At 44.1% G+C, this 67,336-nt stretch overlaps 1 protein-coding gene across 1 annotated transcript; it reads left to right on the top strand.

Moving 5' to 3' along the window:
* Positions 1–7,915: 7,915 nt before the first annotated feature.
* Positions 7,916–55,540, top strand: LOC139409348 (PR domain zinc finger protein 5-like). The gene is made up of 16 exons (XM_071154364.1): positions 7,916–8,014; positions 8,842–8,925; positions 11,551–11,673; positions 12,872–13,040; positions 13,406–13,583; positions 13,835–13,933; positions 14,050–14,171; positions 16,835–16,914; positions 18,740–18,824; positions 18,913–19,070; positions 21,230–21,323; positions 26,236–26,396; positions 34,200–34,293; positions 48,961–49,046; positions 54,395–54,499; positions 55,376–55,540. The coding sequence occupies exons 1-16, from the start codon at positions 7,916–7,918 to the stop codon at positions 55,538–55,540; spliced, it is 1,902 nt and encodes a 633-aa protein (XP_071010465.1).
* Positions 55,541–67,336: the final 11,796 nt, after the last annotated feature.

The raw sequence follows: 67,336 nt of genomic DNA, 5'->3' as shown, positions 1-67,336 counted from the left end.
TGCACGCACAAACCACAAAGACACACAGACAGATGCACGCACAAACCACAAAGACACACAGACACATGCACGCACAAACCACAAAGACACACAGACACATGCACGCACAAACCACAAAGACACACAGACACATGCACGCACAAACCACAAAGACACACAGACACATGCACGCACAAACCACAAAGACACACAGACACATGCACGCACAAACCACAAAGACACACAGACACATGCACGCACAAACCACAAAGACACACAGACACATGCACGCACAAACCACAAAGTAAGACACACAGAAAAGCCTCTGTTCTGGAGCTCACCCTCTGGTGGGCTGTGTGTGTTTGTTTTCTAACACGGTAATGATCGAGGAGCTTTGATCTGTGCTTTACGTATATACACAGCTGAATGAAGAGTGGAGACAGACATCCATGACCCTGCAGGAGTGGTGGAATGGTGAGACTTGTGCGCCAGAGACCCAGCTTGGATCACTGGCCAGGGTTAGCATGACTCGCCTGCCCTTCAAATTCACTACCCTGGTGTGGGAAGTTTGCTTGTCCAGTGTGAACCATCGCAAACTGCTCTGGAGCAACAGTCTAGAGTAACGACCGATGGACTGCTAGTTAAGCACAAATGCAGCAGGGACAGACACTATATTATATCGTCAGAGACACAATTGCTATGGGATGCATTATGCTAGATGTACAGTGCATCCTGCTACTGACCTCAGAGCTCAGTGACACTTGCAAAGAGTTTGTGAAGAAGAAACGGTCGCTAGTGTGGCAGGCATGCATACAGGCATGCATACATAGACACACTAACACACAGCCTCTGTTTATGACACTCTCATGAGATTTTAAACTAAAGAAGACCACAGAGCGCTTCTCAGAGATGATAATCCCTTTGGCAGAGAAAGCAGTGAAACCGTAGACACTCTGATGACTATCATACGCTTTGTGGAGCAGAATGAGGCTAAGGCACCTTGGCTACTATGGGAAAAAAAGATGTGGACGGAGTGTGGATTTAGTCAGACATTTCAGCTCCACACAACCTCCATCTACAAACCCCAGCTGAAGGACTCAACCAACGCATGGCTGCTGTGATAATACACTAACACTGAATTCACTGTTTAACTGCCAGTCATTTACCATCTAGGAGTGTGTGTGTTTTAGTGTGTCTATGTATGTGTGCAATGTGTACTAAGTCTATGTTGGTTTTGTTTATACGTATGAATGCACATTATTTTTCCTTGTTGTGTATGATTGTGCTGCGTGTGTGTGTGTGATTTAAATACATGAACATGAAAGGCAACGTGATTGTGTACTCTTATTACAGTATGAATGCCCTGTCCCTAGTAGGAACCTCGTAGGGGTGGTCCCTCAGTTCTCTGGTGCTCATAAAATCACTCCTAAGTGCCTGTAATTTCTCAAGCTTCATCAGTACTGTAATCTCTGTAGACTCCCTCAGAAGAACATGCTATAACAGGGTACGTTGGGGACCAGGGGTTGACAAACAAAAACATCATTAATCCAGTGACCTCGGAGCTGCAGGAAATGGTTTGCTGGCTGTTTGACGACGGACTTGAAATAGGGGGTTGGGGGTGGTGGGGGGACTGGGGAGGGTTGTGAAACATGAAACAAAAGGTGGCCTGGCCCCTAAACCTACAGTATCAGGTTTGGGTTTTTCAACAAATGCACAGACATTTGGAAAATCCTGTATGGAACCATTTGTGTGTTTGCCAAACTGAGGTTTCCCTGTAGTGAAAATATTTACTTAGAAAAAAAGAAACTCTGAAAGTATTTATTTCAGTGCAATCCTCTGCCATGTCCTAAATGTGGGTTATGTGCTTTTTGGCACTCTGAGGCACCATTGGCAGCACAGTGAGCGAATGGTTGGATCCAAAGTTCCATGGCTCAATAATCTTTGGGTTCTAAGACCTGGTCCTGTTGTCGTGTTAGTGATCCTCTGTTTTTTTAATTAACCTTTATAATGGTCGGATACAGGGTCTGACACGGCCTTGTTTCTGATCTAACCTGAATATAACCTGAATCTAGCAGATAAATTAAACGTTGTTGCCACCTAGTGAATAAGGTACATCAACATTGTTTGTGTGTGTGGTCACTGGTCAACAGTAGGAGACCAGGGTTGGTCTGGATCACCTAGAGGGTAGTCAAGCTGAGTGAAAGTGAATGGGGTAGCGAGTCTATAGGGAGAAAGAGGTCATGGCCTTTAATCGTCTCGGTCCTGACTACCCAGACCATGGCGCTGACAGGGAGGTCAGGAGGGGACAGGAGGGGTAGGGGGGCTGGGCGCTCACAACGACCGTCTCAGTCCTCTTGTCCCTCCCGTCATCCAATAGGTCCACCTAGACTTCCTGCTGGCACTTCCATAGGCCTGTTCTTATATAAGGTCAATGGGTCTTAGAGCACCAACATGACACAAGGCTACTGGTTAGACAACCTCTAATACAAAGGTGAACTGAGAAACAAATACACAAACAGACATGGAGAAACAGATAAGAATTTGAAAGAATATGAAGATGAGTTACTTCAGGTCTGGTGTGATACAGAAATAAAGAACCATTTCCAGTCTATCTAGGCCTAGCCTCCTACTAGAATATACTGTGAGAAAAAAAAGTGTTATAATAAAAAATGTAAAAGGTTTGGTCTCTTTAAAAGAGAAATCTACATAAATAAGACACAGTATTAAATGGAACATGATAAGGGAAACAAACAATCAACAGCTTTACTAGGATTTGGACGATGGAGTCCAGAGTGCTGAGTCTTAAACAACTGTTCCTACCCATGGAAACTCATTCCCTTTTCAAAGAAAGAGAGCATAGATTAATGCCAGTTCATTGACTCTTCAGAAAACAAGAACATTATGACTTTAAGGCTCTGTGGTAACCAAGCCAACCCATACTGGTCATGTGAACCAGTCAGAGTGGAACGCAGAGCCATAATGCCGTAGGAAGTCATTAAGATAAGCAAGAGTTACAAACACAGTAAACAACACTATCACAATGCAGATACAATGCTGATTAGAGAAAAAGGAGATTTGTTCAAGGTCTGCATCCAACAACATACACAGTCCTTCAGACAGACAATACACACAAACAGACACAGTGTACCTGAATACTTGATAACACTAATCTCTGTTGTGCAGGGTGAGTCAACCAATCGAGGTGGGGGATGTATTTCTCCCTCATTAACGGTCAGAGATTGAGTTTGAAAAGACGCATAATGTATTTTTGTATACTCTCTCATCCAGCATTCACGTGTGAAGTTACTAAGACTGTGTGAAGTCCTCCTGCAAAGATGGTTTCTAAATACATAAAGGTATACTATTTAGTTAATTCATCATACTCTGACCTAGATAGGAAGATCGCAAGGCTGCTGGCCCACACGGCATCCCAAGCCGCGTTCTCAGAGCATGTGCAGACCAGCTGGTTGGAGTGTTTACGGACATATTCAATCTCTCCCTATCCCAGTCTGTTGTCCCCCACTTGCTTCAATATGCCCACCAGTGTTCCTGTACCCAAGAAAGCTAAATAAATGACTATCGCCCTGTAGCACTCACTTCTGTTATCATGAAGTGCTATGAGAGGCTAGTGAAGGATCATATCACCTCCACCTTACCCGACAAACTAGACCCACTACAATTTGCATACCGCCCCAACAGATAAACGGATGACACAATCACCGGTTTGTACACTGCCCTGTGCAACTGGGTTCTGGACTTCCTGACGGGCCGACCCAAGCTGGTGAAGGTAGGCAACATTACCTCCACTATTCTGATCCTCAACACGGGGGCCCCACAAGGGTGTGTGCTCAGCCCCCTCCTGTACTCCCTGTTCACCCATGACTGCGTGGCCACACACGTCTCCAATTCAATCATCAAGTTTGCAGACGACACAACAGTGGTAGGCCAGATTACCAACAATGACGAGACAGCCTACAGGGAGGAGGTGAGGGCCCTGGCAGAGAGGTGCCAGGAAAAGGACCTCTCCCTCAATGTCAACAAAACAAAGGAGCTGATCGTGGCCTTCTACAGGGCCGCAGTGGAGAGAGTGAAAAGCTTCAAGTTCCTCTGCGTGCACATCACTGACAACAGTGCCTCTTCAATCTCAGGAGGCTGAAGAAATTTGTCTTGGGCCCCCAAGGAATGGCCTGTTCCCCCTGCTACCATCTAGTAGCCAGAGACAGTACAGGTGAATCAAAGCTAGGACTGAGAGACTGGAAAACTGCTTCTATCTCCTGGCCATCAGATTGTAAAATATTCACCACTAGCCAGCCTCCGCCTAGCACCCTGCCCTGAACTTTAAACAATCACTGTTACTAGCTGGCTACCACCTAGTACTAAACCCTACACCTTAGAGATTGCTGCCCTATGTACATAGTCATTAAATACTGTCACTTTAATAATGTTTACATCATGTTTTACCCAGTTCATATGCACATAATGTATCCTAGTCAAGGCTCATCCTATTTAACTAATGCTGTACTCACCTTTACTAGTCATATACTGTCCATCATGTCTATACACACCATCACATACCTATATATATTTTTACATTCCGGACCCGACATTGCTCATCCTGATGTTTCTAAATTCTGAATTATTTTCTTTAAATGTTGTGTATATGTGTGTATTGTTTTGTATTGTTAGGTATAACTGCAATGTTGGAGCTAGAAACACAAGCATTTCGCTGCACCTGTGATAACATCTGCAAAATACGTGTACACGACCAATACAATTTGATTTGATTTGAGGTTAGGAGGTACATGAGATCTTCAACCAAAAAAGTGCAATCCCACTGGGTAAAAACTGGTTTAATCAACATTGTTTCTACATAGTTTCAACAACAAAAAATGTAATGTGATGATGTTGAATCAATGTTGAAAACTGAATTTTGTATTTTTTTCACCCAACTTTTAACCTAAATCCAATGATATGGTGAATGTTGGGGGGGATTTCACATTGAATTCACATTATTTGACAACTCAACCAAATGTAAATCAAAACCAAATGTTGAACTGTTCCCAGTGGGATATGTTTATCTAAGGATAGCAAAGTCATCATATTATTGTGCACACACACTTGCACATACAGAAGCAATATAGGGAATATGGGGACAGCAATTGGATCAGAATACCATAGTTCCTTGAGAGGGTATTTTAAAGCAGTGGAAACACAATTGCTGATTTTGCTCAGTGTTGGCCCTTCAGCAGTAACTGATATTACTTTTAGCTTGTATCATAAGGGGTTCATAAAACTGTCATTATAACTGTCACAGAGGCATGACCCAAACCATACCCAGGTAAGCTAGTTTGGTACAGTAGGTCAAGCCAATTAGCCTAGCAGAAGTGTATGTGATGCGTCAAAGGAGGGAACAAGGGTGTCAATGCAGGTAGTCCAGGTAGCTATTTGGTTAACTATTTAGCAGTCTTATGATTTGAGGGTGGAAGCTGTTCAGGGTCCTGTTGGTTCCAGACTTAGTGCATTGGTACCGCTTGCAGTGGCAGATAGAGCAGTCTATGACATGGGTGACTGGAGTCTTTGACAATTGTTACGGCCTTCCTCTGACACAGCCTGGTATAGAGATCCTGGATGGCAGGGAGCTCGGCCCCAGTGAAGTACTGTGTCGTACACACTAACCTCTGTAGTGCCTTACGGTTGGATGCCAAGCAGTTGCCATAGCAAGCGGTGATGTAGCCAGTCAAGGTGCTCTCAATGGTGCAGCTGTAGAACGTTTTGAGGATCTGCTTCTTGAGGGGGAAGTGCCATTGTCATGCCTTCTTCACGACTGTGTTGATGTGTGTGGACCATGTTCATTCCTTAGTGATGTTGACATCTAGGAACTTGAAGCTTTCAACCCGCTCCACTATAGCCCTGTCAATGTGGATGGGGGCGGGATTGGCCCTCTGTTTCCTGTAGTCCATGATCAGCCCCTTTGTCTTGCTGATGCTAAGGGAGAGGTTGTTGTCCTGGCACCACACTGCCAGGTCACTGACATCCTTCCTAAAGGTTGTCTCATCTGCATCTGTGATCAGGCTTACCACCGACATGTCGTCAGCAAACGTAATGATGGTGTTGGCGTTGTGTGTGGACACGCAGTCATTCCTTTTGTCCAGGTGGAAGAAAGCAGTGTGGAGTGCAATAGAGATTGCGTCATCTGTGGATCTGTTGAGGCAGTATATGAATTGAAGAGGGTCCAGGGTGTCTGGGATGATGGTGTTAATGTGAGCCATGACCAGCTTTTCAAAGCATTTCATGGCTACATATGTGAGTGCTACGGGGCGAGTCTTTTAGACAGGTTACCTTGGCGTTCTTGGGCACAGGAATTATGGTGGTCTGCTTGAAACATGTAGGTATTACAGACTGGGTCAGGAAGAAGTTGAAAATGTCAGTGAAGACACTTGCCAACTGGTCAGCACATGCTCTGAATACACGTCCTGGTAATCCGTGAATCTTAACCTGTTTAAAGGTTTTACTCACATTGGCTATAGAGAGCGAGATCACTCAGTTGTCCGGAACAGCTGGTGCTCTAATGCATGGTTCAGTGTCGCTGCCATCGGCTGCAGTGACTGTTTATGACAGTATGTTATTTAATTATCTGAATTAATCATAGATAAAAGCAATGTCATGGTGGAAATGTAGTAAAGCTTTCAACTAGTCCTGTCAAATAGGCATACAGTACACTGTACATATATATATATATATTTGACAGGACTAGTATATATCAATACACTATATCAATACACTACCTTTCAAAAGTTTGGGGTCACTTAGAAATGTTCTTGTTTTTGAAAGAAAAGCACATTTGTTGTCCATTAAAATAACATCAAATTGATCAGAAATACAGTGTAGACATTGTTAAATGTTGTAAATTACTATTGTAGCTGGAAAGGGCAGATTTTTTAAGTGGAATATCTACATAGGCATATAGAGGCCCATTATCAGCAACCATCACTCCTGTGTTCCAATGGCACGTTGTGTTAGCTAATCCAAGTTTATAATTTTAAAAGGCTAATTGATCATTAGAAAACCCTTTCGCAATTATGTTAGCACAGCTGAAAACTGTTGTCCTGATTAAAGAAGCAATAAAACTGGCCTTCTTTAGACTAGTTGAGTATCTGGAGCATCAGCATTTGTGGGTTTGATTACGGACTCAAAATGGCCAGAAACAAAGAACTTTCTTCTGAAACTCGTCAGTCTATTCTTGTTCTGAGAAATGAAGGCTATTTCATGTGAGAAATTGCCAAGACACTGAAGATCTCATACCACGCTGTGTACTACCCTGTGCACAACTGAGCAATAGGACAAGTACATTAGAGAGTCTAGCTTGAGAAACCTCATAAGTCCTCAACTGGCAGCTTCATTAAATAGTACCCGCAAAACACCAGTCTCAACGTCAACAGTGAAGAGACCACTACGGGATGCTGGCCTTCTAGGCAGAGTAGAAGGCTCTGCCTAGAAGGCCAGTATCCTGCAGTCGCATCTTCACTGTTGACCTTGACACTGGTGCTTTTATTTAAAAAACAAGGACATTTCTAAGTGACCCCAAACTTTTTAATGGTAGTGTATATATACATAATAATAATAAGAAGAACCAATGTAAAGACCTGATCAACTTTAGATTTGCATATGTTTGTGGTTACTGTTCGTCATCCAAAGTTAGACGACAGAGGGACTTCAAAGTGCGTGAGCATCCTTAACAAAATATGTAGCTTCTGGTAACAAACTTTGAACCAATCAGGACGCCTGCTAGTCATGCAGCAAGAGAGGAAATTTAACCTGGACCGAATTACAGAGAACACCCCGCTGCAAACTCTCGTGTTTGCGAAAACAGACAATAGTCATTACTTTCCCCGATGGCATAGTTTCTAATGATCACATTAGGGATTCGCTCAGAGCAATGACAATGTTGGGAATGTATGTGCCAGATAGATTTTCTTTGAAATCATCTAATGTCCAGGATGGAATCGGGCTTTACACGGCGAGACAAGTGAAAAAGGTTTGTTTTTTTTGGACAGCACAATTTTGTATGTTTTGGGCATGAAGAAACGTACCAACGTGCAAAACTCATTCGGTGAATGGGAGAAAGGCAGTTTTCTGTTCGTATTTTGGGTTCTTTTTGCGAGTCGCTCCCAAAATCTCAAGCCATAGCCTACTTTAATGCTGCTCTGAGGTGCAGTGCCACGTAGATACTGTAACTAGCTCACTCCATAACAATGTTCACTTAGAACTCAACTCTCGTGTGTTACACAGTAACACGTGTTGATACATATTGAACACTTTCTAATGTACGTTTCCTATGCTGTCATTTAACTTGCATACTCAAAATATGTCTAGTATTATAGGCTATTACACAATATTGTAACCAAGTTGACAATGTTACAAACAATGGTGGTTGAAAATGGTGCAAACAATGCTTTTTACTGAAAGTTATTAAACACTGCACATGGCCAGGCTACCAAACGTTATTCATTACAATCTCACATTGGCCAAAACTTTGAACATGAATGCTTCATTCAAGAGGAGCACATCTTGACCACACCCCCTCTTGTTGGGTGTTTGAACTGGGCTACTACAACTTGTAGGTCCAAAGTGAAACGCATAGGATGGATTCATGGACAATACTATGTATTATAATACTATAGTCCTATACTGTTTTACAATGTTTACTACTACATTATTTTGGCATCTATTCCATCGCACAATTTACATCTGATTGCCTTCACATAGTCCCTGACAAAATGGAAAATGCCTCTAGTAAAAAAGAAAGACAAGAAAATGAATATCTTGTATCCTCAAATTCTGACAACGTGTGTTTTCTACAAGGGGGAAAAGTTTGGCCCTTTTGCTGGAGAGAAGAAACTACCAAGTGAGCTGGATGAGAGCACAGACACCAGACTGATGTGGGAGGTGATACTAAAACAGACTACCTTCAGTCCTTTAACACTGCAGTCACAGCACAGACACCAGACTGATGTGGGAGGTGATACTAAAACAGACTACCTTCAGTCCTTTAACACTGCAGTCACAGCACAGACACCAGACTGATGTGGGAGGTGATACTAAAACAGACTACCTTCAGTCCTTTAACACTGCAGTCACAGCACAGACACCAGACTGATGTGGGAGGTGATACTAAAACAGACTACCTTCAGTCCTTTAACACTGCAGTCACAGCACAGACACCAGGCTGATGTGGGAGGTGATACTAAAACAGACTACCTTCAGTCCTTTAACACTGCAGTCACAGCACAGACACCAGACTGATGTGGGAGGTGATACTAAAACAGACTACCTTCAGTCCTTTAACACTGCAGTCACAGCACAGACACCAGACTGATGTGGGAGGTGATACTAAAACAGACTACCTTCAGTCCTTTAACACTGCAGTCACAGCACAGACACCAGACTGATGTGGGAGGTGATACTAAAACAGACTACCTTCAGTCCTTTAACACTGCAGTCACAGCACAGACACCAGACTGATGTTCGAGGTGATACTAAAACAGACTACCTTACTTTTACATAATACAATAAATAATATTTATGTTCATTGTAGGCCTACTATTGAAATGAAAGGGTAAATAGATGGATTCTGTGGCAGTTCAGATACAGCACAGGTGATGCTTAATTGGAGCTTCTAGTTTGATGCACATACACTTGTTGACTGTAGAGTCTGGTTTTTGTAATGAGTCTTGGTTTGGCAAACTCCACCCGCATCGTGTGCCTTTGTAATAATTATGTTTTATCCCCATTATGAGGTTTTGAATTTATCTGAGATAAGGGACAGGTTTAATTACATTTCAGATCAGTGAGATGATGTTTATTTTCTGTGTAGTTAAAAGTACAAGTAATTGATTATATGTCAGCCATAAAGAATTCAGGTGTGGTCTGAAATTATACACTGAACAAAAATATAAATACAGCATTTAAAGTGCTGGTTTCATGAGCTGAAATAAAGGATCCCATAAATGTTCCATATGCACAAAAAGCTTATTTCTCTCAAAGATTGTGCACAATTTTTTTTACATCCTTGTTAGTGAGCATTTCTCCTTTGCTAAGAGAATCCATCCACCTGACAGGTTTGGCATATCAAGAAGCTGATTAAACAGCATGCTCATTACATAGGTGCACCCTGTGCAGAGTTCAATAAAAGGCCACTCTAAAATGTGCAGTTTTGTCACACTCCACAATGCCACAGTCTCAACTTTTGAGGGAGCGTGCAATTGGCATGCTGACTGCAGGAATGTCCACCAGAGCTGTTGCCAGAGAATGTAATGTTCAATTCTCTACCATAATCTACCTCCAACGTCATTTTAGAGAATTTGGCAGTATGTCCAACCGGCCTCACAACCGCAGACCATGTGTAACTAGGCCAGCCCAGGACCTCCACATCCGGCTTTGTCACCTGCCTGATAGTCTCAGATGACAGCTGATGAAACTGTGGTTTTGCACAACCGAATCTACAAACTCAGTTGTCTTCACCAGGGTCATGACCTGACTGCAGTTCGGCATCGTAACCAACTTCAGTGGGCAAATGCTCACCTTTGATGGTCACTGGCACTCTGGAGAAGTGTGCTCTTCACGATTGAATCCCGGTTTCAACTGTACCGGGCAGATGGCGTCGTGTGGGCGAGTGTTTGCTGATGTCAATGTTGTGAACATCGTGTCCCATGGTGGTGGTGGGGTAATGGTATGGGCAGGCATAAGCTACGGAAAACAAACACAATTGCATTTTATCCATGGCAATTTGAATGTACAGAGATACCGTGATGAGATCCTGAGGCCTATTGTCGTGCCATTAATCCATCGTCATCACCTCATGTTTCAGCATGATAATGCTGGGCCCCATGTCGTAAGGATGTCGTAAGGATCTGTACACAATTCTACAATGGCCTGCATACTCACCAGACATGTCACCCACCCATTGAGGATGTGTGGGATGCTCTGGATCGAAGTCTACGACAGCGTGTTCCAGTTCCCACCAATATCCAGCAACTTCGCACAGCTACTGAAGAGGAGTGGGACAACATTCCACAGGCCACTATCAACAGCCTGATCAACTCTATGTGAAGGAGATGTGTCGCACTGCATGAGGCAAATGGTGGTCACACCAGATACTGATTGTTTTTCTGATCCACGCCCCTGCCCTTTTTTAAACAACAGATGCATATCTGTATTCCCAGTCATGTGAAATCCATAGACTAGTGCCTAATTAATTTTTTTAAATTGACTGATTTCCTTATATGAACTGTAACTCAGTAACATCTTTGAAATTGTTGTATGTTGCATTTTATATTCTTTCTCAGTGTTATATAATCATCTAGTAATCTATAACTTTCATGTTATATTGGATAGAACCACATTGTTTTATATCACAGGGTTTTTCATGGCAACTGTGATTTAGTTTGTAAAACAGCATCTCCAGATGAACACAAAGCTAGATCAAGAAGCTCGGTCTGTATGGAAGGGAGACGTTAATTCCAGCCAACAGTATTTCATGTTCTTGATAGGCATGTCTGTTTTCTGTTTCAGGTCCGAGGTAATAAAGGCGATGTGCTCTATGTTTTGGATGCCAGTAACCCTCGCCATGCCAACTGGCTGCGTTTTGTCCATCAGGCGCCATCACAAGAGGAGAAGAACCTGGCAGCAATCCAGGTACAGGCCCACGCTGAAGATAGTAACACCTTCAGACGTATCTGCAGGGAGAGACACAGATAGAGCTGGATATCAGCACATATCTCTGAGTGAGAAGGGGAGAGAGAGAGAGGGAGAAGGAGAGAGAGAAATAAAGAGAGAGATGGACAGAGAGAAAGACTAGAAGAGAAGCGAGGGAAAGTTAGTGAGAGTGAGTTGAGATGGATAGTGAGAGTGAAATGAAGGGGAATGTGGATTTTTTTGTTTTGTCTGCCTGTGCAGACAGCTTGTAAGATTGCACCATGTGTTACTGATCAAGCCTGCCATATCAAAAGAAGATGTGAGGGTGGTTCTGTCTGATGACTGTATGAGTTGAGGTGTCTTTCACAGCTGTAAGTAACTCTCTCTCAAAGTGTCTGAACTTATTATGAAAATCTTCTCTAGTGCTTTGTGCATCCCTTACATTTCAATGTAACAAAACATGTCAGTCTGTGATTAAGATCAGATTAATTATATCCATAAACCCACAAACACATACAACCCATACACAATCAGATCTATTGGCCAAAGTCGTGAACACACACACACACACACACACACACACACACACACACACACACACACACACACACACACACACACACACACACACACACACACACACACACACACACACACACACACACACACACACACACACACACACACACACATGAGTCAGGGCTTGGCCTGGGATATCTCAGCTAGAGGAAAAATAAAAAACGTGGAAGAAGAGAGAATTTAGAAGGGAAGTAGAACAGAACCTGTGATCTTCTGGCTGAGGTTCTGTCATTAATGCCACAGTGCTAAAGTGTTCACTTGTTCAACGGTCATTCATGTGTGTTAGAGATCTGTGTTACATCAAAAGTTTAATTTATTGTGTTTCTCTGTTAAATTAATATATATGTGTATTTATAAATGCCTTATCCAAAAGAAAATGACGCTTTGATTTGATTAGACCGTGACCTTTAGGATGTGGAAGTTAATGACGACATGTTTAGGAGTTGGAGTGTTTGACCTTCAACCTTAATCAAGCCTCAGCAGATGAATGTCTAGGTTTATTGAGTTCAACCTTCAGCTACCCCTTTTTTCTGTGTGTGTGTGTGTGTGTGTGTGTGTGTGTGTGTGTGTGTGTGTGGGGGGGGGGGGGGGGGGGGGGATTGTGGTTCTGATCTCTCAGGATGGAGAGAATATCTTCTACCTGGCAGTGGACGACATTGAGACAGACACAGAGCTGCTGATAGGCTACCTGGACAGTGATATGGAGGAAGAGTCAGAGGAGGAGGAAGAGGAAATCATCAAATATGAAGATGAAAACAGCAAAGATGCCAAACATCTCGTTGAAATGGGTAAATGCCTAACAAAGTTTTACCTAAACCTTCATAAACAGTGTTTTGTCAGTCCAACAGTTTATGCTTGAAGTATGTAATGCTTGCACACACAGCTGATACTCACACACAGCTGATACTCACACACAGCTGATACTCACACAAAGCTGATACTCACACAAAGTTGATACTCACACACAGCTGATACTTGATACTCACACACAGCTGATACTTGATACTCACACACAGCTGATACTCACACACAGCTAATACTCACACACAGCTGATACTCACACACAGCTGATACTCACACACAGCTGATACTCACACACAGCTGATACGGCTGCATGTGTGTGTAATTTGTAATAATGACTGTATGTGTGCAGAGCTGGTGATCAAGAAGGAGGACCACCCGTGCCTGCTGTGTGAGAGCAGCTTCCCTAGCGAGGAGATCCTAGCAGCCCACCTCCAGAGCCTGCACCAGAGACCCAGTACTGAGGAGAAGGAGTACAAGTGCAGGAACTGTGGCAAGAAGTTCCCCATCAAACAAGCCCTGCAGCGCCAGTGTGTAGCCTACATCATCTCTCTACTCTAGTTACCTGACACTCTATTGAGTTACACAGAAGTATGCTACCAAGTGGATCATATAGTGGAACTGACAGATTTGCACACACTCAGTACATTTTCATACAACTGAATCAGCCTCTTTATTAGTTTTCTGATGTAGGACACCTGGAAATGTAGTAGTATTGCTGTTCATATCTTTATAGCCTACTCCTATCTGACTCTGTATACCTCCTTCATTTTGCCCTCAGTGTTCTGCACTGTGCGGAGACCCTGGGTCCTTCAGGAGACTCTTCCAGAGCCCACCACCAGTGTTCCCTCTGCTACATCACCTTCAGCTCAGAGTCCAGGTAGGCTTACATAACTAGATACGAACATACACATTAGCATAATATGTATACAGGGGCTGCCATCTGTTCCTGTGTATTTGAGTGACTGTGTCTGTATTTTCTGTGTGTGTGTGTAGTTATGACCAGCACAAGGAGGCGTGTAGAGGAGACGCCAGGTTCATCTGTAAGGCTGAGAGTTGTGGGAAGAAGTTCAAGAGCAAAGACTCTCTGAAGAAACACAAAGGGAACATCCACACAGGTTGGTCTCCGTCTCACAGACATGTATACAGACATATAGTCCACACTGGTGATGAAGTAAACTCAGCAAAAAAATAAACGTCCCTTTTTCAGGACCCTGTCTTTCAAAGATAATTTGTAAAAATCCAAATAACTTCACAGATCTTCATTGTAAAGGGTTTAAACACATGCTTGTTCAATGAACCATAAACAATGAATGAACATGCACCTGTGGAACGGTCGTTAAGACACTAACAGCTTACAGACGGTAGGCAATTAAGGTCACAGTTATGAAAACGTAGGACACTAAAGAGGCCCTTCTACTGACTCTGAAAAACACCAAAAGAAAGATGCCCATGCTGCAGATGTGGCCAGGGCAATAAATTGCAATGTCCGTACTGTGAGACGCCTAAGACAGTGCTACAGGGAGACAGGATGGACAGCTGATCATCCTCGCAGTGGCAGACCATGTGTAACAACACTTGCACAGGATCAGTACATCCAAACATCACACCTGCGGGACAGGTACAGGATGGCAACAACAACTGCCCGAGTTACACCAGGAACGCACAATCCCTCCATCAGTGCTCAGACTGTCCGCAATAGGTTGAGAGAGGCTGGACTGAGGGCTTGTAGGCCTGTTGTAAGGCAGGTCCTCACCAGACATCACCGGCAACAACGTCGCCTATGGGCACAAATCCATCGTTGCTGGACCAGACAGGACTGGCAAAAAGGTTTGTCTCACCGGGGTGATGGTCGGATCCGTGTTTATCGTCAAAGGAATGAGCGTTACACCGAGGCCTGTACTCTGGAGTGGGATTGATTTGGAGGTGGAGGGTCCATCATGGTCTGGGGCAGTGTGTCACAGCATCATCGGACTGAGCTTGTTGTCATTGCAAGCAATCTCAACGCTGTGCGTTACAGGGAAGACATCCTCCTCCCTCATGTGGTACCCTTCCTGCAGGCTCATCCTGACATGACCCTCCAGCATGACAATGCCACCAGCCATACTGCGCGTTCGGTGTGTGATTGCCTGCAAGACAGGAATGTCAGGTTTCTGCCATGGCCAGCGAAGAGCCCGGATCTCAATCCCATTGAGCACGTCTGGGACCTGTTGGATCGGAGGGTGAGGACTAGGGCCATTCCCCCCAGAAATGTCATGGAACTTGCAGGTGCCTTGGTGGAAGAGTGGGGTAACATCTCACAGCAAGAACTGGCAAATCTGGTGCAGTCCATGAAGAGGAGATGCACTGCAGTACTTAATGCAGCTGGTGGCCACACCAGATACTGACTGTTACTTTTGTTCAGGGACACATCTTTCCATTTATGTTAGTCACATGTCTGTGGAAATAGTTCAGTTTATGTCTCCGTTGTTGAATCTTGTTATGCTCATACAAATATTTACACGTTAAGTTCTCTGAAAATAAACGCAGTTGACAGTGAGAGGACGTTTCTTTTTTGCTGAGTTTTGAAACAAGTATCTGTTTTGATCTTTTAGCAGTCTGGTCAGTATAGGAGTGTGTAGGTGAGAGGGATGTGGTGTCGGCTCTATAAATGTGGCACACATGACTCGTAAATAAATGGGCCGTTCAATCAATTCTGTGCTTTTTGAGAAGTGTAACTTGGTCTAAAGAAAAATTTGATTTCACAAAATGTTAACATTCTGTTATAAAGAGCACATGGCTTTCCTAATAAAAAATGTGTTTTCCCATTTCGAGGTTAAATTAAGTGAATTACAAAAGTAAGTGCCTATTAAATGCCAAATAAGGTAACAGGGTTGATCGTAACAGGGTGAACCTGAAATCAACCATGAGTCCCGTTGTGACTGGGGGAATGGAAGCTTGTTGTGTGCAACAGGCAGTGGCAATTGCATGCAAGCTTCACAAAATATATCTAAACTATTTATATTTAAAACAGTTCTAGTTTGTCTATCTCTGTGTAACATGGTTGACGTGCTATGCTCGACCTGCTCAGTTTTACTCCACTAAACACCAGCAAATGGCCCAACAGAGTAGAACCAGCTGACCTGCTTTTACATGATGATTTGACTTTTAGATTTTCCATGTTTCTTGCATGTTTTCTTTTTTTAAATGAAAAGTTTTATCATATTTAGAGTTCAGAGTTCAGTTCATGTAGCAGGGTTGACTTTAAAATGAGGGACAGATGTAAATGAATCACTCATCACATGAAATAAATAATCATCTTCAGAAATAAATTTGTCTAAGCAACAAAATAACTAGGGATTTACAATCAAGGTGAAAACTTGGAGAAATGTTGGGGTTAAGTGTGTTAGACTCTTCCTAGAAGTCACAGAGGGTGCATGGAGGGACATAGAAATTCAAAATGATGTGGAAACAACGTTGATCTAACCAATATGTGGGCAATAGATGCAGACAGCCTTCATTAGTGACCCTGTCATGTTTATGTTGCATATTGGTTGCCCCCGACAGTCAGAAGAGAACATACATCTGGTAATTAAACTTTGACCTCGTGATTATCTGATAGAATGTGTGTATTTGCTTCCGATGGAATTGGCGTTGCCATGAGGTGAGTGATTATGCTGTTCACTAACATGTGGAATGCCCTAACCATTGTTGCTATTGCTAGCCACGACATCATCACAATGTAGATTGAGGCATGAAGAGCAGGATTGGTAACTCTGCTTGTCCAATCATTGTGTTTCAGGAAGTTCCAGGCGGAAGCTCATGTGCACCATCTGCAACAGGAAATGTTCCTCCTTACTGAACCTCCAGGAACATCGCAAGGTCAGGCTCCTACCTACTACCTCACTGTCTCACCTTTTCACTGCCTCTGTTTTACATGTATTCCTAGATGCGTTTGGATCCTTCAGAGATCTGGAAGGACTGGATAGGTGTAAGGTGTATGCTGTAATGGCTCCCAGTCCACTTAGCCCTCTGGTGTCCTGGGTCAGGTGTGTGTGGTTGGCTTCACACTGGCCATGTCTGTTCCTTTAAGCTCTATTTCCTCCATATCCCTCCATCTCTTTTTGTTCCATTTCTTTGTTCCCGTCCCCTAATCCCACGCTCTGTCTCCTGTCTCACTCTTCTTCTCTCTCAGAAGGAGGTTGGCTTTATGTTCAAGATGTTACATTTTCAGACCGTGTGACAGTAGAGAAAGTTTGGTTTTAATTTCACAAGCTCATCCCCACAGGCTCTCATGAAACCTAAGAGGCATGGTGAGTAGACTATAAGGCTTTAACCGTGGCGGCAGGATTCTACCTCTCAGAGATGGACCTTGAAAAATGACAGAACCACAGAACCATTATGTTACATTACTTTTAGAGATTAATGGAGGTAAGGTATTTCCATCACAAACTATTTCACAGTGAAGCATCTTTATATGCTTGAAGTGAATTATCTTGGAGAGTGTATTTGCAGAGTTATTTGATTGACTTGCAATTGGTTTGGCTTCCCATCCAAATGAGGATTTTATATTTATGACCCGTGAACCCAGCTGGTGTTTGGGTGAGGTTTCATGTTCCCTGTCAACATTGATCCAATAGATTAATCAGAAGACATTAATCCACTCTAATGAACTGAACAGCATCATAAGAGATTCATAATGAACACACTTCATCAGCAAAGGTTGTGTTACTATTAATCACTTAGACATGTTTAAATGATCTGTTCCAGAACTATCAGTCAATCAATCAGGTTTTTCTTATCTCCAAACTGCCACCCAATGTATTTGAAAAGGGAGAGTACATTGCCCTATTCTGACCTTTTCATGCTGCCAGTGCCAGTCCTATCCATTCTATACGTGGCACATGTGAACTTGAGAAAGGTTTAATAAGCTTTCCTGTATTACTGATGCTCTAATCATCAGTCTTTGTCTGTGAGAGAGGCTCTTTCCTCATTGACAGTAGACACAGAACATGTGTATTGATACAGGGAGATTTGGGTCAGTTGCCACCCGAATTCAATCAATGCTTCAGTCTTCTCTTGTATGAAGTAGTTTATTTGGTCATACTTACACAGCTCATATGTTACAGACTTCATTGGAACAGTCGTGTGCGGAGGTTAAAAAGACATGAAGCAAAGAAAGAGAAACATTGTTGGGCCAAAGTTCTGTAGAACAGAACACATGTCACAGCTGAGCTAGAGACAGACACTTCAGAACCCAGGATTATGATTCGCACTAGAGCACTCCAACTTAGCATAATGATACGTTTGCACAAAAGCTACTTAAACCAGTCATTATTAGAATTATCCTGGACTGCTCAATCTTTGAAGCTCTGAGCGGAGGAGCATTTCAGTCTCAGCATATTGTAGCATTAGGCAGAACAGCTATCAAATGTGCTATTATTCAAACCATGCTGAGAGCAGGAGAAGGATTCAAACTTTTCAGCTGTTTAATTATATTTCTGTGTGCTGACGTAATTGAGCAAGGAGTGAAAGAGTGTGTGTATGTGTGTCTGTGAATACTCCTCTGCCTGCAAGTGTGGAAAAGGTTACACATCAAGGTCATACATTGTCATTTACAGAACACAGCGTGTAGTGAAATCCATTATCTCTGTCTCTTACATAACCCCCCTGTATCTGGTCTGTTGGCTAATTTATGTATCTCCAGGTACATGAGGTATTCGACTGTGCTGCCTGCGACAAGAAATTCATCTCGACCAATCAGCTTAAGCGCCACATGATCACTCACTCAGGTAAGAGAGCACGCGCACACACACACACACACACACACACAGCTACACTCAGACATCGTATACTCTCTCTCTCTCTGTCTCTGGTTAGAGAAACGTCCGTATACCTGTGAGGTCTGCAGTCGTTGGTTCAAGCGTCTGGACCAGGTGACGGCCCATAAGATCATCCACAGTGAGGAAAAGCCCTACAAGTGTAAGCTGTGTGGGAAGGAGTTTGCCCACAGGAACGTCTACAAGAACCACAAGAAGGTGAACAGGGAGGGTCAGAAAGCTGTAGTCTCTTTTCAGAATGACAGAATGCTTCAACTACATAAAAGGTGGATGTGACAGATTTAAATGGGTGGTTTTTAATATGCAAGTTTTACTGATGGAGATAATGCTGAAACTTAACAAGCACATACATACACAAACTAACATACAAGCATACTCTCCCTGCTTCAGAGCTAACATTGTTAGACGTCTCTTCAGTGTTCATTGGGTTTCTGTGGCGTCTGTGGCCTGCCTCCCCCTGAAGACTTCCATATTTATTTAAGGGAATAGGATGTCACTCAGACAGACATGTGGGGTACACATAAACAAATGTACTTTGAACCTTAGCCCCTCAAGTCAACATACCAAATCAACCATGGGGCCTAACCCTAACTCTAACCCAAACCCCGATGCTCACACATCTGATCCCACATCAACACAGAGACAGGAGACAGCGCTCAGATTGAACCAAGAGAAGAGATGGAGATTTAGAGGGAGTGAGAGAATAGATGAGATGTACAGTGCATTCGGAAAGTATTCAGAGCCCTTGACTTTTTCCCCATTTTGTTATGTTACAGATTTATTCTAAAACAGATTCAATTATTTGTCCCCCTCATCAATCTACACACAATACCCCATAATGACAAAGTGAAAACAGGTTTTTAGAAATTTGTGCAAAATTATTTACAATAAAAAACAGAAACACCTATTTAAGTTTTCAGACCCTTTGCTATGAGACTCGAAATTGAGCTCAGGTGCATTCTGTTTCCATTGATCATCCTTGACATGTCTCTACAACTTGATTGGAGTCCACCTGTGGTAAATTCAATTGATTGGACATGATTTGGAAAGGCACACACCTGTCTAAATAAGGTCCCACAAAACCAAGCCATGAGGTCGAAGGAATTGTCCGTAGAGCCAGATTGTGCCAGAACCCGATGGTCACTCTGACAGAACTCTGGAGTTCCTCTGTGGAGATGGGAGAACCTTCCAGAAGGACACCACTCTCTGCAGCACTCCACCAATCAGGCCTTTATGGTAGAGTGGCCAGACGGAAGCCATTCCTCAGTAAAAGGCACATGACAGCCAGCTTGGAGTTTGCCAAAAGGCACCTAAAGGACACTCAGACCATGAGAAACAAGATTATTTGGTTTGATGAAACCAATTGAACTCATTGGCCTGAATGCCAAGCGTTAAGTCTGGAGGAAACCTGGCACCATCCCTATGGTGAAGCATTGTGGTGGCAGCATCATGCTGTGTGGATGTTTTTCAGTGGCAGGGACTGGGAGACTAGTCAGAATCGAGCGAAAGATGAACCAAGCAAACTACAGAGAGATCCTTGATGTAAACCTGCTCCAAAGTTCTCAGGACCTCAGACTGGGGGCGAAGATTCACCTTCCAACAGGACAATAAATCTAAGCACATAGCCAAGACAACACAGGAGTGGCTTCAGGACAAGTTTCTGAATGTCCTTGAGTGGCCCAGCCAGAGCCCGGACTTGAACCCGATCTAACATCTCTGGAGAGACCTGAAAATAGCTGTGCAGCGAGGCTCCCCATCCAACCTGACAGAGCTTGAGAGGATCTACAGATAAGAATGGGAGAAACTTCCCAAATACAGGTGTGCCAAGCTTGTAGCGTCATACCCAAGAAGACTCGAGGCTGTAATCGCTGCCAAAGGTGCTTCAACAAAGTACTGAGTAAAGGGTCTGAATACTTATGTAAATTAGATATTTCTGTTTTTTATTTGTGTTACATTTGCAAAAAAAATCTAAAAACCTGTTTTTGCTTTGTCATTATGTGGTGTTGTGTGTAGATTGATGAGGGAAAAAAACAATTTAATCAATTTTAGAATAAGGCTATAATGTACCAACATTTGGAAAAAGTCAAGGGGTCTGAATACTTTCCAAATGCAGTGTTTTTAGGGGGTGTCAGGGCCATTTAGGGGGTGTTAGCTCTGATAGCTGTCCTCACGAACTGACCGCATCATTAAATACTTATTTACTCTATATTAGTCAATTAAATAGAAAGGAAGGTGTAGGTTTTGATGGTCAGCTAACTGGTATGTTTATACCAAGATATGTAGAGAGGGGAAATCAGAGGTAGTTTTCAGTGATGTTGTGTACCTTAACCGTAAATGCTGTCCTGTTCTTTCGCCAGACTCACTCAGAGGAGAGGCCGTTCCAGTGTGAGGAGTGCAAGGCCCTGTTCCGCACCCCCTTCTCTTTACAGCGCCACCTGCTCATCCACAACAGTAAGTATGAGTTTGTTTGTGTATCTCTCAGAGTGTGAGACTGTAGCCACTAGTACCTACGTTCAGGGCCCCTACAACACATAGATGCTATAGCCCCTAGTTCAGACCTTGTTTTAGCATGAGATACTGAGGGCTTCCACAACCTCCTGGTCCTCTGTGTCGTGGTCCTCTTAGTCCTGAGTGTCATAGCCAGCCAGACAGACAGCCAGACAGCCAGACAGCCAGACAGACAGACAGACAGACAGACAGACAGACAGACAGACACAGTGGTCCTCCTAGTCCTGAGTGTCATAGCCAGCCAGATAGCCAGCCAGCCAGACAGCCAGCCAGCCAGACAGACAGACAGACAGACAGACACAGTGGTCCTTCTAGTCCTGAGTGTCATAGTCAGACAGACAGACACAGTGGTCCTCCTAGTCCTGAGTGTCATAGTCAGACAGACAGACAGACAGACAGAGTGGTCCTTCTAGTCCTGAGTGTCATAGTAAGACAGACAGACAGACAGACCGACAGACAGACACAGTGGTCCTCCTACTCGTGAGTGTCATAGACAGACAGACAGACAGACGCAGTGGTCCTTCTAGTCCTGAGTGTCATAGACAGACAGACAGACAGACAGACAGACAGACAGACAGACAGACAGACAGACACAGTGGTCCTTCAAGTCCTGAGTGCCATAGCCAGACAGACAGACAGACAGACAGAGTGGTCCACCTAGTCCTGAGTGTCATAGCCAGACAGACAGACACAGTGGTCCTCCTAGTCCTGAGTGTCATAGCCAGTCAGACAGACAGACACAGTGGTCCTCCTACTCCTGAGTGTCATAGCCAGACAGACAGACAGACACAGTGGTCCTCCTAGTCCTGAGTGTCATAGCCAGACAGACAGACACAGTGGTCCTTCTAGTCCTGAGTGTCATAGCCAGACAGACAGACACAGTGGTCCTCCTAGTCCTGAGTGTCATAGCCAGACAGACAGACAGACACAGTGGTCCTCCTAGTCCTGAGTGTCATAGCCAGACAGACAGACACAGTGGTCCTCCTAGTCCTGAGTGTCATAGCCAGACAGACAGACACAGTGGTCCTTCTAGTCCTGAGTGTCATAGCCAGACAGACAGACACAGTGGTCCTCCTAGTCCTGAGTGTCATAGCCAGTCAGACAGACAGACACAGTGGTCCTCCTAGTCCTGAGTGTCATAGCCAGACAGACAGACACAGTGGTCCTTCTAGTCCTGAGTGTCATAGCCAGACAGACAGACACAGTGGTCCTCCTAGTCCTGAGTGTCATAGCCAGACAGACAGACAGACACAGGGGTCCTTCTAGTCCTGAGTGTCATAGTCAGACAGACAGACACAGTGGTCCTCCTAGTCCTGAGTGTCATAGCCAGTCAGACAGACAGACACAGTGGTCCCCCTAGTCCTGAGTGTCATAGTCAGACAGACAGACACAGTGGTCCCCCTAGTCCTGAGTGTCATAGTCAGACAGACAGACACAGTGGTCCCCCTAGTCCTGAGTGTCATAGTCAGACAGACAGACACAGTGGTCCCCCTAGTCCTGAGTGTCATAGCCAGACAGACAGACACAGTGGTCATCCTAGTCCTGAGTGTCATAGCCAGACAGACAGACAGACACAGGGGTCCTTCTCGTCCTGAGTGTCATAGCCAGACAGACAGACACAGTGGTCCTTCTAGTCCTGAGTGTCATAGCCAGACAGACAGACACAGTGGTCCTCCTAGTCCTGCGTGTCATAGCCAGACAGACAGACACAGTGGTCCTCCTAGTCCTGAGTGTCATAGCCAGACAGACAGACACAGTGGTCCTCCTAGTCCTGAGTGTCATAGCCAGACAGACAGACAGACACAGTGGTCCTCCTACTCCTGAGTGTCATAGCCAGACAGACAGACAGACACAGGGGTCCTTCTAGTCCTGAGTGTCATAGCCAGTCAGACAGACAGACACAGTGGTCCTCCTAGTCCTGAGTGTCATAGCCAGACAGACAGACAGACAGACACAGTGGTCCTCCTAGTCCTGAGTGTCATAGCCAGACAGACAGACACAGTGGTCCTCCTAGTCCTGAGTGTCATAGCCAGACAGACAGACACAGTGGTCCTCCTACTCCTGAGTGTCATAGCCAGACAGACAGACACAGTGGTCCTTCTAGTCCTGAGTGTCATAGCCAGACAGACAGACAGACACAGTGGTCCTCCTACTCCTGAGTGTCATAGCCAGTCAGACAGACAGACACAGTGGTCCTCCTAGTCCTGAGTGTCATAGCCAGTCAGACAGACAGACACAGTGGTCCTCCTAGTCCTGAGTGTCATAGCCAGTCAGACAGACAGACACAGTGGTCCTCCTAGTCCTGAGTGTCATAGCCAGTCAGACAGACAGACACAGTGGTCCTCCTACTCCTGAGTGTCATAGCCAGACAGACAGACACAGTGGTCCTCCTAGTCCTGAGTGTCATAGCCAGACAGACAGACACAGTGGTCCTCCTACTCCTGAGTGTCATAGCCAGTCAGACAGACAGACACAGTGGTCCTCCTAGTCCTGAGTGTCATAGCCAGTCAGACAGACAGACACAGTGGTCCTCCTAGTCCTGAGTGTCATAACCAGTCAGACAGACACAGTGGTCCTCCTAGTCCTGAGTGTCATAGCCAGTCAGACAGACACAGTGGTCCTCCTAGTCCTGAGTGTCATAGCCAGTCAGACAGACAGACACAGTGGTCCTCCTAGTCCTGAGTGTCATAGCCAGTCAGACAGACACAGTGGTCCTCCTAGTCCTGAGTGTCATAGCCAGACAGACAGACACAGTGGTCCTCCTAGTCCTGAGTGTCATAGCCAGACAGACACAGTGGTCAGTGAGGACTGAGGAGCCCTACAGACAGTTGGTCTTGGCAGGATGGAGTCCTGCATGGTCTCCCAGTCTAGACCGATGACACAGAGATTGTGAAGCTCAAGGCATTTCCTGCTTGTGTCTCTGGAGACAGATCACTATTCACACAAATCACTAGGATACTGGGCCATGAGGCTGAGACTGGTATTATGTATCAGGTGTGTGTGTGTGTGTATGTGTGTGTGTGCGTGTGTGTATGTGTGTGTGTGTGTGTGTGTGTGTGTGTGTGTGTGTGTGTGTGTGTGTGTGTGTGTGTGTGTGTGTGTGTGTGTGTGTGTGTGTGTGTGTGTGAGAGAGAGAGAGAGAAGAGAAGAGAGCAAAGAGAATAAGAGAAACAGCATGTGGGAAGAAAGTATGGTAAAGTCTGGGGAGCCAGGCCCAGCCAATCAGAATGAGTTTTTCCCCACAAAAGGCCTTTATTACAGACAGAAATACACCTCAATTTCATCAGCTGTCCGGGTGGCTGGTCTCAGACAATCCCACAGCTGAAGAAGCCAGATGTGGAGGTCCTGGGCTGGCGTGGTTATGAGGCCGATAGGCATACTGCCAAATTATCTAAGACAACGTTAGAGCCGGTTTATGGTAGAGAAATGAACATTACATTATCTGGCAACATCCCCAGTGGACAGTCCTGCAGTCAGCATGCCAATTGCACGCTATTGCGTTGTGTGACAAAATTGCACATTTTAGTGGCCTTTTATTGTCCCCAGCACAATGTGCGCACCTGTGTAATGATCATGCTGTTTTATTAGCATATTGATATGCCACACCTGTCAGGTGGATCTTATTATCTTGGAAAAGGAGAACTCTCATTTGAGAGAAATAAGCTTTTTGTGCATAAAGAACATTTCTGGGATATTTTACTTCAGCTCATAGGATAGGATCACACATAGGATCAACAGTTTACATGTTGTTTATATTTTTGTTCATTATATATACAGAGAGAAAGAGACTAAATCTCTGTGTGTTTATGTGATGTCTCTGTTCACTTGTGTGTTCCGCTGTGAGAAAATGAAGAACAGCTATCATATCATTTTAACTTGAAATAAATATTACACCTTTACGTGGGGTCAATTGTCACTCAGTGGTAAGCCCTCAGTGTGAGTTATGATCCTCGGTGTGTGTGTGTGTGTGTGTTTGAGTATCCGTGTGTGAAGGCTTTATTGAATGAACAATAGCCCTTCATCTCTTCTCATAATCAATCATGTTTCTGAATGACTTAAAACCTCAGCATTAATGAAGCCTGTCCCTGACATGAATATTCATGGTGGAAGGTTTTTATGGGACCACTAGAGCGTTAATGGACACAGGCGTCTACTTGTGTCCCACTTTATTGTGCTGACCATCATGTTCCTTCTTTGTAATGGGAGAATTAACACACGTTTGGAGCCAGTACTCACTCTGCCAAGCAAACACACACTATCCAACCCACTGATCCCCCTGTAAAGCACTTCTCAACAATAGTCTCTGTTGTATGGAGTCACTGAGTTAAGGCGTGAGGAATAACACCAGGCTGCAGTTTATATGGCTCTGGTTGGGAACAGCTGAGAGTTCTGCTTTTGTTTAATGTCAGAGTGATGTCTGGTGTTTTTAATGTTTTTAAATGAATGAATAATTTGCTGGCTGCTTTTTAAAATGTAATTGCTGTTAAATAAGAGATCCATTCAAAGAGCAGGCAGCTGTGTATGTTCAGTGTCCGCCTCTTTCTGTCCTCTCCTGCAATCTGTGTTACTAGGGAAGGATTCAAAATGAGTGTCATTTTAGAAAAAGGTAAACAAATAAGTACTGTCCCGAACATTTGAAAATAACATTATAGGGAGCAGCAACGTAACACACAATGTTCTTTAGCCCATACAATTATCCCGTAGAAATAGTTTTCAGTCCTACTGTGAGGGAAAGTTCTGCTTTTAGAAGCATAATAATAGATCCATCTCTTCTCCTCCTCCCTAGAAAATAAGAGGATGCAGAAAAGAGACTATTGGAAAGTGTCTTTACTGTCATCTTTTGTCACTTCTCCAGGTGAGAGGACATTTAAGTGTGACCAATGTGATGCCACCTTCAAGAGAAAAGACACGCTCAACGTGCACATCCAGGTGGTACACGACGGACACAAGAAGTACAAGTGTGACCTGTGTGAGAAGGCCTTCGTCACCCCCTCTGTTCTCAAGAGCCACAAGAAGGTGAGTTCAGCAATCACTGCCAGTCTGACACACTGTAGAGCCCAGTCTAGACATTGTCAATCTTTAGTTAAAGGAAACTATAGGAAATAGAGATTGCTGTTCTCTTGTTATCTCTCTTAGGAACTAGGCTACAGTATATAGTCATCCTCCACCATTGGTCCCCATGCAGCCCAGGATTCATCCGGTCTCTGTTTGTAAATGACATATGGCATTTAGTCCATTAGCTCCACAGGGTTTCAAAGCACAGGACAGATCCCAGAGCAGATTACCAGCCTCAATATAACATTTAGTCCATTAGCTCCACAGGGTTTCAAAGCACAGGACAGATCCCAGAGCAGATTACCAGCCTCAATATAACATTGTCCGCTTGGGTTATTGATCAGATTGAGACCAAACTGTTTCTTGCCACAGAAAGACTAAAACATAACATGGCCTTAGTACAGTAGGACTGAAGACAGACAGGCACATGAGTTGTCTCTCTCCGGCCGGCCGATGTTCAGAAACTGTGGACTTCTGAGAGAGAGCTCTGCTCTGGCAGTGATTAAAGACAGGTGGCTGAGCCCAAGAGACCTGGCTGGGACTGAACACCAGGTGTCCCAAATGGCACCATTTGTCCTATATAGATCATATAGATATGGGTATAGGAAATAGGGTGCCGTTTCAGACGGGAAAGACACTGAGTACATGGCGCACTGTGTGTTGTACAACACTGTAGAGAGCACAGTGTTTATCCTCCATTTTCTATTCCGCTCATGACAGGAGAGTAAGGATCGTCTTGGTCCTGTCATCTGAGTTTCTTTTCCTCCAGGTGCTGTCTGAATGTCCTCTCCACTAACAGGTTGATCTGAACATCAACAGTAATGATGTGTTTCTCTGGCAGCCGTAGTTTAGTCTTCCTCTCAGAACATCCTGCAATTGACGTCAACATTATTCTTTAAGTCAGAGTTGTGTATAGGGGAGACTGGGGACAATTGTCAAATGTTTTGTATTTTAGGCCAGTCATTTTTTTTATATAAGAAACTTACATATGTCTCCTAATCATTCATACCATTTATAGGTCTATAACATGAAGCAGTCAGATAACATTATTGATTTCAATCTGAAATGTCCAGACGTTACATTTGCCCCTTGCCAAGGGCTGGGGCCAAATGTAACACCTAAAAAATTATGTACCGGCCGTTGTTGGCGGGAGAAGGTGAGGACCAATGCGCAGCGTAAGTGTCCATATTGATAATTTATTATCACGAGAACACTAAACAAAATAACAAAGGAGAATGAACGAAATGAAACCGTCCTGTCTGGTGTAGACACAAAACAGAAAACAATCACCCACAACTCAATGGTGAAAAACAGGCTGCCTAAGTATGGTTCTCAATCAGGGACAACGATTGACAGCTGCCTCTGATTGACAACCATACCAGGCCAAACACAGAAATAGAAAATCATAGGAAAACTAACATAGACAACCCACCCAACTCACGCCCTGACCCTACTAAAACAAAGACATAACAAAAGAACTAAGGTCAGAACATGACAAATAAACCCAAAAAATCACTTCACTTCAAAAACATTAATGTTTATGAATTATCATAGACACATGTAATGATTTTGCAAGAAATATGATTATTTATATGTACGTAACCAGTGTTTACAGTAACACCCCTGCTTGTGCATGGCCATTGGGTTCCTGTCAAAACATTTGAATAGTTTGATGGTGCTCAGTGATATCTGTTTACAACTTATTTGGCACTCTACAGGACCCCAAGGATAAAGTTAGTTTTTGTACAATGAATGTGTAATTCATACAATTCTAAAGTAAAAAAAAAAAGCTTAATTTGGCTGCTTGGCTCAGGTTCATTTTAACACTGTGTTACAATTGCCCCCAACCCAGCAGCCATGACAACGCCTCATGTGCCTAGAAAGAGACAACAATAGTGACACATGTCAATCATGTTAATGTTTAGTCAACATACAGTATAGTGATAAAAATGATGCTAGTTTGAATTCTTGAACATGAATGCTCAGGACAGTAAAATAAAAATACAGCTGGTCAAAAACATAGTGAGAGCCGGGAGAGAACCTGAATGGAGATGTAATGATAGACTTTCATCACTCTAGTGTTTCTGTGGAGAAATTCAAGGTTTAACAATTGCCCCCGTTCTCCCCTACATGGAGCGTGTGTTTTCTCTCTCTCTGCCATGCAGTGTGTGCCGTCAACACTGTGAACCATCAGATCCTCCTCTTCACCCTCAGGGCTGGGCGTCTCAGGCTCTGCACTTTCTTGGATTGCATCCTACCAGGCAGGCTGCTCCTACCAGGTGACATGGAGAGGATCTGTGTCTGCACCACATAGTCTCCTCCTCACTACTGGTGTCCCCCAGGTCTCTTGGTCCTTTCCTCTTCTCTCTCTACACCAAGTCCCTCGACTCTGTCATATCATCACATGGTCTCTTTTCTCATTGCTATGCGGATGACACTCAACTACTTTTCTCTTTCCCCCTTCGGACACCCAAGTGACGACACGCATCCCTGCGTACCTGGCCAATATCTCAGCTTGGATGTCGGCCCACCACCTCAAGCTCAACCTCGACAAGACTGAGCTGCTCTTCCTCCTGGGGAAGGACCTGCCTGCTCAAAGACCTCTCTATCACAGTTGACAACTCCACAGTGTCGCACTTCCAGAGTGCAAAGATCCTTGGTGTGACCCTGGACAACACCCTGTCGTTCTCTGCAAACATCAAAGCATTGACTCACTCCTGCAGGTACAACATCCGTAGAGTACAACCTTTCCTCACACAGGAAGTGGCGCAGGTCCTAATCCAGGCACTTGTCATCTCCCTTCTGGCTGGGCTCCCCGATGGTGCCATCAAACCACTGCAATTTATCTAGAACGCTGTAACCTTCCCAAGTTCTCACATGTCACCCTGCTCCTCCCATGTCACCCCGCTCCTCCCATGTCACCCTGCTCCTCCCATGTCACCCCGCTCCTCCCATGTCACCCCGCTCCTCCCATGTCACCCTGCTTCTCCCATGTCACCCTGCTTCTCCCATGTCACCTCGCTCCTTCCTCACACTACACTTCCAGTAGAAGCTCACATCCACTACAAGACCATGGTACTTACCTACGGAGCAGCAAGGGGAACTGCACCTCCCTACCATCAGGCTCTGCTCAAACCCTACACCCCAACCCGAGCACTCCGTTCTGCCACCTCTGGGCCTTTTTGGCACCATGGGAAGGTAGCAGAGTCCCTGCCCATCTTCTGAAAGCACCTGAAACCCTACCTCTTCAAAGAGTATCTTAAATAATCCGCCTCCTCACCTCAACCTCCCCCCCTTTTATTATCTCTGACTTTGCTGATAGCTACTTCATTGAAAAAAAAATTAACTTATTATGACTGTGATATGTGGTTGTCCCACCTAGCTATCGAAATATGAATGTACTAATTCTGGATAAGAGCGTCTGCTAAATGACTCAATTGTAAAATGGTAGAATGTACAGTACCGCTATATTGTTTTTGTTTTGTGTGTGAAGAAATGACAGCGGTTTTAGCCAAGTTATTCATGTCACATCCATATTACAAGGATGGTTTAATGATTACGTCTAACCCCAATACCTTGAAAAGTTTTGTTTTGGAACATAATGTTCCATAGGGAAAACTATATGAAGCTTTTTATGAAGTAAGAAGACCAGTGATATTTCTCCTTGTCCTTCAAACAACAAACCAAACAATTGTACATTGAGGCATCTGGAAGACATCTGTCTGTGTGAGAGAGAGGGAGAATGAAGGAAAGGGCTTATGTAACATAACGCCGGTGGCGTGGGATGCAGGGGGTGATGGGGGATGCAGGGGGTGGTGTGGGATGCAGGGGGTGATGGGGGATGGAGAGAAGAGGAGGATAGAAAGGGGGTACTCCTGTCTATATTGTTGTACTGCTGTTTAAACTGTCACTCAGCATTTGAGCTTCTTATACTTGTGTTTATTCTGTGGAATTGACATCAGGCCAGCAGCAGAATTCTCAACATACCTACCTTTCAGCAGAGAGTAAGAAAGAGAGGGAGTGAAGGAGGAAAGAAAGAGGGTGAGAACATTTAGGCTTGCTGGGTGCAGCACACTCCTCTCTTTGTACACATTCTCCTTTATGCATACATACAGTGGGACAAAAAAGTATTTAGTCAGCCACCAATTGTGCAAGTTCTCCCACTTAAAAAGATGAGAGGCCTGTAATTTTCATCATAGGTACACTTTAACTATGACAGACAAAATGAGAAAAAAAATCCAGAAAATCACATTGTAGGATTTTTTATTTATTTATTTGCAAATTATGGTGGAAAATAAGTATTTGGTCAATAACAAAAGTTTATCTCAATACTTTGTTATATACCGTTTGTTGGCAATGACAGAGGTCAAACGTTTTCTGTAAGTCTTCACAAGGTTTTCACACACTGTTGCTGGTATTTTGGCCCATTCCTCCATGCAGATCTCCTCTAGAGCAGTGATGTTTTGGGGCTGTTTTTTTTCTATGGGGTTGAGATCTGGAGACTGGCTAGGCCACTCCAGGACCTTGAAATGCTTCTTACAAAGCCACTCCTTCGTTGCCCGGGCAGTGTGTTTGGGATCATTGTCATGCTGAAAGACCCAGCCACGTTTCATCTTCAATGCCCTTGCTGATGGAAGGAGGTTTTCACTCAAAATCTCACGATACATGGCCCCATTCATTCTTTCCTTTACACGGATCAGTCGTCCTGGTCCCTTTGCAGAAAAACAGCCCCACAGCATGATGTTTCCACCCCCATGCTTCACAGTAGGTATGGTGTTCTTTGGATGCAACTCAGCATTCTTTGTCCTCCAAACACGACGAGTTGAGTTTTTACCAAAAAGTTATATTTTGGTTTCATCTGACCATATGACATTCTCCCAGTCTTCTTCTGGATCATCCAAATGCTATCTAGCAAACTTCAGACGGGCCTGGACATGTACTGGCTTAAGCAGGGGGACACGTCTGGCACTGCAGGATTTGAGTCCCTGGCGGCGTAGTGTGTTACTGATGGTAGGCTTTGTTACTTTGGTCCCAGCTCTCTGCAGGTCATTCACTAGGTCCCCCCGTGTGGTTCTGGAATTTTTGCTCACCGTTCTTGTGATCATTTTGACCCCACGGGGTGAGATCTTGCGTGGAGCCCCAGATCGAGGGAGATTATCAGTGGTCTTGTATGTCTTCCATTTCCTAATAATTGCTCCCACAGTTGATTTCTTCAAACCAAGCTGCTTATCTATTGCATATTCAGTCTTCCCAGCCTGGTGCAGGTCTACAATTTTGTTTCTGGTGTCCTTTGACAGCTCTTTGGCCTTGGCCATAGTGGAGTTAGGAGTGTGACTGTTTGAGGTTGTGGACACCAGGTGTCTTTTATACTGATAACAAGTTCAAACAGGTGCCATTAATACAGGTAACGAGTGGAGGACAGAGGAGCCTCTTAAATAATAAGTTACAGGTCTGTGAGAGCCAGAAATCTTGCTTGTTTGTAGGTGACCAAATACTTATTTTCCACCATAATTTGCAAATAAATTCATTAAAAATCCTACAATGTGATTTTCTGGATTTTTTTTCTAATTTTGTCTGTCATAGTGGAAGTGTACCTATGATGTACCTACCTCTCATCTTTTTAAGTGGGAGAACTTGCACAATTGGTGGCTGACTAAATACTTTTTTGCCCCACTGTATAGTGCCCCCCAGTCTGGAGTTCAGAGAATAGACTGACCTGAGTGTGTTTGAGGAGCAAGGGGAGAAAGCGGGAGGAGGAGAGGAATGCAAGCAGAGCAGATCTATCTGGTCTCCACCCTACGCCTCACCCTCCTGGCTCTTTGTCTCTAATGAGATGCCTGCATCGTTTGTATTCTTTAATCCAGCTTCCAGGAGAAAGACTTAATTGAAACCACTAGTCAGCCTGTAGGGTTCCCATGTAGAGCCTGTAGAGTTCAGAGCCTGTATAGTTCTCATTGGAGAGCCTGTATTATTATTTGACCCTGCTGGTCATCTATGAACATTTGAACATCTTGGCCATGTTCTGTTATAATCTCCACCCGGCACAGCCAGAAAAGGACTGGCCACCCCTCATAGCCTGGTTCCTCTCTAGGTTTCTTAGGTTATGGCCTTTCTAGGGAGTTCTTCCTAGCCACTGTGCTTCTACACCTGCATTGCTTGCTGTTTGGGGGTTTAGGCTGGGTTTCAGTACAGCACTTTGTGACATCAGCTGATGTAAGAAGGGCTTTATAAATACATTTGATTGATTGATTAATTTATTGATTGTAGAGTTCAGAGCCTCTACAGTTCTCATTAGAGCGCCTGTAGAGTTCAGAGCCTGTATAGTTCTTATTGGAGAGCCTGTAGAGTTCAGAGCCTGTATAGTTCTCATTGGAGAGCTGTAGAGTTCAGAGCCTATAGAGTTCCCATTGGAGAGCCTGTAGAGTTCAGAGCCTGTATAGTTCCCATTGGAGAGCCTGTAGAGTTCCCATTGGAGAGCCTGTTGAATTCAGAACCTATAGAGTTCCCATTGGAGAGCTGTAGAGTTCAGAGCCTATAGAGTTCCCATTGGAAAGCCTGTAGAACTCAGAGCCTATTGAGTTCCCATTGGAGAGCTGTAGAGTTCCCATTTTAGAGCCTGTTGAATTCAGAACCTATAGAGTTCCCATTGGAGAGCTGTAGAGTTCAGAGCCTATAGAGTTCCCATTGGAGAGCCTGTAGAGTTCAGAGCCTGTATAGTTCCCATTGGAGAGCTGTAGAGTTCCCATTGGAGAGCCTGTTGAATTCAGAACCTATAGAGTTCCCATTGGAGAGCTGTAGAGTTCCCATTGGAGAGCTGTAGAGTTCCCATTGGAGAGCTGTAGAGTTCAGAGCCTATAGAGTTCCCATTGGAGAGCCTGTAGAGTTCAGAGCCTGTATAGTTCCCATTGGAGAGCCTGTTGAATTCAGAACCTATAGAGTTCCCATTGGAGAGCTGTAGAGTTCCCATTGGAGAGCTGTAGAGTTCCCATTGTAGAGCTGTAGAGTTCCCATTGGAGAGCTGTAGAGTTCCCATTGGAGAGCTGTAGAGTTCCCATTGGAGAGCTGTAGAGTTCCCATTAGAGAGCTGTAGAGTTCCCATTGGAGAGCCTGTTGAATTCAGAACCTATAGAGTTCCCATTGGAGAGCCTGTAGAGTTCAGAGCCTATAGAGTTCCCATTGGAGAGCTGTAGAGTTCAGAGCCTATAGAGTTCCCATTGGAGAGCTGTAGAGTTCAGAGCCTATTGAGTTCCCATTGGAGAGCTGTAGAGTTCAGAGCCTATAGAGTTCTCATTGGAGAGCTGTAGAGTTCCCATGAACACCAGTGTCTAGTAACAGTGTCTAGTTGCAGTGTGGTCTGGTCTTTCAGTGGGGTAGATGCTCCCAGTGCTGAACAGGGTCTCTGGTTAAATGACTGACATCAAATATTTGTCAGAAGATCACCCTTGAATTCACCCTGCATGAGGTCAACTTTGAGTATTTTTTTGTTGTTGTTGACAATATACAGTATGTTAAACAACTTTGATCATTTATCCAACACTTTATTAAAAATACTTTGTAAATGGTATATAACCATGGGGCATTTAACTGGACTTTAAGAGCTTCTCTCTTTAGTATCCAAGTGTATTAGCAGTGCTCATAGTATCCAAGTGACGGGTATGCTCTATCAGTGATCACTGTGTGCTCTGTAATGAGGCAAAGTTGTACCACTGCATGTTCCAATTGTCTTTCCTAAATACAAACAAGATGTTTTCTGATCTTTTCCAGACGCACACAGGGGAAAAGGAGAAGATCTGCCCATATTGTGGACAGAAGTTTGCCAGCAACGGAACTTTGAGGGTTCACATCCGCAGCCATACAGGTCAGTCGGCCTCCCATAACCGGTCATTTGGACAAATTCAACTATATTGTCCTAATTGTTTGGTTAAATTCATCAACTGTCATTGAACATCACAAACTGTAAAATGGTGTGAGATCGCCCAATCCAATCTACCAGATCCACCCTATCAGCCCGCTAGCCTGCTCCCCAGAGCTCAGAATGGTAACAGTGTCCCAGAGTGGATGTTCATTAAACTGCCTTGAACTGGAGCGCTACACATTCCTGTGTGTTTCCTTACCAACAGACTAGTGCAGAGACCTGGCACAGTCACACACTCCTTCCATCTACCCCTCCCTCCCTTTTTTTATTTCTCTACTTCTACTTGTCTTTTTGGCTCTTGCCTCTCTCCCACTTAGACTCTCCCCTGTCTTTCCCCACTGATCTTTCCTGTTCTCTCCCCTGTCTTCCCCCACTGATCTTTCCTGTTCTCTCCCCTGTCTTCCCCCACTGATCTTTCCTGTTCTCTCCCCTGTCTTCCCCCACTGATCTTTCCTGTTCTCTCCCCTGTCTTCCCCCACTGATCTTTCCTGTTCTCTCCCCTGTCTTTCCCCACCGATCTTTCCTGTTCTCCCCTGTCTTTCCCCACTGATCTTTCCTGTTCTCTCCCCTGTCTTCCCCCACTGATCTTTCCTGTTCTCTCCCCTGTCTTCCCCCACTGATCTTTCCTGTTCTCTCCCCTGTCTTTCCCCACCGATCTTTCCTGTTCTCCCCTGTCTTCCCCCACTGATCTTTCCTGTTCTCTCCCCTGTCTTTCCCCACCGATCTTTCCTGTTCTCCCCTGTCTTTCCCCACCGATCTTTCATGTTCTCTCCCCTGTCTTCCCCCACTGATCTTTCCTGTTCTCCTCTTGTCTTACCTGTATGTGAGATTGAATCCTCACTCCAGTCATGCCACATACATCCTCTCAGGCTACGTAGCTCCCAACAAACAATGGTGATTTCCATTCCCCAATCCCCTTAATCTGTAGATTGTGTTTGCAGCTTTTTAGTACACAAGATTTTCCATGGGCTTTTCTGCCATTGAGATCCAAAGTAAACACATAATCACTAGTGCATCAATCACTATCACGACCATCACTACTATCACTGACCACCATCCAATTGAATGAATTATGTCCCGTTTTCCAGTCATATATACCTAATCAGGGCTCTATGATTAAGGAATCAAATGCCTTTTGACTGTTTTTATAATGTGCTAATTTATCTATGACTAAATATCTATTAACCTAATGCCTATTCCTACTTATTTAGGTAAGGATTTAGTCTGAAACCATTTCATTGCTAGCTCAGTTCTACTCACCCTCTCTATAGGTTCCAAAGGCACAAAATAAAGAGTGTGTGTGTGTATCTGGTTTGTGTGTGTGTGTGTGGCAGTGTGGAACATGGATGAGGCTGTTTGTATTTATATAGAACAAACCAAAGAGCGGGGCTGTGGGGGAATGCAGCGTGAGGGGTGGGAGCGGAGGGGACACCTCAAAGAAAGAAAAGGGGAAAGAGAGAAGAGAGAGAAAAGACCACTCCAAGAAAGCATACAGCGGGATGACCCTTGACCCTGACTGGCTGTAAATCTGTCCTCTCATTCTATAGCCCAGAACTCACTTGACCAAGCTTTTGTTGTTTCTTGTGTAAAGAAAGTTGAGGAAAAGTGTGAGTTATTCCCATAAAAAAAATACTCAACAAGGCTACTTTTTTTCTCTTACATTGAGGAGTTATTTGTTGGGCATACATACTGTTCTTTCCAGAACAGCTTTTAAGTGTTAGTGTAGCATTATGCATGAACTATACAGGGAATGCATAGTGTGGGCTTACAAATGATGCTGTATGAACTGAACCAGTAATGGGGGTATTTTAATTGGGGTAGAGTATCTCCCTTCTAGTGGCATTTGACCTCTCTGCAGGTAGGAAGACAGAGGTATGACTAGAGCATGTCTGTTAGGTTTTGTTAAGTACAGTTAAAAAATAAGGACACTTATCATGTCCTGTAAAACAAACTGTGTAAAAAAACAAGACATTTGTGAAAGACTTGTGTTGTCTCTGTACACTACTAGGTGTCGTTTTGTTCATGTGGCTGCTAGTTCTGTAAATAAACCTTTAACGTGGCATCTCTCCCTGTCAATAATCTCCTTAAAGGAAGCCCCCAGCTGAGGTCAAAAGCCTGTATGTTGACAGCCTCTCTAGATGGTAAAAAGTTAAACGCCTGTTATTCTTTGATTTACCAGTGTCCCTTCACAGGAACAGCACAGCTTCACTTATTTACCTGATACACAATAAACACACTGGATGATTTGCAAAGTTTTGTCACAGCAGGTATTTTCGCCCCTGGGAGCAGGGACACTGGTAATCACTGTTTCACTGGACACTGGTAATCACTGTTTCACTGGACACTGGTAATCACTGTATCACTGGACACTGGTAATCACTGTATCACTGGACACTGGTAATCACTGTATCACTGGACACTGGTAATCACTGTTTCACTGGACACTGGTAATCACTGTTTCACTGGACACTGGTAATCACTGTATCACTGGACACTGGTAATCACTGTATCACTGGACACTGGTAATCACTGTTTCACTGGACACTGGTAATCACTGTTTCACTGGACACTGGTAATCACTGTATCACTGGACACTGGTAATCACTGTATCACTGGACACTGGTAATCACTGTTTCACTGGACACTGGTAATCACTGTATCACTGGACACTGGTAATCAATGTTTCACTGGACACTGGTAATCACTGTTTCACTGGACACTGGTAATCACTGTTTCACTGGACACTGGTAATCACTGTATCACTGGACACTGGTAATCACTGTTTCACTGGACACTGGTAATCACTGTATCACTGGACACTGGTAATCAATGTTTCACTGGACACTGGTAATCACTGTTTCACTGGACACTGATAATCACTGTATCACTGGACACTGGTAATCAATGTTTCACTGGACACTGGTAATCACTGTTTCACTGGACACTGGTAATCACTGTTTCACTGGACACTGGTAATCACTGTTTCACTGGACACTGGTAATCACTGTATCACTGGACACTGGTAATCACTGTTTCACTGGACACTGGTAATCACTGTTTCACTGGACACTGGTAATCACTGTATCACTGGACACTGGTAATCAATGTTTCACTGGACACTGGTAATCACTGTTTCACTGGACACTGATAATCACTGTATCACTGGACACTGGTAATCAATGTTTCACTGGACACTGAAAATCACTGTTTCACTGGACACTGGTAATCACTGTTTCACTGGACACTCTGGTCATCACAGAATTGTAAAAACTATTTTGTAGAGGTTATGTATTAACTCTAATAATTGAATTTATAGCACACTTTGAATTGAAAAACAACCGAAGTGCTCCATTGAATGCACTAATAGTATGGCCTGTTTATGAGGAAATGAATGGCCATCCCATTAATTTTGGATGTTGTTTGGCTAACATATAGTAACATGGAATTTAGCTGTTGATTGATTCACAAGCATTATTCCAGGCAGACAGAGCGGGTGGGACACTTCTCCCCAGAGTACTGCGGGTGATGTCATGGGCATCCAGGGGACATCCTCCACCAAACTCCATGTCTGAAAGTCCCAATCAGAAATCCTTCCATTCTACATTGAAAAGTGGAAGGGGGTGGGGACATTACAGGTGATTCCAGATAATATTAAGTATTAATTCACCAGATGATTCATCTTGGCATAAAACTGGTGTAAATGCAAATGAGCATAAATAGATAATTGGTCAGTGTGACTGACCAGCGTGCAGTGATGTTATATGGTAGTCCTGGGGTTGACCAAGGTGCTTACGCCAAAGGAAATGTTTACAAAACCCAGTGGCATGAGTGTTACTGACATCATAGCAAATGTCATAGTTTAACGCTCGCAAATTGTCACTTGTGGAATTACCCAGTTCAACTATTTAGTGTCTCTAAACAGAGAAGTTCTTTGTGTGAGATTTTATATTTTGGATTACGTTTCTGGAATTGCAATATTTAGGGTTCCAAATGTATGATTGGCTCAACCTACGTACATTAAAATGGTGAACTTTGCAGTTATTGGTTAAACATGGAGATTAATTGGTAGTTTAGTTTAAAAAATCTGTGTCTGTGCAAGATACAAGAGAAGTAAAATGTTTGAGTCATTCCACCCATGACCCATCCCTCTGCATGATGTGTGTAAAGATATGGTACTGTTTGTCATTATAAAGACAGTGAAGCAGATGTCTTGAGTTTCCATCTGAGAGTCCAGACCAGAGCGAGGAGTGGCTCTGTGTCTTCTGGACTGAAACGATGGATAATTCTAAGGGAAATGTACTCTGCTGGAGACCAGTGTCTTGACAGTTGTTAAGTATGCAGTAGTGTCTCTGGTCACAACATGCAGTTCAAATGTACATCTGGCAGACCTCTGCAAAACACTGGAGGACCACTTATTTATGGCTGTTTGTCTCTGTGTTTTTGTCAGCTGATGATCAGCTGAGAACATGATGTCATGTTGATATCTGAGGTCCCCTGGTTCTAATAGTACAGTTTGTCCCAGAGACAAGTTTCTCTCCTCATCTCCTCCTCTCCTCCTCTATTAAGGCCTAAGGAGGTTAGTTTCCACTGAACAAGGTGTATGGTGAGGGTAGTTTTAAGGTATGGATCATTGTGGTGTGTGGGTGTGTGGTAGAGCTGAGGGCAGGGCGTGAAGTTCTGTGATACAGGTACTCTCACATGGGCCAGTTTAAGAGATATGTTTGAGGAAGTAGAGCAGTCTTTGGAGGCCCTGGTCATAATGGCAAGGCCAAGTGTAAAGTTGTTGAGTGTTTCTGGGGCTGATCAAAGGCAAATTGCTTATCGGATAAAACAGATCGATATCACATTACCTCAGTGGCCCCTGCCTGCATGCAGAGCGAGGCAGAGAGAGAGATGGGGCCGGGGAGCGCCAGTGTCTTGCTGGACTGGAGGAAGCCAGGAATACATTTCTGATGGACAGCGATAATGTCTTTCAGACTAGGGCCTGGAGCTACAAAGCGTTCTCCGTAACACGAACGCTGTGTGGCAGACATGCGACGAGCAAGACCATCTGCTTACCAGACACACACACACACACACACACACACACACACACACACACACACACACACACACACACACACACACACACACACACACACACACACACACACTGTTAGGGGTGCCAAACGGATCGATTAGCAGACAAGGGGTGTAAGGAGCACAGTGGGGGGTGGGTGGCAGAGAGACACCCAGGGTCACAGAGAGATGGTGTCCCATTTCAGCGCATACTAAATCAGTTACCATCTCCACCACACAGAGCCCAGCCTCACCACATAATCCCCAACAATCTAGATAATAAGTGGATGGTTTCCAGTTACATTACTGTTCAACTGAAAGGACATAGCGCCTCTCATATGAACCATGTCACCTCAAGGAAATTATTCCTGAAATGATTGCTATTGGTTCTGCTCCGTGTTTGTATCCTGTAAAGGATTGAGCTGATCTTTTTGGGGTATTCTGGTCGTCAGGCGTGTGTTAGAGAGAGCTGATCTGGTTTGGTGTGAGGGGTGCCAAAGGGTTGGGGTTGTGTGTCAGTCAACTGTGGAATGAGGATAACGTTACTGAACATTTACGTAAGTTTGATCCTAGTGACCACATTTTACCCTGCTGTTAACAATGATGAGGACTAATGCTCCGTTTGCAGAGTGTGGGTGTCTGTACAGTATATCAGTTTATACTCAGCCTGCTCCTCTGCCCCTACTGAGAGGGATGCGCTGCAAGCCGCAGAGCAGAGGCAGTCAGAGCACGCTACCACACTGTATCAACCATATTAGAACACACAAATGCCTTCTCTAGGGCTCCCCAAGGAAAGGACCAGCCTTACCCTGATACCCCATCATGCTACATAACAGACAGATTCTTTCTCCTCTGTGAGAGATGGCACATCTGGGACTCAGATTTTCCTGTTTGTCAACAAAGGCATCCTAGAGGCTGAAATTGAGCAGAACAGGGATTTTATCGGGGGATGTGATTTTGAGCTGCCCTCTGCTCATGTTTCTGAATGTGTGATCATTCTACACTGTACATGAGGCCTGTTGTTAACCCTTTACAAACTATATGTTGGATGGATAAGACAGGACGGTCTGGTGCGCCCATTCTACCTCTGTGGCCACTCCTGGTTTATGGGGTTTTGGGTCTCCTGAGTGGCGCAGTGTTCTAAGGCACTCAGTGCCAGAGGCGTCAATACAGACACCCTGGTTTCAGGCTGTATCACAACCGGCTGTGATTGGGAGTCCCATAGGGCGGCACACAATTGGCCCGGCATCGTCCGGGTTTGGCCGATGTAGGCCGTCATTGTAAATAAGAATTTGTTCTTAACTGACTTGCCTAGTTAAATAAAGGTTAAGTAAAAAAAATAACATTTATAAGGACAGCAAAGTGATAGCTAGCCTGGTTTTAATAAAAATGTACTGGGTTGGAAGAAATGGGCAGACACACAGACACAAATGAAAACAAACCAGTAAAATCCCACCCTTGAGTTAGAGGAGACTTAAACAGATTTGACACTCTGAAACATGACAAATATTTTTTTTCCTCCCCAGAAAATGAGTGAATCTGTAAAGGATGCAGCCTTGCGGGCTAGTCCACTCCCAATGAAGTCTGGTAATAGAAGACCGACAGGAATAGTGTTTAACCCAAAACCACATCATCTCGTACAGCACAAGGTGGATGTGAATGACATTCACCTGGAAGCTCAGTTTAAAACCTGTCTAAGTTGTGTCTGTGGTGAAATAGACCCAAACAGAGCTAAATGTTTGTTATGGGTGGTATTTCTCTGCTGTGTACTCTTTCTCTCTCTGGGTGGTTGTGGTTCCTCTGATTGAATAAGCATCCCTGCATGTTAACTCTCCATCTCTCGAGGACACTCACCTTATTACATACAAGAGCAAAACATCCCCCTCATCAATTCCTCCTCTATCTGATTAAAGAAACTATCTTTTTCTCTTTGACAATTAGTCACTAAAGAGAGATTATGCTACAACAGAATGAATGAGAAATTTGATTTTTGTACCCGCAAGGACACACACACACAGAGTCATCTGTATCCCTCTTAAGGCAGTGTTTTATTAAGTTAGCATTTAGCTGTTTCACGTCTCCCCCTGGATCAGCTCCGTTAACACCAGCAGGAGCAGCTCTTGTTCAGAAGGGACTCATTCTGTCCAAAATAAACTGATTCCATTACCCCAGAAATGAGCCGAATTTCACTGTCTTTAGTTTCATACCTTGGTGTTTCCTTGTGTTACCTGGTCGTGACTGTTGAGGTGTAGTTAACAATAACTTACTGTGAGCCTCTGTGAAAGGAATATTCTGCCTCTGACTTCAATAGTTCAGAACCAGCAACATAGCTGTGGTGGAACCCCAAAATACTTCCTTACATGTATTGTACTGTATTTTCCCTTGGAACGGTTATTTTCTTTGCATTTATATTGGTTACCTCATCTTCCATATATAGGTTGGTAATCAGTGCTGGTTGTGCTATCTGGGCTGAGGATCAGCTCAGGGGTAAATAGATCCACGTGTCTGCCGGCTCTTTGACTGACAGCCTGTCACATCCTCTTTGCCATCTTACGGAGCGTGCTCAGATAGGAACTCAGGGAGTTAGGCTGGCCTGCCTTTGATCCATTGGGCCCAGGCTTAGCTCAGCTACACTGGGCCAGGCCAGCCTGTGTACGTACGGGTTGTAGGGATGTGACAAATAGATAATTTTTCTTTACATTTAACATCAGCACAATAACTGTTTGTCAGGAGCTTCATGAAATGGGTTTCCATTGCCGAGCAGCCGCACAAGCCTAAGATCACCATGCGCAATGCCAAGTGTCGGCTGGAGTGGTGTAAAGCTCGCCGCCATTGGACTCTGGAGCAGTGGAAACACGTTCTCTGGAGTGATGAATCACGCTTCACCATCTGGCAGTCCTGATGGACGAATCTGAGTTTGGTGGATTCCAGGAGAACACTACCTGCCCAAATGCATAGTGCCAACTGTAAAGTTTGGTGGAGGAGGAATAATGGTCTGGGGCTGTTTTTTATGGTTCGGGCTAGGCCATTTAGTTCCAGTGAAGGGAAATCTTATGGTCATGTAGTTTTACACGCTCCTAATGTGGAGGAAAACCTCCCTGCAAAAAACAGCCGAGTCTGACAATGTTTCACCGAGTTATCAACTAAAAGTTGTTTTGAGCGATGTAATTTATTTTTTTAAACTGACCCGGAAGTGTTTTTCAGTTGAAAAGTTGTGTTTAGTTGTTTAAGGTCCGAAACATACAGTATATCATTTTCTTAACCCATCTAGTGACTAAATGACAGCACAGGTTTCAAGTATCATGCTAGCTAGTCTTGGGTGTAGCCTGGGAGAAGTTACAGGAGAGACGGGTGGAACGAAAGTAGCACAATGTAAACCGATGAGCTGTAATGAAATAAACATTTAAGCACAGGCCATTGTCTCCTCTAGTTCATATTGCTTTTATAATGTTAGCTAAATATCAACAAGTGAGTGTTTTTTGAAAATTACCCATGCAACAATTTCAAAGATTTTACTGAGTTACAGTTCATATAAGGAAATCAGTCAATCTATTGATTTCATATGACTGGGCAGTGGTGCACCTGTGTAATGATCATGCTGTTTAATCAGCTTCTTAATATGCCTTGAAGGGCATAGGCTCACCCACATGTCAGACTGGCCCACCCACTGGGGTGCCCAGCCAATCAGAATGAGTTTTTCCCCACAAAAGGGCTTTATTACAGACATAAATACTCCTCAGCACCCCCCTACCCCCACTCAGACGATCCCGAAGGTGAAGGAGCTGGGCTGGCATGATTGCACGTGGTGTGTGGTTGAGGCCGGTTGGACGTACTGCCAAATTCTCTAAAACAACTTTGGAGAGAACTGAACGTTCAATTCTCTGGCGACAGCTCTGGTGGACATTCCTGCAGTCAGCATGCCAATTGCACGCTCCCTCAAAACTTGAGACATCTGTGGCATTGTATTCTGTGACAAAACTACACATTTTAGAGTGGCCTTTTATTGTACACTTATTGTGCACCTGTGTAATAATCATGTTGTTTAATCAGCTTCTTGATATGCCACACCTGTCAGGTGGATGGATTATCTTAGCTAAGGAGAAATGCTCAGTGGGGTCGTGCATTAAAATGCTTAAACATTATGTTATTTACAGTTGGATGCAATCAGTGTATGAGTCTTAAGGCATCTGGATCTGCTTCGTTGGTGCCCAAATGGGCAGCTGCAATTTTGTCCCGAAGACAACCGTTAATTCACATTGACTCGTGTTCCTTCCATTTGTTATGTGCATTACCGACTCACAACAAAAAAGAAACCTAGCCAACTTCTCCCTACATTTTCTTTTCCCTCCGCTGCGTGTCTCTCACTCAACCGCTCCCTCTACACGCATGGGTGCTGCATACACAAGCTCTATAGGGCTACAGAAATGACTGTCTAAAAAATCTAATTGATGGGAGGGTCAAAATCAGAAGTAACAGTCAAACCAAACTGTCGACAAGCAGCATTCCTTGCCAAATCATTACACATTTATCAGAAATTCAAACTGGACTGTTTGATTGAAGTATGAAATTATGTGTTCCAACCACAAGCTGCAGTTTTGGAATAATTGATGCCTCCTCTATTTTAGTATTTTTTTGCGAACTGCTAGTGTGCCATTTATAATAGGTTACCACCTAGACAGGTTCCAGACTGAAATATGCAACAAAAACATGGTTTTGATGAAGACAAATAGCATATTCATTAGTTTAGGGGTCTACTTTGTTTCATGTTTAACAAAAGCTTAAGCTCACAAATCAAACACAAGGCAAAAGAAAACACATGCGGGTATCACCTGGTTGAAATGGGAAGAATTTGAACTTTCTAATGCTGTCAACTATATAACATTTAATGAAATTGTATTTGTCACATGCTTCTTAAGCAACAGGTGTAGACTAACTTTGAAATGCTTCGTTATGGGCCCTTCCCAACAATGCAGAGAGAAAAATAATAACACAAGGAATTAATACACAATGAGAAACAATAACTTGGCTATGTACACAAGGTACCAGTACCGAGTCAATGTGCAGGGGTATGAGGTAGATAGGTACATATATAAACTCAGCAAAAAAGAAACGTCCTCTCACAGTCCACTGCATTTATTTTCAGCAAACTTAACGTGTAAATATTTGTATGAACACAACAAGATTCAACAACGGAGACATAAACTGAACAAGTTCCACAGACATGTGACTAACAGAAATGGAATAATGTGTCCCTGAACAAAGAGGGGTCAAAAGTAACAGTCAGTATCTGGTGTGGCCACCAGCTGCATTAAGTACAGCAGTGCATCTCCTCCTCATGGACTGCACCAGATTTGCCAGTTCTTGCTGTGAGATGTTGCCCCACTCTTCCACAAGGCACCTGCAAGTTCCCGGACATTTCTGGGGGGAATGACCCTAGCCCCCACCCTCCGATCCAACAGGTTCCAGACGTGCTCAATGGGATTGAGATCCGGGCTCTTCGCTGGCCGTGGCAGAACACGGACATTCCTGTCTTGCAGGAAATCATGCACAGAACGAGCAGTATGGCTGGTGGCATTGTCATGCTGGAGGGTCATGTCAGGATGAGCCTGCAGGAAGGGTACCACATGAGGGAGGAGGATGTCTTCCCTGTAATGCACAGCGTTGAGATTGACAACAAGCTCAGTCCGATGATACTGTGACACACCGCCCCAGACCATGACGAACCCTACTCCTCCAAATCGATCCTGCTCCAGAGTACAGGCCTCGGTGTAATGCTAATTTCTTTGACGATAAATGCGAACCCGACCATCACCCCTGGTGAGACAAAACCACGACTCGTCAGTGAAGAGCCCTTTTTGCCAGTCCTGTCTGGTCCAGCGACGGTGGGTTTTGTGCCCATAGGCGACGTTGTTGCCGGTAATGTCTGGTGAGGACCTGCCTTACAACAGGCCTACAAGCCCTCAGTCCAGCCTCTCTCAACCTATTACGGACAGTCTGAGCACTGATGGAGGGATTGTGCGTTCCTGGTGTAACTCGGGCAGTTGTTGTTGCCATCCTGTACCTGTCCCGCAGGTGTGATGTTCGGATGTACCGATCCTGTGCAGGTGTTGTTACACGTGGTCTGCCACTGTGAGGACGATCAGCTGTCCGTCCCCCTGTAGCACGGTCTTAGGCGTCTCACAGTACGGACATTGCAATTTATTTCACTGGCCACATCTGCAGTCCTCATGCCTCCTTGCAGCATGCCTAAGGCACGTTCACGCAGATGAGCAGGGACCCTGGGCATCTTTCTTTTTTTGTTTTTCAGAGTCAGTAGAAAGGCCTCTTTAGTGTCCTAAAGTTTCATAACTGTGACCTAATTGCCTACTGTCTGTAAGCTGTTAGTGTCTTAACAACCGTTCCACAGGTGCATGTTCATTCATTGTTTATGGTTCATTGAACAATCATGGGAAACCGTGTTTAAACCCTTTACAATGAAGATCTGTGGAGTTATTTGGATTTTTACGAATTATCTTTGAAAGACAGGGTCCTGAACAGTTTGGATATGGTTAAAGTGACTAGCCAACAGGATAGATAATAGGCAGTAGCAGCAGCGAATGGGATGAGTCAAAAGAGTGAATGCCAAAGGGGTCAATGCAGGTAGTCCAGGTAGCTATTTGGTTAAACTACTTAGCAGTCTTATGACCTGGGGGTAGAAGCTGTTCAGGGTCCTGTTGGTTCCAGACTTGGTGCATTGTTACTACTTGCCGTGCAGTTGCAGAGAGAACAGTCTTTGACAATTTTTAAGGCCTTCATCTGAAACTCCCTGATATAGAGGTCCTGGATGGCAGAGAGCTCGGCCCCAGTGATGTACTGGGCCGTATGCGCTACCCTCTGTAGCGCCTTGTAGATGAATGCCAGTTTCCATACCAGGCGGTGATGCAGCCACTCAAGATGCTCTCAATGGTGTAGCTGTAGAATCTTTTGAGAATCTGAGGGTCCATGACAAATCTGTTCAGCCTCCTGAGGGAGAAGAGATGTTGTCGTGCCTTCTTCACGGCTGTGTTGGTGTGTGTGGACCATGTTAATTCCTTAGTGATGTGGACACTATGTCTCAACTCCCATTATGTAGTGAATAACACCCTGTTGAAACAGGAGTAAATGGTGAAAAGCGATATTGATGCGAAAGACGCACCTGTTTCAGTAGCTCGAGTCACGTGTCAAATGGAGCTTGCAGTCCTCTATTTAGCAAATTACCTTGCAACTATAGTAGGCCACTGACATTGGCTGCTTATCAACTATAGTAGGCCACTGACATTGGCTGCTTATCAACTATAGTAGGCCACTGACATTGGCTGCTTATCAACTATAGTAGGCCACTGACATTGGCTGCTTATCAACTATAGTAGGCCACTGACATTGGCTGCTTATCAACTATAGTAGGCCACTAACATTGGCTGCTTATCAACTATAGTAGGCCACTGACATTGGCTGCTTATCAACTATAGTAGGCCACTGACATTGACTGCTTATCAACTATAGTAGGCCACTGACATTGGCTGCTTATCAACTATAGTAGGCCACTGACATTGGCTGCTTATCAACTATATTAGGCTACTGACATTGGCTGCTTATCAACTATAGTAGGCCACTGACATTGGCTGCTTATCAACTATATTAGGCCACTGACATTGGCTGCTTATCAACTATAGTAGGCCACTGACATTGGCTGCTTATCAACTATAGTAGGCCACTGACATTGGCTGCTTATCAACTATAGTAGGCCACTGACATTGGTTGCTTATCAACTATAGTAGGCCACTGACATTGGCTGCTTATCAACTGCAATCATTCCTGTAATCAGCGCTTTTTCCCCAAAAATTTTAATGACGATGATTTGTGGAGCGCTTTATATCTGTGGCAAATCATTTGAAAGATGCATCCACTTTTACTAACGTTACACCATTGTTGCGTTAGGTTGGCCTATATGTTACAATTCTCCCCTTTATGATGATGATTGGGACCTGTTAGTGGTAGTTTTGTGATAACGGCACTGCAATTTCAATTTGGGATTTTTTTCTTAACGTTAAAGATTCAATTTGGTTTAAATGTTTTAACGTTCACACCCCTAATGGATTGTAGCGTGTCCTTACTCTTTGACTCTGGTTTTTCACGTGACAAGCGGTACTACTGATTGTGGGGGCTTTTCTCACACGACTAATAATAATACTTTTCTCAGATTAAACTCTAGGCAGATGTGTGTTACATTTATTACGATAAAGTGGTATTTTACTAATCTGATTCTGAGAAGGCTTGTGGGGGTTCTGTTTGCTTTGCTTCATCATTGGACAATGAAGGTCTTCTCAGAACACATCTTCATTAAAATAAGCTCGACCACAAACCTGAGACCCATAGAATCCCATCGTCGATAGTTCCTGTGAGGACCTACATCCTGGAGAAGAAGAGTTTCCCTGCATGGAAGAGCATCAGAAACACATCAGAGGCAGCATGGCTGGAGGGAGAAGAGGGGCCTTCAGAAGAACCAGATTTATGCTCCAGCTAGCAGGAGGCTCAGTGGCAGAGTGGACCTCCTCAGCTCTCTCTGTGGTGCTGCATAGAGCTGGAGGCCCGGCTCTGTCTGTGGTGCTGCATAGAGCTGGAGGCCCAGCTCTGTCTGTGGTGCTGCATAGAGCTGGAGGCCCGGCTCTGTCTGTGGTGCTGCATAGAGCTGGAGGCCCAGCTCTGTCTGTGGTGCTGCATAGAGCTGGAGGCCCGGCTCTGTCTGTGGTGCTGCATAGAGCTGGAGGCCCGGCTCTGTCTGTGGTGCTGCATAGAGCTGGAGGCCCGGCTCTGTCTGTGGTGCTGCATAGAGCTGGAGGCCCGGCTCTGTCTGTGGTGCTGCATAGAGCTGGAGGCCCAGCTCTGTCTGTGGTGCTGCATAGAGCTGGAGGCCCAGCTCTGTCTGTGGTGCTGCATAGAGCTGGAGGCCCGGGTCTCTGTGGTGCTGCATAGAGCTGGAGGCCCAGCTCTGTCTGTGGTGCTGCATAGAGCTGGAGGCCCAGCTCTGTCTGTACGTGGCCGGCCGCAGCACAACATCTTAGTTTTTCTCCCTCCCTTTCTTTATACCTCCAATTCTTCTTTTAAGCTCAGATCTGCCCTATTTGGGGTATGAATATTTATGTAAATGAGATATTTCTGTATTAATTTTCAATACATTTGCAAAAATGTCTAAAAACATGTTTTCACTTTGTCATTATGGGTTGTTGTAGATGGGTGAGAAAATAATATTTAATTAATTTTGAATTCAGTCTGTAACACAACAAAATGTGGAATAACTCAAGGGGTATGAATACTTTCTTAAGGCACTGTATGTACTGTATGTCTAATGTTTGATCATATAGTATTTTGTGTTTCAAGGAGTTTGTTGCCTACTGCCTAGTGTGTAGACAAATATATTAACTACTTATCTTAACTAATTAAAAGCATCTGTACACTGTCTTTGTAGTATGCTCTGGGCCGTTTTTTATGTTTCCTTCTCTCTGATGTGTGTTGATCCTTCTGTTTTCTCCCTAGGTGAGCGCCCATACCAGTGCCCCTACTGTGACAAAGCATTCAGCAAGAATGATGGTCTGAAGATGCACATCCGCACACACACTCGGGTGAGTCTCCACACCCACTCTTCCCACACTCCTCCCTCTTTTTGTTCCAGGAACAGTTTGAGGTGTTGGTGTTACCCTGCCCGCATGGAAATGATTGCATTTCCCTCCACCTCCCCACAACGCTGTGTGTGTGTGTGTGTGTGTGTGTGTGTGTGTGTGTGTGTGTGTGTGTGTGTGTGTGTGTGTGTGTGTGTGTGTGTGTGTGTGTGTGTGTGTGTGTGTGTGTGTGTGTGTGTGTGTGTGTGTGTGTGTGGTCGCGTATGTATGTCTTTATGTATGTGAGTAAAAGAAAACTGTCATGAAAGCCAGGGAATAGCAGTAACATTTTGGAGCTGTTTTCTTTGACGGGGGTTTTTAACCTCTAAACCAGCTGGCCATTAGGAAATAACTTCTGACCGCAACATGAGTTATGATCTATTCAATAAGTCACATGAAATATCCTGAAGCATACTTTTATCTTTTTATAGATGTAGGAAAATCTGCACACGCTACTGTTTTTGCGAGTGTGTGTTGAGTATTTCCTGAGATACCAACTCCTAGGTGTCCGTAAAGTCTTATCTCTCCATCTCCAGTACTATGCTTTGGTTGATCTGCTCAGTGCTCAGCCAAGCTGTAGAACATAACACACCCAGGAATAGAGGTTCACACACCTCTGTCAGGCCACCAAGCAGGGTCTAGTTGGTCTAGTTCTGCAGTCATGAACGCTGAAGGTCTTATTTCCAATGCGGTGATGCCAGGACCCTCACTTAGGCTGCTCCCACAGTGAATTTCTTTAAGACTGGGGAGGATCATGAAGACTACTTAGAGATGTAGATGGTAGACTAGAATACATCCACATCTCATATCAATCTAATGCAGTCTTATTGAAAGACAGTCATTGGGTTCCTGAATGTATACGAGCGGAGAACATGACAGGTATCGTTGGTGTTGGTATGATGAGCATGTACAGTGCATTTGCAAAGTATCCAGACCCCTTGACTTTTTCCACATTGTGTTACGTTACGGCTTAATTCTAAAATGGATTCAATTGTTTTTTTCCCCCATCAATCTACACACAATACCTCATAATGACAAAGCAAATAAAACAACTTAATACACATTTACATAAGAATTCAGATCCTTTACTCAGTACTTTGTTGAAACACCTTTGGCAGCGATTACAGCCTTGAGTCTTCTTGCTTATGACACTACAAGCTTGGTACACCTGTATTTGGGGATTTTCTCCCATTCTTCTCCGCAGAACCTCTCAAGCTCTGTCAGGTTGGATGAGGAGCGTCGCTGCACAGCTATTTTCATGTCTCTCCAGAGATGTTTGATCGAGTTCAAGTCCGCGCTCTGGCTGGGCCACTCAAGGACATTCAGAGACTTGTCCCGAAGCCACTCCTGTGTTGTCTTGGCTGTGTGCTTAGGGTCGTTGTCCTGTTGGAAGGTGAACCATCGCCTCAGTCTGGGGTCCTGAACGCTCTGGAGCAGGTTTTCACCAAGGAACTCTCTGTACTTTGCTCCGTTCATCTTTCCCTCGATCCTGACTAGTCTCCCAGTCCCCATCGCTGAAAAACATCTCCACAGTATGATGCTGCCACCACCATGCTTCACCGTAGGGATGGTGCCAGGTTTCCTCCAGACGTGATGCTTGGCATTCAGGCCAAAGGGTTCAATCTTGATTTCATCAGACCAGAGAATCTTGTTTTTCATTGCCTGAGATTCCTTTAGGTGCCTTTTGTCAAACTCCAGACATTTTTGGTACCCTTCCGCAGATCTGTACCTCGACACAATCCTGTCTTGGAGCTCTACGGACAATTCCTTCGACCTCATGGCTTGGTTTTTGCTCTGACATGCACTGTCATCTGTGGGACCTTATATAGACAGGTGTGTGCCTTTCCAAATCATGTCCAGTCAATTGAATTTACCACAGTTGGACTCTAATCAAGTTGTAGAAACATCTCAAGGATGATAAATGGAAACTGGATGCACCTGAGCTCAATATCAAGTCTCATTGCAAAGGGTCTGAATATTTATGTAAATACATTTCTTTAGTTTTTTACATTTGTGGGGAAAAAACCTGCTTTCGCTTTGTCATTTTGGGGTATTGTGTAGATAGATTATATATATTTTTTTTCAATTTTAGAATAAGAGTGTAACTTAACAATATGTGGAAAAATGGAAGGTATACTTTCCAAATGCACCGTACGTGTAACCTGACTCAGAGCTCAGTGTTGTAAGAGGAAGGGCATGGTCACACTGGTCTCTCATTAGGTCATTTCCTGCCTGTGCCTCTGCACTACTTCTCTACCCACTGATGTTCTCCACCACTTCACAGCTTTCCATGAGCTATGTGTGTTGAAGTGTGTGTTGGTGTTTGTGGTTATAGCCATATGGGGCTGTATATTCATATATACAGTATTTATTTATGACTTTTAACATGATCATTAATTCATATGGGTACGGCCTGAGGGTTTTGTTGACATGTTTCAAGTACCTTTCCTGTTTGCTCAAGCACAAACCATTTCATTGCACCCTTTGAACCTGTGCTGCAGGTACAGACAGTGTAAAGCTTCTGGCCTGAAACGGTACAGTGGAAACAGGCAGCTGGCGGGACCGGGAAACTCCTATCAGCTCCAATTCTCTAGAGAGGACTTGATGAAATGTTAATGTTTGAATTGAGACATGGCTTTGTGAGTTCCCGGCTCTGTCTTTGCTCAGTGCACGGTGACTGCAGTAGTGAAATATGGGCCGAGCTGTGATACACAGCAGAGAGCTGGACGATGACATCAATACTCAGCAGAACAATGTCATTTGGCTGAAGGAGCTCCAGCTCAGTGTTAATGTATAGTTTAGAGATGGATCTGTTTAGAATTGTGTGTTTATCCCACATACCAAACCATCTGCAACAATGAGAATACATGTGATTCCTATAAAGCTGCTGACATGTTGCCTGGTCAGAGATTTTTATTAATCTCTTTAAGGTTCTGTGATGTGACAAGAGTGATCTGACTGTAAACACACTGATTAACATTCCACTTGTTCTCTCTGTAGGGGTGCCTGTTCGGTTTTGTTTGACTTTGGCCTAGAGTTCTGATAGTTCCAACATAATCTTCCAAGTACCTCTGTTTTCAGTTTGAAAACCTCTAAAAGGGTTTTTACTGTAATACTTTTCCATTGGTCAGTTTCAGCTGGCTCCTATTGATCCAGTATAGCAGTCTCTGATTGGTTAATCACAGCATTAAGTGATCGGACCAGTTGAAATGGGTATTAGAAATATGGCAGGTGCTCCACTTTGCCCTCTGGTAGGCTAGGTGAATTATCATCATATAGCTAATACCTCTCCAATCCTTTCAGAGCTATACGAAGTGCCTAGGGGTATAGGGGCAAGGGTTTCATTTTGTATTGGGTAACAGAAGATGAGGACATGCCATGTTGGTTTAGAGATGACCATTGACCACACGTTTGATATGAAATATGATCCTCCTGCCTCTCTGTGTAAATAAACAGAGCTTTATCCCTCCATTCATAACCCTACTGACTCCTGAGGGGCCAGATTCAGAGGCCAGCCAGTCAGAGGGTCAGGTCAAAGGTCACTAGGGTGGACAGCTGCTGAAGAGCAAAGGTCACCAGGTACAGATGTTAGATGTTACTGGGGCCACAGTGATGCATTCTGGGTCCTCCACATCACCCCTCTACATCCATGTGTTTCCTAAACTCTGAACTTTAACCCTTTTTGGGGGGTTTTGTATGTCATTCAGGGGGGAAGATTTCCCCAAAGTGGGAAAGTGATACTTTATTAGAAAAGCAATACCTGTTAAACTAGCAGATTTTACAATACACAGACTGTCAATTATGTTCTGGTTTGGCCTCCACACCCAAGTTTCTCACACACCCCCATAGGTGTCTCTATGTTAGGTGTCTCTAGTCTCTATGTTAGGTGTCTCTATGTTTCTTTCTCACTCACACACATACATACTCACACACATACTCATGCAGACATGTGCATTGAACCTGATCTGTACCTCCTTTTGTATCCTGTGTCTCTGGGCACTAAATGTGTCCCTCCCACATGATAGCCCTATTCCCAGGACCCTAACGTCCTGCATTCACCCCGTACCCTTGATGACTGATCCATAAATGGGTAGAGATTTCGCTATCAGTGAGTCTTGTCAAAGACTGACACCCAAACAAGAAGTCTTGCTATCTCTGTGCTTATTATTTAACTCTAACAAAGCTTTCAAGTGTCAAAAATATTTCCCTGAAGTCAGACACACAACTAGATTGAGAAACACACACACACACACACACACACAATAACACACCCACAGAGCGATAACTGCTTTTGAGTGACACCCAGACAGGCCTCTGAAAGGCACAGAGAAAAAGTGATTTGGTAAACTGATGAGGTGTGGAGACAGGAGTGATATTCTACAGCCCCTGTGAGCCAGTTCACTGATATATGTTCAAAGGGCTTGTCTGTGCCATGTTTTGCTTAAGCTTTAGAGGATCCATGTGTTCCTTAGGGATCCATGTGTTCCTTAGGGATCCATGTGTTCCTTAGGATTCCATGTGTTCCTTAGGATTCCATGTGTTCCTTAGGGATCCATGTGTTCCTTAGGATTCCATGTGTTCCTTAGGGATCCATGTGTTCCTTAGGGATCCATGTGTTCCTTAGGGATCCATGTGTTCCTTAGGGATCCATGTGTTCCTTAGGATTCCATGTGTTCCTTAGGATTCCATGTGTTCCTTAGGGATCCATGTGTTCCTTAGGGATCCATGTGTTCCTTAGGATTCCATGTGTTCCTTAGGATTCCATGTGTTCCTTAGGATTCCATGTGTTCCTTAGGGATCCAAAAACAAAATAAAAAAATATGTGTTCCTACATTGTTCATTTCTTCCCTACTGCAGGTGCTGTACAACTTTTCATTTCATATCTTCATAAACTCACTGGGGGGCGGCGGGGTGTGAAGTGAGAGGATATGAGAGCGTGCGTGTGTTGGTACTTTTTTGGGATGCTAAATGTTATCCAGGTTTCTTCCATGTGTGAGTTCATTTGTGTTTCAGTATTTGTGTACAGTATACAGCAGGGGTAGGCAGCTAGATTCAGATTTTCAAATACAATCATTTCATTGAGACACGATCACATATTTTTTTTGGGGGGGGGTGGATACTTGGTAATAGATTTCCAAAATTAAACTCCTTTTTGGCTGAATCCTTGGTGATTTTACAGTTTATAAAAATCAACATTTGCGGGATGGTTTTGGCCCGTAGGCCGCCTGTTGCCGACCCATGGTATACAGATTAGCTGTGTGTTGAGAGGTGATCTGTCTGTAAAGTGTGTATTTGTCTGTGTGTCCCTGCAGGAGAAGCCATATAAATGCAGTGAGTGTAACAAGGCCTTCAGTCAGAAGAGAGGTCTGGACGAACACATGAGGACCCACACCGGAGAGAAACCCTTCCAGTGTGATGTGAGTCTCAAACCACCTAATTCTGGACTCTAACCATAACTCCAAGTGGTGTGTGTGTGTGTGTGTGTGTGTGTGTGTGTGTGTGTGTGTGTGTGTGTGTGTGTGTGTGTGTCCGTGTGTCACAGAAACACTCACACACTCGGTCACAGAAACACTCACACACTCGGTCACAGAAACACTCACACACTTGGTCACAGAAACACTCACACACTCGGTCACAGAAATACTCACACACTCGGTCACAGAAACACTCATTCACTCGGTCACAGAAATACTCACACACTCGGTCACAGAAACACTCACACACTCGGTCACAGAAACACTCACACACTCGGTCACAGAAACACTCACACACTCGGTCACAGAAACACTCACACACTTGGTCACAGGAAGCTGAAGATTCTCTACAGCTGGACTTTAGGGTACTTCTCCATGGTTTGTATTTTGAATGGAGGATACAGTATTTGAGTGTGAAGAAGACATGCTGGGAAGCCTGAGTCCACGTGGGGAGCTGCTGTGCTCATGCCAATGCAGGATTAATATGATTGATAGTTTGAGATGGAGTCATTTGTAGGGTGTAAAATGTATCATTTGTGATGGATCTTTAATTTATTTCCTCCTTGCTTTACTGGGATAATATGAGTTCTGCCTTGAAGCCTTCTCTCATGTGATTGGTTCAATTAGCTGGCTGTACTCATAATGGGGATTTCATAGCTTAATATTCCTCTCCAGCATAGTCCTTTAGTTTATGACTGAATGAATTCAATATGATCCGTCAGAGACCTACTAAAACAGAGATTTGTATGTACCGTATTAAAGGTGTGATAATTGCCATCTCTAACAGAGCTAACTAACACACTTCTCTCTCCTCTGTAGGTGTGTGACCTGTCGTTCAGTCTGAAGAAGATGCTGAGCAGGCACAAGCTGACCCACAACCCCAACAGGCCCATGGCAGAGTGCTCGCTGTGCCATAAGAAGTTCACCAGGAATGACTACCTCAAAGTGCACATGGAGAACGTTCACGGAGAGACCGAGGGCTAAGGAACCCATCTATTTGAGACAGTTTACTAAAGATAAAGATACAGTATACTATATTTACAGTGTTATACATACAGGATGACTTGCTATGCATTTCATATGTAGCAATAAGCAGTGTTTGTTGCTATTAAATACTGTATATGCAAATGCAGAATATGGAAAAGATACATTTAAATATTGAAACAAATCCTGTACGTATGAATTATGGAGTATGAACATTAGATATTCAATTCACAGGGATTTTTGGATGAGGCACAAGACCCACACAGTTCTGATCTGCTTCCAAACTGCCATTTTCTCCCTGTTTGCCATTTACATTCAATTTCATTTTGATATGAAAGTTTGGGATTGACATTTCCAGACTATGCAGCACAATACAATAACTAGGATAGTTCAAAAAGTCTATACCCCACAGTCTGCTTCTAGGTTCCCACCTCATGCCAACCATGCAGTGCCTTTACCACCTCTGCTCAGGTGTCTTACTCTGCCACAACTATTGTGACCAGGTACAAACTTTCCAAAGAGTTTCCAAGCCAAAGATGTTTACCAAACACAGCCAGCCTACTCCCTTCCTCCAGCCCACTCATTGCCTGGAAATGCAATTCATTACCATTGTCAAAGTTACTGTTACAGTTTGTCAAAAGAATAATGTTTTTTTTATGGTTATTTCATATTCTGAGGGATCAAGTAGTTTCTTTGTGTTTACATTCCTGTTTTTGTAATCCTGTATGTTAAATGGGAAATGTATTTAATGGATGGTGCAGTTATGTTTGTTTCTCTGTAGATTTTATATGACCAGACCGTAGCCTTCCTGTATTCCACAGACTGTTACACATTCCCTCTCTTTTACTGTTCATCTCAAACTGTGAATATTTCACATCACAGTTCCATGTTTTTACTTCATAAAAGCCTCATTACCTACAAAACAGATATTTATTCTGTCCATTCTAAGTGCGTGTTGGTTAACTGTTGACGTTGGGGTATTTCGGAAACACTTTGAGAGTTGGTTAAAATGGTTGACTTTGTTGTTGTTAATTTAACCCTTATTCTTGGGTTGGCTGGGAGTCTGCTGGGAGCCTGAGGTAATTTAATTGCTTTTTTCAGAGGCCACAGTCATCACTCTGATCACCACCTGATCTAAAGCCACCCACTAAAGAGTCTCTCTGATGTTTGCTCTACTCTCTGCTCCCTCTATAGAGGGACTCACTCGGACGCATTTCTCAAACTCATCCACTGCTGATGCTCCTGAAGGGCTCAAAGGCATTGGTTTGTAGGATTTACTGAGTCTGTGAGAATCTCCTGAATGGCAGTTGGATGCTTGAGCTGGAAGTCTCTCTAAACTTGTGATCAAATAGGCTGCGGTGCTGTTGAAGTGGCTATAAATCCTGTCATGTTTGACAGTCAGTCTCCTCAAAATCACACTCCGGTTTATAAAACCAATAGTCGGTATGTCTATTTTCTGTGTTTGGGTGCTTGTTTATGTGGATATGGTGTAAAATCAATCAATAAATCAATGTAGAAAACTAGTAACACCTATCCCCCCAGAGACTGATTAGGCCTATGCTGCTCTTGCTTTGCTAAACTCATGGGAGATCGTGGATATGGAATGAGACATATGCCTTTACAGTCGCATCTCCACCACTCACACACCCAGTGTCCCTGAGGACTAGCAGCTGGCTGTTCTGCAGGGTTCTCAGATCAGATGTGGCCATGTTAACCTCTACTCCCTCTGGAACTGATTTCACCACATGGCCATCCAGGCAGGGCTTCCCACTGGTTCAGCTGTGCCTGGTGCCTGTGCCTGCCGCCTGTGCCCGCTGCCTGCTCTTAGTGGTCAGGCCTCAGGGCCGCGCTGACGCTCTCAAACACAGTGGCATTTAAAATTTTTTAAAAAGTCCAGACAAAGTATGGCTGCTTTTTTCAGCTGTGGAATACTCCTTTCTTCCTACACCTCAACGCAGAGGGTTAGTGGCTCTAAAAGATGTCTATTCCCTTTTCTTGGGACAGCCCCCACCACCACATACAGAGCATGCACACCGGGGCTCCCAGCAACTCAATGTGTTTCTAATGGCATGTTTTTACTGTAAGCCTGAGTTTCCTGCTGTTCCTCCCCATCTGAATATGGCCAGACTGGGCCCAGATCAGCGTCCACCCACTGCTCCCCGCACCAGTCAGCCACGCCCACCGCCCTGCTGCACCGCCATGGAGTGTCATTACTACGCCAGCCGGGGTTTACGGCAAAACCACAGTCACGCTGGGAATGATACGGACAAAGTTGTCTCAACACTGTGTTTGGCCGCTGTTGCCGTGGTAACAGATAGTCTGGAACACTTCCGTGACCAGGGGAATGCACAGTTGTTGGGTGCCCCGCGTGAAGGGTGCCATCCATGGGCATTTTATATGTATAGGGAGGGTGTGCGGGTCTATTCTGGGTGTCCGTTCCAACATTCCTGGACATTCCTTTAAAGCTGAGGGCCTGCGTCCATGGAAACCAAGGGAGTGGTACTCATGGGTAGCAACAAACCCTGATAACCAAAACCACTTAGAGGTCAAGAATTTGACAGTGAGTAACACAACACCAGCAGGAAAAAAGAGTAATAGAAAAAAATGTAGTAAAGATAATTAAAGGTTATAGGTGGAGAGATGGAGAGAATAAACAAGTTAAAGTTAAAGAACAGATTGGAAGTGAAACTTCTCTGGTTTTACCTCAGAGCCTCTGCTGGTTTAAGAAAGCATTGCAGCAATACAAACTCATCACACTAGTATGAATCTGTCCCTGTTGTGTGTGTACGTGCGTGCGTGCGTGCGTGCGTGTGTATGTGCTTGCGCATTTGCTTGTAATCCAAATCCTCTGACATAATTTAGCCCAGTATCACAAGCATGTTGCATTTCAGTGATGGCCTTGAAAAGCCTTCAGTTTAAAAGGAGGATGCAGGGAACTGAGATACATCAACAATTATTTTCCTGCAAATAACCTGTGAGAAAGGAATAGGGGTTTCTCACATTGTTTGAGAAGATGCAGATATTGTGTCCTTATTGTTTACCCTGTATCTGCCAGGATGTGATTTGAACAAATTGTCTCAGACTCCAGGCTGAAGCTGGGGCTCGTGAGAAACGCAATGAATGTGACAATGTACAGAGAACAAATCTGAACAGGCATTGTCCCAAATCAGAATGTTAAAGTTCAAGAATTTCAGCTTATATACAACTGTTTTCCGTTCTGTCACATACTATGTTCTTTCTGAGCAGTAACTGTATTTGAGGCCTGGGGTATACACAGGCTCTAACCAATATCTGGCAAATGTGTTGAGGTTTCTCTTGATCCAACACACTCTTCCCCTCTTTTTCTCGCAGTGGAGAGAGGGAGATGGTGAAAGAGGAGAATTGGACAGGGGCAGGAAGAGAAAAAAGCTAAATACCACAGAAAACCTGGATGTACATAATGAATGTTGGGAGAGTAAAAGGCATCAGTCAGTAGGTCCGCCTCTATAGCCCCAGTGGTCTTCAGTCCTGTCATCAGGTGCATTGTGTCAGCCTTCACCGTGCAGTGTCATTAGTGACCGCAGCCCCGTCTGCACCTTACAGGCTGTTGACTGGGAGACACTTGGGAAATGTAGTCAGGCACACTACTGCCTTGCCTAGTTAAATAAAGGATAAATAAAAAAATTACAAACAATTATACCTAAAGAAAAGGAAAGTCTCCACTAACTCAACTCTATTCATTTTACACTAACAAAGACATATGTGTCCTTCAAGATGAGATCTTTGTGGAGAAAACTACATACAGTATATAGATATAATGACAAGGGTTCCGACATCACATAACACCTAAAACTATTTAAGTTTCTCCATCCGAAATGTCCTTAACAACAAATCCACTACTTGAACAGAAGATCCGATCAAATTCTGACCGGTTGCCAAGGTTCGTTGTAGCTCAGGAAACTAGAAACAAATGTCAAGAGCCACGGCATAATCTAATTCAACGCGTTCTTTAATTCATTTTGACTGCTGCTGCTGTGTAGTGGATGGCTCTCCTCTTTAAACCAGAGCCATCTTTCAGGAATCCCCTTCTTATTCCCTTTCCACCGAGGTTCACTCATAGCTGTTCTGGGATTTATTGCTAGGTGATTGGTGATGACAGAGATGTCTTAAATGGTCTAGTCAAAACATTTGTGTGAACGGGATGAGAGATCCAACATATTTCTTCGCTTTTGCTTTGGTCAGACAGTTACTCGTCCCTTTATCTTCCTCTTCCCTCTCCTTCATTCTTCCCTCTCTCTATCGTTCTGTTTCTCTGCCCTCCCAAAACCGCCTTTTAGGGTTTGGCTACATTGAAATGACCAACACAAATCTCCTAAGAACACACACAGAGACATACACTGTGGCCCTTGGGCTCACTCACCCATACAGACATACACAATAGCACTGGTAAATGTAGTCCTTGACTGACTCACGCCATTTGTGCCTTGATACATTATCAACATAAGAGCGCACAAATAAATACATGTCATGTTGTGTAGTAAACTACACATACAGGGTTGTTGTTGTTTGAGAGTGGCAGAAATGAAAATGTAGAGAGTTGTATGTTAACACTGACAATGCTGTAATTGTCCCGTTGCAGGAGGAAGTTCTCTATTAAGATTTGTTTTTGTGTTTGAAAGTTAGCTGGTTTCACAGAATCCCACGTGTGAGAGAAATTGAGAAACTTAACATCAGACTGCGACCCTGGGATACACACCTTTCATGTGCTGATTTACCCTGTGCTGAAAACACACACACACACACACACACACACACACACACACACACACACACACACACACACACACACACACACACAGAGCTGTGACTGAGACACTGAGAATGACCTCCAGTGTCTCCGTCCTTTATGCGTGGCTATGTGAGGTGAGATAGGGTCTCTGTCTGAGCTCTTTACATCAGGCAAGCTGAACCTGCTACTCCCAAACCTCACACAGGCAGTCTCATACGTGCACTGAATGCTAATTCCCCCAGCATACAGGGACATCGTGCAAGGGGAGTGACTCTGCTGTCAGAATGAACACCTGCCTGGGCCAAAACACATCTATCTTTCACAGGAAGTTATTGGTCAAACAAATGTAATGGATCCAGTGTTCCTGTCTTGTTGTTTGAGCCATTTAACTGTGACCGTATCTGTCTAACATATTCAAACACAGTTCTCACACGATTCACAAACATAAACATACATGCACACACACACACTTGTGCAGACACGCAGAAACACACAAACACACGGTAACAGCTACTGTGGAGTGGAGACAGATGAGCAAGGCTGAGGTCCCGCTTCATAAAAGATGCCTCACTCCCACACACATTGTGGCTTCAGTGCTTTGCAAACACAGCCTGCCTCTGTTGCACTGAGAGCTGCTTGTCTAAACACACACACACACACACACACACACACATACTCTCATGTGTACTCTATGTGATCAGTGCTGTTTATTCTGGGGACATCAAGGAGAACATGACATTATGACGCCAGTATCGTCACATCAGATGTGAGTTGGCTGCCCCACACTCAATATTCTACTTTAGCCGCCATATTGAAATTGGGTCCAAATCCATGTTGGCCCCTGGGCATAATTCAAAGACTATGAGCTAAAGATGCCAAACCAACTGAGAGACTTTCAACAGTAAATGGCTGTCACCTGTTTATTACACTCCAACTAAAGATAACAGTACTACAAAAGACAGCACTATAACAGTACTACAAAAGACAGCACTATAACAGTACTACAAAAGACAGCACTATAGCAGTACAACAAAAGACAGCACTATAACAGTACTACAAAAGACAGCACTATAGCAGTACAACAAAAGACAGCACTATAACAGTACTACAAAATACAGCACTATAACAGTACTACAAAAGACAGCACTATAGCAGTACAACAAAAGACAGCACTATAACAGTACTACAAAAGACAGCACTATAGCAGTACAACAAAAGACAGCACTATAACAGTACTATGAAAGACAGCACTATAAAAGTACTACAAAAGACAGCACTATAACAGTACTACAAAAGACAGCACTATAACAGTACTATGAAAGACAGCACTATAACAGTACAGTTGAAAGGTAATTCTCTCACAGTACACGTGAATGAGATCAGATAGTGCTCTCCCTTACTGCCTCTGTTACTTCCATAGTGAGCAGGATTCATGAGACAGAGACAGAGAGAGAGGCTGACCTGGGGACAGAGTGGCCGGGCCCCTCGCACAACCATCCATTATCCCCTTGTTATAAATACGAACTTTGTCCGCACTCATCAACTGGAAGAAGATGTGGAAAATATCAAGCTTCTGTGTACTGTAAACCACAGTCAATAGCTGATAGCATCATGTGAATCATGTTGTCAAGGAAGGAAAGAATGACACACAACAGAGCACAATGAAGGGTTTAAATACAGACAAAAACATGAAACAGCTACTGTTGTTTGTGTTCATCAGATAGATAGACGACAACATTGAATCTGAAAACAAATGAAAGACCCCATCCTCAGGTTTCAGCGTGTGACTGAGACCATCTATGTCCTTGAGATAGTCTTTGATGAGGTGGTGTAGCCTGGTCTACACCATCTATCTCTGACTGTTTATGTCTATGTCCTTGAGATAGTCTTTGATGAGGTGGTGTAGACCAGGGCTCTGACTGTTTATGTCTATGTCCTTGAGATAGTCTTTGATGAGGTGGTGTAGACCAGGGCTCTGACCGTTTATGTCTATGTCCTTGAGATAGTCTTTGATGAGGTGGTGTAGACCAGGGCTCTGACCGTTTGTCTTTGTCCTTGAGATAATCTATGATGAGGTGGTGTAGACCAGGGCTCTGACCATTTATGTCTATGTCCTTGAGATAGTCTTTGATGAGGTGGTGTAGACCAGGGCTCTGACCGTTTATGTCTATGTCCTTGAGATAGTCTTTGATGAGGTGGTGTAGACCAGGGCTCTGACCGTTTATGTCTATGTCCTTGAGATAGTCTTTGATGAGGTGGTGTAGACCAGGGCTCTGACCGTTTATGTCTATGTCCTTGAGATAGTCTTTGATGAGGTGGTGTAGACCAGGGCACTGTATCTAAACCCCAAACCTCACTCGTTCTGCTTCAATAACTCACAATGTTGTGTTTGTAGGACTTTCCACTTGTTTCTCCCCGTGAATGTGGGCTACCCATATATTTAACCTCTGCAGCAAACCTTTACAATCGCTGATCTCACATCACTCTATCCCGCCACTCAGTTAAACTGATACCATCACCAGTTTACTCATGCACAACACAACTGTGGACCGCTCACACTGGGCAGCGCTATACCACTCTGTAAGAACCATTTTGATCAGAGCCATTTAAAATGGTGTGTTCTTCACGGCCAATAAGCAGCGAGCTCCTCCTCCCAAGCTCCATTAAGCATGAGCATTTATCAGCTCTGAACATCGCTGGCCACAGGTGTGTTCTGACCCACCAACCAGGGCTCCAGGGGGCGGACCGACGGCCCACCAACCAGGATTTCAGGGGGAGGCCCGGGCGTCCCACCAACCAGGGCTCCAGGCAGAGGCCGGGCGGCCCACCAACCATGGCTCCAGGGGGAGGCCGGGCGGCCCACCAACCAGGGCTCCAGGGGGGAGAGGTAATAGGACAGGGCTGTACAATACAATGCTGTGGCCTCAGGGCTCGGGTCTTGAAGGCCTATATTCTAGGTGGAGTAGTTACACTGAGGATGTATACTGTAGGCTGATGATACAAGATACACCAAATAAGTACATTAAAGATGATCAGCACCCACAATCTAAATTGTGGTTTTCTCATAACCTCACATGTAACTCTGTAAACAATTTCTGTGAAGTTAACTTACATAATTCAAAACCCATTCTGATCTATGAATCCTTAGACTAATGATACAAATTATATTCAGGTAAACAATTCAATAATCTAATCAAAAACCTTGCATAATGCACTGTTACGTTCTACATAGGCGGAGGCAGCACTACAGCGGGTTTGAGGCCCCATGGCATTTCCTTTCATTCTTCTGGGTGGAACAACCCACTACTTAACAGAGACTGTTGTGATTTATAACAGTCGGCAAAGAGTTTTCATTTCCAATAAATCTCTCACTCCATAACTTCATAATACGTTTGTTTATTAAGATGGAGTTGTGTGGCTTTTCAAAGCTGCTGAAAAGTCATAACTTATCTGCTGACGTACATATTGTTCTATTTGCGTTCGATACTTTTCATGTGTCCTCGCTGCGTCTAAGATAACTCAACTCTCGATGGCAGCTGAGCACATTTGTTAAGGATTAACATTAATTTAACAGACTTTCTAAATAGTTTATCATTTTCAAAGCTTTGCCAGTTAGTTTCAGTAGCCTCTTCTCTCAGGCTCTACTGCTGTGGAAGTAAACATGACTTTAAATTGTAGTTTATGCTTATATCACTTAGCTTTAACTCTAAATACCAACATAGCTTTCTTTCCCCCACCTGTTTGGGTAATTGAGATGGGCTTCAGAGAGGTCTTGTTTACAGTTGGATCATCATGGCGAGGTGCTGTGTGTAGAACGGAGAGCACGCTCTACCCCAGGTCACCTCCTCTGACGCTTTTGATTCTCCCTCTTTGTTCTGAGATCTGAAATGTGTTACAGTTTGAGTTTCATTAAAAGCGTATCCTGAAAGTGGATCCGGCCCTTTGTTCATCAACAGTAACTATGTACAATCAAACTGGAAGCAGACTGGCCTCTTCTGGGGGGATGTTACATCAGTGGTGTGTGTGTCAGGACCCCAAAGTCCTAACATTTCACCCGAATGTTCTGAAAAGGTAGGAAACAAGAACTTTTTTGAGAAGTCAGGACTTTTTTCAGGTCCTAAATTGGTTTAAATGCTATTTTAAGCTTAAAGGTTAAGGTTAGGGTTAGGGCTAAGGTTTAGGGTTAGATTTAGGGTTAAGGTTATGGTTAGGTTAGGGTTAGGGTTAAGGTTAGGGCTAAGGTTTAGGGTTAGGGTTAGGGCTAAGGTTTAGGGTTAGATTTAGGGTTAAGGTTATGGTTAGGTTAGGGTTAGGGCTAAGGTTTAGGGTTAGGGTTAAGGTTTATGGTTAGGGTTAGGGCTAAGGTTTAGGGTTAGATTTAGGGTTAAGGTTCTGGTTAGGTTAGGGTTAGGGCTAAGGTTTATGGTTAGGGTTAGGGTTAAGGTTAGGGTTAGGGTTAGATTTAGGGTTAAGGTTATGGTTAGGTTAGGGTTAGGGCTAAGGTTTAGGGTTAAGGTTTATGGTTAGTGTTAGGGTTAAGGTTAGTGTTAGGGCTAAGGTTTAGGGTTAGGGTTAAGGTTTATGGTTAGGGTTAGGGCTAAGGTTTAGGGTTAGATTTAGGGTTCAGGTTATGGTTAGGTTAGGGCTAAGGTTTAGGGTTAGGGTTAAGGTTTATGGTTAGGGCTAAGGTTTAGGGTTAGGTTTATGGTTAGGTTAAGGGTTAGGGTTAGTATTAGGGTTAGGTTTAGGGCTAGCAAAAATAGGATTTTTTTACACTCCAAAAAGTCCACTCCAAAAATAAGTGTGTGTGTCTCAGTGCCTAGGAGTCCATCTAGACCAGTGTCACTTTCTCCTGTGAAACAATATCCTACTCTAACATGGCCCAGTGGCTACACATTTATTCAGTGTGCATGACACTGATATTGCTATGTTGTATGTAGGAAAGGTTGACTTTACTTAGGTTGCAGCCACACCTGTAGAAAGCAAATGGCATTAAAGGGTTAATTCTAAACAACTGTCCTAAACACTTTTTTTTGGGTGCAGACCCAGATTTCTCAAAATGCCCTACCTTTGAAAAAAAAAAACACTTGAGGTGGTGAATAACAGAATGACTTAAATTGACTTGACTGCTGTTGTGGAGGTCTTGGTTTCCCTCTTCACATCACAGGAGCACAACCCACCCATGGGAAAGCAGAGCAAATAAATGTCTATGAGAATGTCTATGTATCAAACACACAGAAGAGCTTCCAGATGTGACATGTCATCATCAAGGACATCCAATGAATGGGGGATGAGTGACAGGCTCTCAAAAGTGGACTGAAACATCACTCAGGCAGAGAGAAAAATAATCGCCTCTTCAATGGCAACCTGTGTGTGTATCTATCGACACAAGGGCATGTTTCAGTGTTTAAGTGCACCGATTGAGTCTGGTATGTTGTGCCCTGTTTTGGTAGGTGATAATGTTTATTTTATAGATAACACCAGTGTGCGTGCATGTGTGTGTGTGTGTGAGGTCCAACTGGAGACCCATCACTCAGTCCTGTAGCCATGGCACAGAGACTCTTGCATCTCTTGAAATCACCTTCATGTGGAGTGACTTTTTGCACCGCTGGTGACAAGGCAATCACACTCTTTATTTAGGGGGATTCCAACCTGAGTGAAGCGTGCATAAACGGAACATAATTCCATTTTGATGCACTTTTCTCTCGTGTATTCTGACCTTGACCTTATGCATGAGAATAACATGCTATTCACCCCGCTATTCCTTTGGGGTGGATATCAAAGGAATTCATGTGTGGTGGAGGTGTGTTTACAAATACGCCATATTCTGACCTTGACTTAATTCATTCAGAATTCCACCTCCTCTCAAAGTGTAACAACATACACTACATGACCAAAAGTACGTGACTTGTCGAACATCTCATTCCAAAGATGTTGGGCGATTAGGCCTGGCTCGCAGTCGGCGTTCCAATATATCCCAAAGGTGTCCAATGGGGTTGCGGTCAGGGCTCTGTGTAGGCCAGTCAAGTTCTTACACACAGATCTCGACAAACCATTCTGTATGGACCTCAACTTGCCACAAAGTTGGAAGCACAGAACTATCTAGAATGTCATTGTATGCTGTAGCGTTAACATTTCCTTTCACTAGAACTAAGGGGCCTGAACCATGAAAACAGCCCCAGACCATTATTCCTTCTCCACCTAACTTTACAGTTGGCACTATGCATTTGGGAAGGTAGTGTTCTCCTGACCTCCACCAAACCCTCATTCAGATGGTGAAGTGTGATTCATCACTTCAGAGAACGCGTTTCCACTGCTCCAGTGTGCTCCAGTCTAATGGCGGCGAGCTTTACACCTCTCCAGCCGATGATTGGCATTGCGTATGGTGATCTTAGGCTTGTGTGTGGCTGCTTCGTCATGGAAACCCATTTCATGAAGCTCCAGATGAACAGTTCTTGTGCTGACGTCCTCGGTTTTCAACTCGGTAGTGAGTGTTGCAACCGAGGACAGACGATTTGTGGTAGGTGATAATGTTTGTTTTTATGGATAACACCAGTGTGTGTGTGTGTGTGTGTGTGTGTGTGTGTGTGTGCGTGTGCGTGTGCGTGTGTGTGTGTGTGTGAGTGAGTACAGCCCCGTATCCTGGAGACAAGAGGCCAAAACAGTTCAGCCCGGATTTATCACCATCCTTAAACTATTACTAGGAAGTAATTATGAGGCACTAAGGGCCCGATTCAGATTTACGCCTTTCCTATGCAGGCCTTTCCTATGCAGGCCTTTCCTATGCAGGCCTTTCCTATGCAGACCTTTCCTATGCAGACCTTTCCTATGCAGGCCTTCCCTATGCAGGCCTTTCCTATGCAGACCTTTCCTATGCAGGCCTTTCCTATGCAGGCCTTTCCTATGCAGACCTTTCCTATGCAGACCTTTCCTATGCAGGCCTTTCCTATGCAGGCCTTTCCTATGCACTTCTCAGTAGTTGGCATTCAGACTTACCTTATGTAGGTGTGTAATGGGCTTTTCAGGTG

The sequence above is a fragment of the Oncorhynchus clarkii genome, chromosome 5 (genome assembly GCF_045791955.1).
Source record: "Oncorhynchus clarkii lewisi isolate Uvic-CL-2024 chromosome 5, UVic_Ocla_1.0, whole genome shotgun sequence".
NCBI classification, from domain to species: domain Eukaryota; kingdom Metazoa; phylum Chordata; class Actinopteri; order Salmoniformes; family Salmonidae; genus Oncorhynchus; species Oncorhynchus clarkii.
This window is presented reverse-complemented; position numbering and strand designations above follow the sequence as displayed.

Bases quoted from the DNA above. Each gene is read 5' to 3' on its own strand.
- LOC139409348 (XM_071154364.1), top strand. From the start codon at position 7,916: ATGACAATGTTGGGAATGTATGTGCCAGATAGATTTTCTTTGAAATCA. The intron at 8,926-11,550 runs GTGATACTAAAA...TTTCTGTTTCAG, and splicing joins ACACCAGACTGATGTGGGAG to GTCCGAGGTAATAAAGGCGA. The intron at 13,584-13,834 runs GTGTGTAGCCTA...TTTTGCCCTCAG, and splicing joins AAACAAGCCCTGCAGCGCCA to TGTTCTGCACTGTGCGGAGA.